We start from the raw sequence: 71,116 nt of genomic DNA, 5'->3' as shown, positions 1-71,116 counted from the left end.
CTAGGACCCTTGTGATCATAATTATCATATATCATGCAACCAATTTTCCTATATTCTAATTAAGCATGGGAGCATCAAACAACTTTCATATCTTATTGTCATGGAGGTTTTGAGCATGTTAAAAATCTGTTTAAGCTATTCTAAACCATCCACCTTACCATGGCCGAAACATTAAAAGTGATGTTCATGATTTTCTATCAACATACAAGCATGCAATTCTTTAAGAAACTCTATATTCTATCATATAAACATGGTGAGTTTAAATTCAAAGTCTTCCTAACCCTAAACCCTTCCTTGGCCGAAACTTGTGAGTGGGGTACTTTTGGTTCCAAGTAACCTTCAAGTATGAAAACAATAATGGATCCTTAACCATTTATTTAGAGGGTTTTGTGCAAGTTAGGTAAACAAATAAATTCCCTAGCCCTTACAAAACCTTTTTGGCCGAAACTCTAGGGTTAGGTACATCTCTAATCCAGCATCACATATATATAAAAATATGAGAGAAAACCTTCTTACAAAGCATAGAAAAATTATCATGAATCAAGGCTTATATTAAACATTCCTAGGATCAACAAGTCCTTTCTTTGGCCGAATTTTCACAACTTTGTTTCTAGGTTTTAAAATCCTCATAAAATCCAAAAACACATTAAAACCACTTGTACCACAGGTGAGGGGATACTTACTTCCTTTTCGCTTGTGGTTCTAAAGTGTAGTGATGGAAGAAAGGGTCTCTTCTTCTTGTTCTCCTCCTTTGATTTCCCTTGGTAGCCTTCCTTGTATCCTAGGAGGAACCTTGTTTTGGGGGCCGAAAATGGAGGAGAGGGGGTTGAGGCTCTCGGTGGTGGAGAGGAGAGAATGAGAGAAATGAGAGAAAAATAAAATCTTCTCTTTACATGCTCCCTTTTATGTTAAGGGGAAAGAGGTAGCAAAATTGGTTTTTGCTTTCCTTCTCCCTTAGCCCCCCGTTTTTTTTTCTTTTTATTTTATTTATTTATTTATTTATTTATTCTCATCATTCATGATGAAACAAGGGGGAATGAATCCCCTTAATTGTCCTCTTTAAGTCACGGCAAAGGGAGAGGAAGAGGGAGAGAAAAGAAGGAAGGCAAGTTGCCTTTCTCTTGCTCTTTTCTTGCTTTCTTTTGGCTAGCTTTTACTCTCATCCTTATCATGAGTTTCCCTCCTTTGCTATCAATATATCATTCCTATCCCAACTAGTTATTACCCATTAATCCTATCATTTACATCATGAGAGGTTCAAGGTTCAATCCTTGACCACTCCCTATTTTTATTTTTTTTTGGTTCAACATTCTACTAATATTTTTCTAAGGCAAATTCATCATTCTCATATTTATCTTAAAAGCTTAGTGGGTGTTACACTTATAACTCGCACTGGGGCGAGAGTCTTGGACCCGACCTGGACGGTCGTTGGGCGTGAGAGCATGCTCACTTATAACTCGCACTAGGGCGAAAGTCTGGGAACCGACCTGGACAGTTGTTGGGCGTGAGAGCATGTTCACTTATAACTCGCACTAGGGCGAGAGTCTGGGACCCAACCTAGACGGTCGTTGGGTGTAAGAGCATGCTCACTTATAACTCGCACTGGGGCGAGAGTCTGGGACCCGACCTGGACGGTCGTTGGGCGTGAGAGCATGCTCACTTATAACTCACACTGGGGCGAGAGTCTGGGACCCGACCTGGACGGTCGTTGGGTGTGAGAGCATGCTCACTTATAACTCGCAATGGGGAGAGAGTCTGGGACCCGACCTGGACGGTCGTTGGGCGTGAGAGCGTACTCACTTATAACTCGCACTGGAGCGAGAGTCTGGGACCCGACCTGGACGGTCGTTGGGCGTGAGAGCATGCTCACTTATAACTCGCACTGGGGCGAGAGTCTGGGACCCGACCTGGATGGTCGTTGGGTGTGAGAGCATGCTCACTTATAACTCGCACTGGGGCGAGAGTCTGGGACCTGACCCGGACGGTCGTTGGGCGTGAGAGCATGCTCACTTATAACTCACACTAGGGCGAGAGTCTGGGACCCGACCCGGACGGTCATTGGGCGTGAGAGCATGCTCACTTATAACTCGCACTGGGGCGAGAGTCTGGGACCCGACCTGGACGGTCGTTGGGCGTGAGAGCATGCTCACTTATAACTCGCACTGGGGCGAGAGTCTGGGACCTGACCCGGATGGTCGTTGGGCGTGAGAGCATGCTCACTTATAACTCGCATTGGGGTGAGAGTCTGGGACCCGATCCGGACGGTGGTTGGGCGTGAGACCATGCTCACTTATAACTCGCACTGGGACGAGAGTCTGGGACCCAACCTGGACGATCATTGGGCGTGAGAGCATGCTCACTTATAACTCGCACTGGGGCGAGAGTCTGGGACCCGACCTGGACGGTCGTTGGGCGTGAGAGCATGCTCACTTATAACTCGCACTGGGGCGAGAGTCTGGGACCCGACCTGGACGGTCGTTGGGCGTGAGAGCATGCTCACTTATAACTCGCACTGAGGCGGGAGTCTGGAATCCGACCTGCCGGTCGTTGGGCGTGAGAGCATGCTCACTTATAACTCGCATTGAGGTGAGAGTCTAGAGGCGTAAGAGCATGCTCACTTATAACTCGCACTGGGGCGAGAGTCTGGACCCGACCTGCCGGTCGTTGGGCGTGAGAGCATGCTCACTTATAACTCACACTAGGGCGAGAGTCTGGGACCCGACCCGGACGGTCGTTGGGCGTGAGAGCATGCTCACTTATAACTTGCACTGGGGTGAGAATCTGGGACCCGACCCGGACGGTCGTTGGGCGTGAGAGCATTCTCACTTATAACTCGCACTGGGGCGAGAGTCTGGGGCCCGACCTGGATGGTCGTTGGGCGTGAGAGCATGCTTACTTATAACTCGTACTGGGCGAGAGTCTAGGACCCGACCCGACCCGGACGGTCCTTGGGCGTGAGAGCAACCTCACTTATAACTCGTACTGGGGCAAGAGTCTGGGACCCGACCTGGACGGTCGTTGGGCGTGAATGCATGCTCACTTATAACTCGCACTGGGGCGAGAGTCTAGGACCCGACCTGGACGGTCGTTGGGCGTGAGATCATGCTCACTTATAACTCACATTGGGGCGAGAGTCTGAGACTCAACTTGAACGGTCGTTGGGCGTGAGAGCATGCTCACTTATAACTCACACTAGGGCGAGAGTCTGGGACCCGACCTGGACGGTCGTTGGGCGTGAGAGCATGCTTACTTATAACTCGCACTAGGGCTAGAGTCTAGGACCCGACCTGGACGGTCTGAAGAAACTCTTCTTGGCTGACCCTGGAGGGGGATTGATAATGGTGGCCTGGTCTGGAGACTGTTCCGTAAATTTCCTCCCGGGTGTTGCGTTGCAAGTAATCGACCAATCACTCGTTACTTGCGTCCCTTCCTGCACATATTTCAAGCAAGTTTTAATTAGACCCCCACTTGCCTGCTAATTTTAAGAAAGCGCCAAATTCAAATTCTTGAGTCCACTAGTCCTCTTTTCTCTTTCCCGAGGTAGTTCTATAATCATGACGCATGGTTTGCTTTTCCCAAGATAACTGCTTGGTTGCCTTTCTTGCTGATGTACACTCTTCGCGCGCCGGAAAGAAGTCATACAAAAATCCCTTTTCATGATTTTCTTGTCACATCCATCATTAAGACCTTTTTAATGTCTTTCTAAGAGAGGTGATGCGTGTCCCAAGACCTTATACTCTTACTGTAGAGGATCAGTGCTTTTTATCACGTTGCCCTAGATCCGACGACTCAAGTTATTATGCTCTCTTTTCTACTTTCGATGTTTCCAAGGGGTTTCTCTTTATAAGCCCTAAAGGTCGTCCGCCGTCATCTTCTCACCTTCCTCCTGCTATCATTCTCCGGCTCTATCGCTTACTGCTTTGTCTCTTCAGCTTTTCCTTGATTCTTACGTGCAAGTTCTTCTTCTTCCAATCTTCGTGTCCTTCCTTTTTCTGGTTTCTGATGGCGGAAGGTAACATATCGCCTTGGTATACGTATTTCATATCCGACATAGACAATAGCGACCTGGTTACGATTCGGGCAAACCTGTGTCTCCCTATTGAGTATCGATTATGTGCCCCCCGATCAACCGAGCACCCTTCTTCCCCTTCCCAGGGCTTTGTGACCTTCTTCAAGGACCAACTTTTAGGAGGCCTCTGTTTCCCTCTTCAATTTTCCCTGCCTTGAGTCGATACTTTCAGGTTCCTCTCTCACAGTTCGCCTCTAATGTCATCCGTACCATGTGTGGCATGGTCATCCTGTGTAGAGTGTATCGAATTTCTCTGACTCTAGAACTTTTTCATCATTTTTATTCACTTAAGAGATCCGAGCCGGGGGTGTTTATGGTGCAATCAAGGGTGGGATGTAAGTTTTTCTCTGATATGTCTTCCTCCAACAAAGGTTGGAAATCCCGATTCTTCTTTATCCGCCTACCCGAGCTGGTGGACTGGCCGACCCAATGGCGATTTGCTCTGCCTACCCCTTCGAGTTACACTACCATACCCATCAACCAACATGTCATACAGCCACCAAGAAACTACAGGGAGTGCAACTTCTTTTTTCTGTGATACTGCAAGAATGTTTTTTATACTTCTTTGGGCTCAGCCCAGTTTTCGCGAAAATAGGAGCTCCTTTTGGTAAGATGCTATTCTTTCTTCGGTCGGTCTTCACTAACTGAAGTATTTCCTCTTTGCTTTGCAGAGGCTGCCATGTTCCGGGCTTACTCCAAGGGGATAGCCCGAATTTCCAGTGACTTTCTACAGGCCGTGGGTGAGGAGGTAGCGAAGGGCCTATCTATTCCTTCAGCTACATCGTCTCACGGGACTGCGAGTGCGGACGAACCTTCGGCCTCCTCCACCTCGCAGCTTTTACCAGTGTGTCCTTCTGAAGCTATCCCTGCAGCCCTGGAGCCCATTGAAGAAGAGAGAGCTCCCTCCCCGCCTCCAGACAAACGTCTGCGGCTCCAGCGCAAACGCAAGAAAGTCGCGCCCTCGGCTCAGGCTTCTCCGCTTCACCCGCCCGAACAGGTTATTCCGAAGCGTCCCAAAGTCCAAGTGTCAATACCCCGAGTTCCAGCTCCGACCTCCCCTCAGGTAGCAGAAGTCCCGACTCCTACTCCCATTCGAGTTTTGGCTCCGGAGCAGGAATAGGCTGGCCTTTCTACTAAAGACTCGCCCGGGGGTTCCGTATCTCCCTCTATACCGGTCGCCCCTTCATCATCATCTACTCGCACCAGGGTCCGGCCCCAAAGGAACGAGCAGGACTTTATATCTTCCTGGCGTCTTCCTTCCGAGATCGCATCAGATCCGGCGGGAACTTCGGCGGAAAATGGTGACCCTCCCATTCGCGGCAAAATTCATCTGCTCGGTAACCTAGCCACCCTCTGGCGATCAGCCAACGAACAGTTTTGTGCCGGCTCTCAATGGGAGAGTCTAGATCTGGCTTCCCAGCACATCATATCGGTAGACTTTCCTTCTTTAACCTTAACACAGCTATTCGCACTGACTTTCTTCTTTTGTTGAGCAGGCCTGCTCCATCAGCTTGTGTTTGGCTCATTTTGCCGCCAACCTGCTCCAAGAAGTGGAGTCACTGAAGGCTCGCATTCAGGAATTAGAGTTACCTTTGACTCCCCATGACTCATTTGACCCGCTGGATACTTATCTGCACACGGTCGGGGAGTCTGCCCAAGCTGCCAGAGATATGGCTCAGGAGTCTACTGAAGAGATCAAAAAGCTGCAAGCAACCCTGCAAACTAGCGACTCTAGACTGAATTCAGAAGGGCAACGCCGTCGTCAGTTGGCTGATGATTTGAAGGAGAGAGACTCCAAGTTAGCTTCACTTTCTGCAGACCTGAAGGCCCTCCAGGAGTCCCACATGACTCTACAAAAAGATCTGGAGGTCGTTCAAGCGGACCTGGCCAGCAGCCACTACAAGAAAAACGTCATTCAACAACACTCAAACGACAACGGTTTTATACCAAACCGTTATCTTTTTGCCTTTTAACAACGGTTTTAACCAAAATCGTTGTCTTTTAGCAATTTTTTTGGCCTACGACAACGGTTTTTAAAAACCGTTGTCTATTTATGTTTTTTTAAGACTACGACAACGGTTTTTAAATGCTACAACAACAGTTTTTGAAAACTGTTGTCTATGTGCGCTTTTTTTTGGGGATTACGACAACAGTTTTTAAAAGCCGTTGTCTTAAGTGATGTTGAATACTGGTGTTTTTTTTCCTTCGCCGTTTTTTCCCCTTCGCCAATTTTTGCCCCGCTTTTTTTCTTTCCCTCTCCCCGAAAGTTTTTTGCCGCCGCATTCCACCCTTTTATCTTCTCAATCCGTCCCTCTTTTCTCTTTTCTCACAATCTCTCGCTCACCGGAGCCGCGTAGGAGCAGCAGCATTCCACAAATCCATTAAGGACGCCCTCACCGGCAAGACCTCCGACATGAAATCCACTAACAGTAAGTGTCCTCTACTTCTTCCTCTTGCATCTTCTCGTCGAAAACCCTAGATACTCCTGCATCTTCTCGCCGTCTGCGGTACTCTGGGCTCGCCCTCTTTGCATTCCTCTATGTAAAGCCCCTTCTATCGTCTTCTTGCTCCACACTCTTCTTCTTCGCCTCCGCGAAGGCTCCCCGTGCCACAAATCCTGGTCGTCGAACCCTAATCCTCCTCTTATCCTGTTTCTTTCCTGATTCTGCCAGACTCTTGGAGGAGCGAGACGTGATAATGGGAAAGAGAGCGGAGGAGCTCGATATCGATAATCTATTGGATGAGATTCCCCATCTTCGTCATCGTGGTGTCCTCGATAGACCCGACGGTGCCGGTTTCCACATCGCCGATGAGTTGCCGACGTCGGTCCTCCATGGGGATGGCGGTGGGTGTATCTGGTCTGAGGGGGTTCCGAGCTCGTTAGCGGAGCGTTCGCTTCCGTTGGAGGAGACCCTCCTGCTCCAAAACCTTCGCAATGTCCGTCTCGGCGCCGACCGAAATGGACCGATCGATCGTTCCCTGCCCCATACCAACCATCACCGAGTGGGTTGTTTGTTTGGGTCTTCGCTCGACTCTTTTGGACGGGATTCTTTGGTAAATGGGAATGGGAACGCGTCTCTGCCTCAAATCCGGCAGCGTTATCCTGGAGTTGTAAACTTGTCTGGGAATCCCTCTTTTGGAACAAGAGAGTTGAAAATTGGTCAAGTTTCGCGACCAAATACCCCTTTCCAGGGAAACGATTCTGGCAATTTTAGTCAATCTGGTAATGGGTCTTATCCAATATCTGATATGTTATTTCACTCACAGATGATTAGAGGAGAACCTTTCTTGGTTTCTGGCGATCAGCTAGTGACAATGGCACGGAAGATCTCTAAGGGAGACTCAATTCCTCGGCAATTGGGGGGGCTTCATTCCCCAAGGAACCAAAGGATTGTTCAGGGAACCATTACAAAGTGTCTCAGCTTTTTCTTGATCTGTTGTAGTGTCGCTCTGAGCTTGTGCGAAGAGGAGGAATAGATGCGGGTCAGTACGATCAGAGCTGCACGCATGTGATTGTTTGCCGTCGCGTTTTTGTAAGTCTTGTACTTCTTCTGATATGAGTTGTATTGTTGGATTGAAAATTAAAGAAGTTGAAGGCTGAAAGAATATTGCGTGCAGGATGATCCTGTATGTGATACTGCTCGGAAGGATGGGAAAATACTGGTGAATGAATTGTGGGTTGATGATAGTTTGCAACATGAAATTATGGGTGATGCTACCAGGGTCAGTTCTGAGTTTTTTTTTTGTCAAGTTTTATGAGCTTGCATTTGTTGCCCTTAGTGTAGATATGTGTGGTTTCAAGAAATTTAAAGCAAAATGATAGAGAAAGCTATAAGTCATTTGAGAAATTAAGCACCTGTTTGATTTCCATTATGCTCCATCATGAGTATCCTTCTGAGAAATCAGTCCTTAGTTATGATTGTGGCATTTTCTGCAGATAATATACAGGCCTGTAAAGGATCTGAGTGGTATACCAGGAAGTAAATATTTGCACATTTGTTTAACAGGATATCAAAAGCAAGAACGAGAAGATATCATGGTAAAAGTTTTGGTTTTCCCATCCATTTGGTGCATCTTTAAAAGAAATCTCTCTTTTTATTTTTTAAAATGTTTTGGGTGTTTTATGAACTATGGGCCATGTCGTGATGTAAAAACATGACACTTCTGCTAGGTAGTTGTCATGGGAAAAGTTATCATTCTTATTGTTAGCTAAAATATTTTAAAATTGTTTTATATTAAATTTGTTTGTTTAGTTTCAAATTGATGAGCTTGAATGCAAAGGAGAAAATAATGTCTGAGTTGAATATGGAGCTTCATAACATGGAATCCACATTATTAAAGGGGAGGGAGCAGCATTTGAATGAGATAAAGAAGTTGAATGCACTAATCAATGAAAAGGTTTCAGTTCTTTGTTTATACCTAATTTTTTATACGATAACTGATATGAAGTATAAGTTGCAACATTTTGGCATTTGAGATGACCAACAATTATAGTTCAATTAAAATTTTATCACAATTTCTCGGCACAACAATATGATCTTGGACATGTTTAAAGCTATCACATCCTTTATTAACACAATTAGATTTGATAAAATAGCAATGCTTACAGTTCCTAATCTCTATATCTCTATTTTCTTGCAGGATAGTTCTCTTTTGGAGATAAGAAGAGAACTTCAAGAAAGACCAACCACAAGATTAGTTGATGATCTTCGTAAAAAAGTTAAAATTCTTCAGGTCCATAAAATGCAATTGACCATTGGATTCACCTTCCTAACATTTGTGTGTTGGTGCAACCTTAGGTCAAGGTTGACCTGGTTGACCCGACTCGAGTTGACTTGACTCGAGTTGTATTTTGATGTTTGACTTGGGAAGATTGTTGATGCAACCTTAGGTCAAGGTTGACCTAGTTGAGTTGCATGTTGATGTTTGACACTCGTGAGAGAGTTCTATTCTTGATGTGGGACAAGAATAGATGTTTGGGAGATTATTGGTGCAACCGTAGGTCAAGGTTGACCTGGTTGACCTGATTCGGGAAAAGTCCAAGTATGGAGACTTGGCACGGAAAAGTCCAAGTATGGAGACTTGGCACGGAAAAGTCCAAGCAGGGAGCTTGGCACTGGAAAAGTCCAAGTATGGGGACTTGGCACGGAAAAGTCCAAGCAGGGAGCTTGGCACGCGAAAAGTCCAAGTATGGAGACTTGGCACGGGGAAAGTCCAAACAGGGAGTTTGGCACGGGGAAAAATCCTAGTGAGTGAAGCTAGGTGAAGGTGAAAGTCCTGGTGAGTGAAGCCAGGGAAATCCTGGTGAGTGAAGCCAGGTGAAAATCCTAGTGAGTGAAGCTAGGTGAATGAGAAAGTCCTAACTGGGATGTTAGGCAGTGTGGAAAGTCCTGGTGAGTGAAGCCAGGCAGTGGGAAAGTCCTAACTGGGATGTTAGGCAATGTGGAAATCCTGGTGAGTGAAGCTGTGAAAGTCCCGTGAGTGAAGCGGCAAGGAAAATCCAGATGGATCGGGGATGATCGGACTCTGGTGTTGGAAAGTCCAAGTAGGTCAAAGGGATTGACCGGACACTTGGCAGGGAGTTCTAGCAGGTCAAGGGAGTGACCAGATGTTAGGGATGAAGTACCAATAGGTCAAGGTTGACCGGATATTGGTTTAAGTCTTGGGACTTGGTTTGGGCCAATCACCGACCGATCCATGATACTTGTTTGCTCGATCGGTCCCGTGACCGATCGATATCGAGAGCTCTGTTGATTCTTGATCGGCGGTGACCGATCGCCACAGAGGCGAAGAGAGGCAGCCGATCGGTCCACGATCGACAATGTCCCGATCGGTGGGACCGATCGAGACGATGTCGCTGAGGTTGGGATCGTGCCGTAGACCGATCCAGATGGCCTGATCGGTCCACGCATCGATCGTAACCCGCATGTAAGGTGGGCAGCTTTAGTGAAGAGCCGATCGGTCCGGGACCGATCGAATAGGTCCCGATCGGTCTCCACCGATTCAGTACTGCCGCCGCCGCAACGGCTAGATTTCTTCTGTGTTTTCTTCGCTTTCTTCGCAGGTTATAAAAGGAGGGCTACGACTGCGAGCCAAAGTGTTCTCTTCTCCTTCTGCTGAATCTTTTCTGCTTCCTGCTGAGCTTTGGTTGAGCTCTCATTGTGCTGAGTTCTGTTGAACTCGTCGAAGCTCTGCGTGAGTTTCCTGCTGGTGTTCTAGCTGCTGGATCCGAGAAGCTGCTGCTTCATCAAGGTTCCAGTCGACAACAAGAGGCAAGCAAGTGTATTACAATTTCTATTGTTCTTGTTTGTTTTCTCCATTGTTGTACTCCTTTGTTTGCTGTTGCAAAAGATTGTGGTGAGGTTTCTCCACCCATAAGGAGTTTATATTAGCCGGTTCTCCGGGGACTCATCCACCGACGGATTGACCGGACTCGTCCACCTTACGGACACGCCGAGGAGTAGGAGCCCTAATCTCCGAACCTCGTTACATCCATCGAGTTTGAGGTTTGATTTCTTTCCTTGTCGCTTCTATTGTTTTATTTCCGCTGCGCTAACTCGACATTGTAGAAAGAATCGAACGATTTGGGGTCGGCTATTCACACCCCCCTCTCTAGCCGTACGAAGGAACCTAACAAGTGGTATCAGAGCAAGGTCGCTCTTCATTGGATTCACACCCGTGGGAGCACAAGCGCTAGAGATGGATCTCTATGGAGAAGATGTCACCATTCCACCCTTCTACGAATGCGGCGACTTCGCGTATTGGAAGGTAAGGATGAAGTATTTTCTTATGACTAATATGTTAAATTGGTTTTGTGTACAAGAAGGGCTTTCCCCTCCGATGGATGAGGAAGGAAAACCTATCAAGAAGAAGGAGTGGACGAAAGAGCAAATCTGACAATCCGAAATCAATGACGAGGTAACGAAAATCATTGAATTTTCTTTACCTAATGATGTTTTGTGTAGGGTAGAAGGATACAATAGTGCCAAGGAGTTGTGGAACAACTTGGCCAAACTTCATGAGAAGAACTCCACTTCAAGTCATGAAGAGGAGACAAGTGAGTCATCAAGTAGCTCACTTCATGGAGATAGAGAATTAGGAGTTGAGGGTTACTCAACATCTAAGGAAGAAGAGGAGGAGAGTTCTTCTTCAAGTTCGGAGCAAGAAGAAGAAGCTTCTACCTCCGGAAGGGATGAAGAAGAGAGCTCGCATCCACCCTCATCCCTAGGTAACTCAAGCATTTTAGTTTCAAATAAATTACATATATTATGCTTTGAGTGTAGGGAGTATGGACACTACAAGAGCAAATGTCCAAAGAGAGTTAGGAAGACTCCACCGGCGCCAAAGGTCAAGGTAGCCGGAGTCCCGACACGCAAGGGCAAGGAGCACGTGGTGTGCTTCCAATGCAAGCGAAGGGGACATTATCGGAGTCATTGTCCGAGGGGGAGGCAACCTCACAAGGGCAAGAGACCGAGCACATCGATAGGGGGAGCTAAGGCAAACCCTAAGGTAACCTCTAAGGTTCATTTTTGCAACTCTAATAGAATGCATGCTAGGAATTTTATTGCACTTGTCGATAATAACAAGCATGATAACCTTAGGAATCAATACATGTGCTTAGGAGCCAAGCATGTTAGCCTAGATAAGAACAATTCTAGAAATACTAACCCTAGAATTAACTCATCTAAGGCTAAGGAGAACCTAGGTAGAAACCCCAAAACAACTAGACACATGCCTAGGAATACCTCAAAGAAAAATGACAAATCAAAAGTTGAGGTATTAGAGAAGGAGAATCAAGTCTTGAGGTCAAGACTTGATAATTTAGAAAAGGCTCTTAAAAACATGGAGAAGTCATCTCTAGGGTTTAAGGGTCAAAAACCAAAGCCCAAGGACAAGAAAGGTTTGGGTCACAAACCTAAGTCCCAAGTGGTCAAGCCCACCTACCATAATGTTCCATTCGATTATGGAACAATACCTAGGGCTAGGAAAACCACTACCAAGGTCACAAGGGGAGTCACCCCTATAGTTGACCTTGATGAGACTCAAATGACCAAGGCTTTAAAGCCTAAGAGGGTCATTAGGAGGGTTGCTAGGGAAGTTATCCCTAGTGAATACTTAGTGAACCCAATGAGCTCTAATAGGTATTGGGTTCCTAGGAGCATCTTCTCTACCCCATAGATGGGTTAGAGAGTGTCAACTCCAATAAGAAGGGTAGTTAACCCAACTTTGATGAAATTGACACTCAAGGAGCATTTTCAAGGTTTTTGTGAACCTTTGAAAATGAAATGAATTATCATTTACTCCTTTGAAGAGTTAAATGTGCCTAAAGATTGGAAATCTCATTTTTAATCTCAATTGGCACAATTTGGAAAAACCTAGAGAAATATCAAATTGGGATTTTGATACTCTCTTAGGTAATCAAGGCAATCCGGGCCTTAATTTAGAAGTGCTACTCTTGTAGAGTCTTAAATGGTATAAATCAAACAAGAGATCAAGAAATGCCAATTTGGGTTTTGACATTTTCTTGGAGCACTTTGGGCAATCTAGGATTAGAATTTAAGTTAGCTAAGTAATTAAGGATACTTAGATAGGTAATCTAGGTATTTTATTTGTGTTAACTTACCATGATTGTTTGCCATATGCCATGTCATGACATCATATTTAATTTATGATCATTTGAAATGTCATGATAATGCTTAGGTTATCTATATGTCATGTTTTAGTTAAGTTTCATACTTTATGCCATGACATCATGACATTGGCACATGTTTTCATATCATTATATGCCATGTCATCATCTCTTGCATTATAATCATTGAATTGATTTAAGGATGAAAAACACATTTTGATATTGAAATCAAATTTGTGTTTAGAAAATGCATGAGACCTTAGTTTAAGATACCTAAACCCATATCTCACATCAAAATTGACATGGATGTGTTTGATACACTTTAGATGTGTGTGAGATATTAGGATCATGAGTTAGGATCAAGGTGCATAGTTCTTGTACCTAGATGAGCCTAATTCAAGAAATGGGGGATCATAGGGAAAGCTTGTGTACAAGTCATGTGCATATAGCCCTAAGATTATGGTCCTAAATTCAAATGGTTTTAAAAGCATTTTAAAATTGATTTGGAAAACCTTGATGAAGCTTTCCTAGTGATAGCATTCATCATTGAACATTGTGATACAAAGTTGAGTTAAAACTTGAACTATTTCAAAGTTTTTGAACTTTGTATCAAGATTTGAAAATGGAAACTATTTTCATAGAAAATTAGTTTTCCATGATAGTGTATGATATGAGGAATGTATCCTCAAAATTTCACAATTTTTCGAATTTTCTGATTTATTAGGGGTTTCGAATTTCGGGAGGAAAAATCCTGTGATCAGTGTCTGGATCGGTCATTGGACCGATCCAGAGGGCTGGATCGGTCCACCGGACCGATCCAGTCTTGTGGATCGGTCCGTGACCGATCCAAAGGAGGTCCGATAAGGTTAATGTGTCAAATTCACCGCATGTCCGAAATTTCACCGAAAGTTGGTTTTAGATTTATAAAGGTTTGAAACTCTCAAGACATTGTTGGTGCAATGGTCAAGGGGAGTTGGCCTTTAGGGGAGTTTTACCTATTAGTCAAGGGAATTGACTTAGGGGAGTTTTACTCCTTGAGGATTAGTGATATGGGATTATCACTAAGTGGATTGTTGAGCTTAGTATCAAGGGAAAATAAGAGTTTCAATGAAAGGTATGGGACTTTCATTAGGAAGAAACTCTTGACCTTGATACCTTCTTTTCTTTTTGATGTGTGTCAAAAAGGGGAGAGTGTTCATTGGAGGATTATTAGAGAACCTAAGTTAGGTTATCGGTTTAACCTAAGCTAGGGGAAGTTTGTCAAGGAATGTTCGAGGAAGAACATTGGAATACTTTTTGATGTGTGTCAAAAAGGGGGAGAATTATTAGAGAACCCAAGTTAGGTTATCGGGTTAACCTAAGGGGAGAATGTCCAGAGAATGTTCAAGGAAAGAACATTGGACATTGGAAGATGGTTGGAAAACCTAAGTTAGGTTATCGGGTTAACCTAACTTGATTATGATTTTGTCAAACATCAAAAAGGGGGAGATTGTTGGTGCAACCTTAGGTCAAGGTTGACCTGGTTGACCCGACTCGAGTTGACTTGACTCGAGTTGTATTTTGATGTTTGACTTGGGAAGATTGTTGATGCAACCTTAGGTCAAGGTTGACCTAGTTGAGTTGCATGTTGATGTTTGACACTCGTGAGAGAGTTCTATTCTTGATGTGGGACAAGAATAGATGTTTGGGAGATTATTGGTGCAACCGTAGGGCAAGGTTGACCTGGTTGACCTGATTCGGGAAAAGTCCAAGTAGACCTGATTCGGGAAAAGTCCAAGTATGGAGACTTGGCACGGAAAAGTCCAAGCAGGGAGCTTGGCACTGGAAAAGTCCAAGTATGGGGACTTGGCACGGAAAAGTCCAAGCAGGGAGCTTGGCACGCGAAAAGTCCAAGTATGGAGACTTGGCACGGGGAAAGTCCAAACAGGGAGTTTGGCACGGGGAAAAATCCTAGTGAGTGAAGCTAGGTGAAGGTGAAAGTCCTGGTGAGTGAAGCCAGGCATTCGGGGAAATCCTGGTGAGTGAAGCCAGGTGAAAATCCTAGTGAGTGAAGCTAGGTGAATGAGAAAGTCCTAACTGGGATGTTAGGCAGTGTGGAAAGTCCTGGTGAGTGAAGCCAGGCAGTGGGAAAGTCCTAACTGGGATGTTAGGCAATGTGGAAATCCTGGTGAGTGAAGCTAGGTGAAAGTCCTGGTGAGTGAAGCCAGGCAAGGGAAAATCCAGATGGATCAGGGATGATCGGACTTCTGGTGTTGGAAAGTCCAAGTAGGTCAAAGGGATTGACCGGACACTTGGCAGGGAGTTCTAGCAGGTCAAGGGAGTGACCAGATGTTAGGGATGAAGTACCAATAGGTCAAGGTTGACCGGATATTGGTTTGGAAGTCTTGGGACTTGGTTTGGGCCAATCACCAGACCGATCCAGTGATACTTGTTTGCTCTGATCGGTCTGGTGACCGATCGACATCGAAGTTTCTATTCTTGATCGATCGGTGACCGATCGCAAACAGAGGCGAAGAGAGGCAGCCGATCGGTCCACGATCGATTATGTCCCGATCGGTCCGGGACCGATCGAGACGATGTCGCCGAGGTTGGGATCGGCCGCAGACCGATCCAGTATGGCCCGATCGGTCCACGCACCGATCGTAACCCGCATGTAAGGTGGGCAGCTTTACGTGAAGAAAGCTGATCGTCCGGGACCGATCGAATAGGTCCCGATCGGTCTCCCGATCGATCAGCTGTTCCTGGATCGGCCGATAGATTTCTGTGTTTTCTTCGCTTTCTTCGCAGGTTATAAAAGGAGGGCTACGACTGCGAGCCAAAGTGTTCTCTTCTCCTTCTGCTGAATCTTTTCTGCTTCCTGCTGAGCTTTGGTTGAGCTCTCATTGTGCTGAGTTCTGTTGAACTCGTCGAAGCTCTGCGTGAGTTTCCTGCTGGTGTTCTAGCTGCTGGATCCGAGAAGCTGCTGCTTCATCAAGGTTCCAGTCGACAACAAGAGGCAAGCAAGTGTATTACAATTTCTATTGTTCTTGTTTGTTTTCTCCATTGTTGTACTCCTTTGTTTGCTGTTGCAAAAGATTGTGGTGAGGTTTCTCCACCCATAAGGAGTTTATATTAGCCGGTTCTCCGGGGACTCATCCACCGACGGATTGACCGGACTCGTCCACCTTACGGACACGCCGAGGAGTAGGAGCCCTAATCTCCGAACCTCGTTACATCCATCGAGTTTGAGGTTTGATTTCTTTCCTTGTCGCTTCTATTGTTTTATTTCCGCTGCGCTAACTCGACATTGTAGAAAGAATCGAACGATTTGGGGTCGGCTATTCACACCCCCCTCTCTAGCCGTACGAAGGATCCTAACATTGTGCACATGCATTCTTCTTTTGGATTCCTTTATACTGTTTGATATTGCATACTCAAGAGCCACGCTTAAACAATTTTGCAATATAACTATACTTTTGAAGATCCACTTAGGTATTTAGCCAGTAGTTGTTTCAGTTCATCTACATTCTTCCTTTCTTTATTCTTAGTAGTTTGTTCCTAATTGATGATGTATTTAGCCATGCTTTGCTCCCAGTGTAATTATTTAGAGAGATAGTTTAACATACTTGTAGTTTGTCCATTGGAGGATTTTTGACGGTACAGTTCAATGCTACAAATTTCACTTATTAAGTGTACATATGGTGTTATTCCATACCAATGCAACAGTGAAATCAAAGGTCCATTTTCAATGCTTTGCTCTCAAGTTGTTTCGGTTAGTAATGATCCTAAAGATAACCTTTTATTCTTACAAGATTGTTCCAGATAGCCTCTGTCACAATATTATTTACAATTTTCCTTTATCATGACTATTTCAGATATATAATTTAATGCATTAGTTGAAACAAGCTATCACATCCTTTATTAAATAGGAAAATGCATTTTTATTATTCATAGGCAAATTTTAGTTTAGATCAAGTGACATTTCTTTATCTTCTTCTTACAGGTGGAGTTTGAAGGATTAGGAGAATTAAGAAGCAAGGATGAAGAAGATGAAGGATTAGGACAATTAAGAAGCAAGGATGAAGAAGATGAAGGCATTTAGTTTATCTTCTTTCTTTATCTACTTGGTCCACTTCGATCCAAGTACGATGCAAACATGGCAAGGATGAAGAAGATGAAGGATTAGGAGAATTAAGAAGCAGTGTTTTGTTACTCTTCTAGTGTTGTACATGGTAAAAGTAGTTCAAATGATCCAACTCTTCAAAATTGGATATCAAGATTAGGATGTTGTGTTACTCTTCTAGGATTAGGATGTTGTGTTGTTCTACCTTTATTTTAATAGTGTCGTTGTCATTTTGTTGGCTGCTTTTGAAATCTCTTCGGAATGTTGTAAATATTATTTTCGAATGTTAGAAAATTATATGTTAAATTTTATTTACAAATTTAGTATTTTGAATGATTTATAATACTAGAAAATTGTATAATAAATTTTAATATTTTTTTTATTTTTTATCAAAAAAAGACAACGATTTTTCACTGTTGTCGTAAATAGTTTAAAACTGTTGTTGAAGACCCTGTTATTAAAGGTAGACGCTCAAAGATAACGGTGAAAAACTGTTGTCTTTGAAGGAAAAGACAACAGTTTTTCACCGTTGTAAAAACTGTTGTCTTTGTCTTCAAAGACAACGGTTAAAAACCGTTGTCTTTGGGTACCCCCTTTAACAACACAGCCTTTAACAACAGTCCGAAAGGGGCTACGACAACGGTGAAAAACCGTTGTTGTAAGGCTTTTTTCTTGTAGTGAGCCTTGACCGAGAAAAAGCTTTCAAGATTCAACAGGATCAAGACCAGGCCACCATTAAGTCCCTTCAAGCAAATCTCCTCCGGGCCCAATCAGAGGCTTCCCAATTACAACAAGAAAAGTCTCTAGCCCTGGCTTCTTCAGAGGAAGTGCGGGTGGAACTGGTGACGTACAAGTCAGGTGAAGGCGAGCGTCTTGAAGCTTATCGGCTCTCGTACATTAAGTCTCCCTTGTTCCAGAAAAAGATAGGGGAGTTCGCTGACCGGATGGTCTGTTGCGGGGGCGTGGGTGCAGTGCGCTAGCTGTTTGAACAGAAACTTCTTTGTTTCGCCCCCTCCCCCCCAGCGAATTTCTTGGACAGGGAACTTCTGCTGGATGAGGTTCCTGACGTAGCCTTCCCTTCCTTCACCTTAGACCACCATTTTCTAACTCTCCCAGCTCCTGCCTCGAGCGACGTGCTTCCGACAGGCCCTCTTCCAAACCCTCAGATTTGATCTAATTCTGTGTAATATTGACGTTTAATCAGACGTGCGCGTGTATTTTAAACTGTTCTATTTCTCATTCTAATGAATGTTCGTTCTCTAACTTGGGGTTTGTCTACTTCCCGGTCTGGTCTTCCAGACTTGGATTCTTTTAATTTTCTGGCCCCCGATTTCCCTAACTAGCCCTATGTTTATTTCCCTGATCTGGGATTTGTTTTGAGCTTGATGACTTTCCGATTGAAGCCTCTGCACTCTATTTTTCGCGCTCGGGCTATTTCCCGATCTGGATTTATTCCTTAACGAAACTGACTTCCTCGTTAGATTAATCTCTTTTCGAGATCATACCTTGGGTGAACTGAATCCCCCGTTTTCCAATGCCACCATGTTCTTTCTCGAGGCGCATGATGACCTTCCCACCTTGGACGGTCCATAGTATCCTCGTTTCCCGTGAAGATCAGCCGACCTCTCTTACTTCACTATTCTGTATCGCCTTTACTGTGAGTCGTTGGATGGTAATTTGACCCTTTTGCCCTCATAGATGGCGGCTATAAATAGGTCACCACTGCCTTTCCAGAGAATTTTTTCCTTCACACTTTCGCTAGTATCGCTCTCTGCCCCCGCTGCTTCCTCGCTCCTCTGTACTCTCTGCTCTCTGTGCCTTGTTCTAGTTCCTGGCTTCCACCCAGGCTTTCCCCATAGCCTTCCCCGATATAGTTTACCCCCCTGGAGTCTCGACTTTCGCTGGCTTGGATCTAGACGATCTGCGCTTTAACTATGAAATCTCCCGGGATTATCATATCATTATCCCTACTACCTTGCATAAAGCTTCTGCCCCTCCGACAGGCTATGTAACCTTTTATAAGGAGTAATTCGTAGCGGGGATTCGCCTCCCCATCCATCCTCTATTTTCTGATGTAAGCTAAGCCGCTACTTTTGAATTTCTTTAGGCCAGCTGACCCCTAACTTGATAAAGATTCTATGCGGCTTTGTGATTCTGTGCGAAGTCTGCGAGATTTCCTGGTCCACCCGCTTGTTTCACTACTACTTCGCCCCTCGCCAACATAGTGAGGGCATGTTTCGTTTCCAAGCCCGTACTAGAACCACCTTCTTTTGCCCAATCCCTTCTTCTTATCCCTCCTGGAAAGACAGTACTTCTTCCTCTAATTTCCTTCCGCGGTTGGATGGCTTACCAATTGGCAATGCATTCTCCTAGCGGTGCCTTATGTAGGGGACTTCAGCACCGACCCTCTGTTCACAGACTCTGTGGCTAAGCTGAGGGACTGGCGATTGGACTTGACGAGGCTGCTATCCGAGGATTTGCTAGCTTTCTTCTGACTAAGCTGTATCTCTGCTACGGAGCTGCCCCATTCTCTGTGTAAGTTTTGTCCGCCCTCAAACTGTTTCGGTCCATTAGTGTGAGGCTTGTAATTCTGACCTCTTATTATAGTTAACACCTTGCTCTGCGCGTCCGAAGTTCAGCCTCTACCTCTGAGCGAGCAAGAGATAATGCGCAGGAGTAGGATGATCCTGGACAGACGACTGCTTCCCCATGCTTCCCCCGCTAGGCTGGGAATTGCTCCCACAACCCTTCCTCAATCGGCTCATCCTGCTGTCCGCCCTACCACCCGTCCTTCTTCAGGGTGGGACGACATTCCCTCTGCTAGCCCCACTTTCCGAGTGGTTTCTAGGGCAGTTCGGCAGGCACGCTCTGTTGATCCCTCCCTGGTTGTTCCTTCCTCAACTCGCCGATCCTGGTTGCCCCCCGGAGACTTTGATTCAGATGATCAACCTTTGATATTCCGCAGGAGGTGTACGCAACCAACCCCAGACCTGGGGGCAGGAGGTGCTGGTAGCTCATCTGTCGATCCAGTCTCTAGCTCTTTTATTCCTCCCGCGCCAACCCCATGTCCCCGAATCATTACGGATCCTCCTGCCACCGGTACGTAGGAGCCAGTTGCCCCTTCCCCCTCTGAACATGTCCACACTGCTTCCCAAATGTCGGGCGACATGGCAGGCCCTTCGATTACTACGCCTCCGGATGAATCACGCCCGGGGACCTCTCAGCCTGCTGTCGCCCCCCCCCCCCCTCCGGCCTCCGCCTCTCATTCCCCAGGCCTCTCTTACCGCCGATACTACTCCACCAAGCCTTCAGAGTCGAAGCTGAGGCGACAAAGGGATGCTCCTACCAGCCGCCTTACCTTCAGAGGTGAAATGGCTACTTGTTGGGAGCAAAGCTTTCAGCTGATGAAAAATCTATTAGTTCCTAACAGGATGGATAGATTTTCCGAGCTATATACTCAGGTGAGCGTTACTCCTTCATGTGACCCTTCTTTAACCTATTTCTTCCGGATTTAGTCTAACTCTGATACTCTTAACTCAGGCCCACGCGGAGTCGCTGGTGATAAATCAGACACTCCACCTTAACTATCACCGCAATAAGGTATTATCTGACAGGGTAGCTGAGCTAGAGCTGCAATTGAATGATCCTGCAACGGTCAGCCGTGCTCAAAGGGCCGAGATAGCAGCGTTGAAGCTAAGAGGGCTAACGCTCAGCATTGTCAAGTTTTGTGGACTCTCGACCAGGAGCTTCAAACCCTCCGCGAAGAAAAAAGCCGGGCTGAGGGTGTCCACAAACAGCAAGTTGATCACCTGACCCAGGAGCTAGCTGCCAAGGAAGCCCTCCTTCAAGAACGAATCAAAGCAATGGAATCCCAGGCTGCCAAAATAACTGCTCTAAAAGCCGAGCTATCTCAGGCTCGCTCTGGTCTTAGTGGTGTCACTTCGGCTTTGGAGGTATACCGAGCAGGGGAAGACGAGCGCTGCAGGCTGAGTCGGGAAGCCTATCTTCACTCTCCCGAATTCGGCATGCAAGTAGGAGATCGCTTTGTGGTTGCTGTCTCTTCAGGTGTGGCCGGAGCTGTGCGGAAACTCTACGAACATGACTATCTTAAGTCCACCCCTCCCTCAGATTTCTTGGATCACCATTGCATCTTGGATGAGATGCCTGATGAAGTCTTTTCCGCTTTTAAGTAGCTCGTATCTATGCCTTGTGCTTTGTATAGATGAAACTATCCTCTGACAATGAATGTAGCACTCCGCTTTTGATTGTCTGCTTTTTTAACAATTTACTCAATGATTTACAAGAGATATGTAACACCCCTGACCGAGCACCCAATTTTACCTATTAATTAATACATTCCCTACCTGCCCCACTCCTCGATCTTGTCCTTATAGGAATCATATCTGGCTACCCAGAAAAGTGTTTAAATACGGTAAGGCCGAAGGTAATTAGCACTTCAGGGCCGCTCGAGATTCCTGCCTTGGTCGTCTCTCAAATAGTATGCGCCTGATGCTAATTTTTTAACAACCGTGTAGGGCCCATCCCACTGGGGTGCTAGTTTAGTCACATCTCCCACGGGCTTCACTCGCTTCTAAACCAGATCTCCCTCTCCAAAGAAACGAGGGACCACCTTCTTGTCATAATTCTGCCGCTTCCTTTGTCGATATGCAAATAGCCGAGCTGCTGCTTATTCACGGGTTTCTGTGATGAGGTCCAACTCTGTTAACCGTCGCTCAACGCTCTCTTCATCTTACAGAACTCTTCTAGTTGAAGGCACCCCGATCTCCACAGGTACCACTGCTTCACTACCGTAGACCAGGTGGAATGGAGTGAGGCCTGTGCTTTCTCATGGCGTTGTGCGGTAGGTCCAATGAACACTTTGTAGCTCGTCTACCCAATCTCCTCCATCATGATCCAGCTTTACTTTAATTCCTCGTACAATTTCTCGATTGATCACCTCGTCTGCCCATTACTTTGCGGATAGGCTACAAAGGTGAAGACCTGTATGATGCCAAATCCCAGACACCAGGCCTGGATCTTCTGACCTTGAAACTATCTCCCGTTATCTGATACCAACTTGTGAGGTATACCGAATCTGCATAAAATGTTTCTCCATAAAAATTGAATAACTGCTCCTTCGATAATCCTGGCCAGAGCTTCCGCTTCCACCCACTTCGAGAAGTAGTCTACAGCTACCAACAGGAATCTCCTTTGGTCGGATGCCATAGGGAAAGGTCCTACAATATTCATACCCCACTGATCAAAGGGGCAAGAAACCATAGACGTCTTTAACGCCGAGGTAGGCGTATGTGTCAAATTTTGATGTTTTTGACAAGACAGACAGGTGTTCACCAACTGGTGAGCATCTTTTTACAGAGTGGGCCAGAAATACCCGGCCAGCAGCACTTTACGAGCAAGGGTTCGACCTCCTGCATGACTGCCACAGCATTTAAAGTGCATCTCTCGCAAGACCTGATCAGCTTCTTCTATACCTATACATTTGAGTAAAGGTCGAGAGAACGCCTGCTTGTATAATTGATCACCTACCATGGTGTATGCATGGACCTTTTTCTTGATTAGCCATGCTTGCTCCAGATCTGTGGGCAAGGTGCCCTGTTGAAGATAACTAATCATAGGTGCCCACCAGTCAATAATCCCATCCATGTTGTTTTGCAGATCTATCTGGGTTATTAAGAAGGTATGAGTTGTTGGCCTATCTAGCACCCACGTGGTCAGGGAGCTGGCCATCTTGGCTAACTCATCAGCCCTATCGTTTTCAACTCTGGGGATCTTGCTTATAATGACCTCCTTGAATTCTTGCTTCATTTTCCCATAGGCCTCCTGATATATTTGCAACCTGTCGCTATTAATCCCAAAGCTGCCAGCTACTTGTTGAGTTACTAGTTGAGAGTCTGAATAAATGATAACTCGGGCAGCTCCTACGTACCGAGCTGCTTGAAGGCCTGCCAATAAAGCTTCATATTCTGCTTCATTATTAGTGGCTCTGAAGTTTAGTTGCACGGCCAGCTGCAAAACATCCTCCTGAGGAGATATCAGAAGAACTCCAACACCACTCCCCTGACGTGTAGCTGATCCATCTACATATACTTTCCAAGTCTCCTCTGAGTGAGGCTGATGAATCTCAGTCAGGAAATCAGCCAAGGCATGTGCCTTAATAGTGGTTCGAGGTAGATATATGATATTATATTCTCCCAATTCGATCGCCCATTTGATGAGCCGGCCTGTAACTTCAACGTTGGTTAAAGCTTTGCCCATCGTACTATTGGTCAGGACCGTAATAGGATGCACCAAAAAGTAAGGCCGCAGGCGTCGAGCCATAAGCACCAATCCATAAACCAATTTTTCCAGAGCTGTGTATCGAGACTCAGCCCCTTTTAGTAAATGACTGAAAAAATACACCGGTCTCTGTACATTATCTTCCTCTTTTACTAGTATTGCCCCCACGACCTCGGGGGTAGATGATAGGTAGATCCAGAGCAATTCCCCTGCGACAGGTTTAAATAGGGAAGGCAGTGTCTCCAGATAGGCTTTTAATTCTTCAAAGGCCCATGTGCATTCCTCATCCCACTGGAACTTAGAAGCTTTTTAGAGGACTTTGAAGAAGGGCGTCGCTTTGTCCGCCGCTCTGGAAATAAACCGAGACAAGGCTGTTATCCTGCCAACCAACTTCTGAGCCTCCTTCAAGTTTTGGGGAGCCTTTATATCCCGGAGTACTCAGACTTTCTCTGGATTAGCTTCGATTCCCCGCTCAGTGACAAGATAGCCCAAGAACTTTCCTCCCTTAGCTCCAAAGAGGCACTTCAAAGGATTTAATTTCAACCTGTACTGTCGCAAGGTGCCGCAGGTTTCCTCCACATCAGATATTAGATTCGTGGCCAGAGGGGATTTGATGAGTATGTCGTCTACATATACCTCCACATTACGCCCGGCCTGTTCCCGGAAGATCTTGTCCATCATTCTCTGATATATAGCTCCAGCATTCCTGAGCCCAAAAGGCATGACCGTGTAACAAAAGGTACCATCTGTCGTGATGAAACTAACCTTTTCTTGATCTTCCGCGGCTAAGGGGATTTGATGATACCCCTGATAAGCATCCAGCATACAGATTCTTTCACAACCTGCCGTTGAATCCACCAGCTGATCAATCCTGGGCAGAGGGTAGCAATCTTTAGGGCTGGCTTTATTGAGATCCCTGAAGTCTATGCAGACCCTCCATTTGTTATTGGGTTTTGCTACCAAGACGACATTGGAAAGCCAATATGGGAATTGCACTTCGCGAACATGTCCTGCTTTCCTGAGCCGGTCCACTTCAGCTCTGATAATTTTATTTTGGTCGGCCGAGAAATTCCTCTTCTTCTGCTTCACAGGTCGGGCGTCTAGTAGAAGATGCAACTTGTGCTCGGCTACCCCGACCTGCCCCTAGGTAATTCTTCAGTGGACCAGGCGAAGACATCCCTATTACGAGTCAAACACTGAACCGGTTCCTCTTTGAGATCCGGAGGTAAGTCGCTTGCCACGCGAGTGAGGCTTTCTGGGCGTTCAGGGTAGAGTTGGACTTCTTCCCAGGGGATAGGTTCTTCGGCCAAAGGCAAGGGTTCTTCTTGGATAGCATGCACAGCCCCATCCTGAGTTCTCTGGGCTTTGCGAGCTTCTACCTTGACCATGTCAATGTAGCACCTCCGAGAGACTCGCTGTTCGCCCCTAACTTCCCCAACTTGATCACCGACCGGGAACTTGATCTTCTGATGAAATGTAGAAATGGCCACCCAGAATTCATGCAAGGTCGATCGGCCCAAAATGACATTGTAAGAGGAGGGCGAGTCCACTATAAGAAAAGTGCTCCTCCTGGTTCTGACCAATGGTTCGCTTCCCAAGGATATAACTAACTTGATCTGGCCCATGGGTCTTACTTCATTACCAGTGAAACCATATAGGGAGGTAACCACTGGCTGGAGCTCACTGGTGTCGATCTGCATTTCTTCGAAAGTCGACCGGAATAAAATATTTACCGAGCTGCCCGTATCCAAAAAGACTCTAGCCACTCGACTGTTGGCTATGATGACCTTGATGATGAGAGCATCATCATGGGGCAGCTCCAGTCCTTCCAAGTCCTGCGGTCCAAAACTGATGACTGGGCCAGCAGCTTGCTCCCGGCTGCACCCTACAGCATGAATTTCTAACCGGCGCTCATGGGATTTACGCGCCCGACCGGAATCCTCGTCGGTGGGACCTCCGGAGATCATGCCTATATCTCTTATGGCTACGTTGCCCCAATTTTCTACCTCACGGGCTCCTTCTGGTTCTCCGGTGCGCCCTAGTGGTTGTATACTTGGCCCCTCTTGCTCAATTCGGGGTCTACTAGCCTGCCCTGTTACATTGCGCCGCTCCTCCATCATTCGTTGGACTTGAGGGGCCAACTCAGGTGGCAACAAACCCAGCTCAGCAGCTCGCCGGGCATCTCGAGCGAATTGGTAGCAGTCGTTGGTGGCGTGCGTGTGAGATCGGTGGTATATGGAATAACATGGTCCCTAGGGTCCAGGTCGAGGGACTTGAACTACAGATACCTGTGGCACCGGTCGGGTATCCTGACCAGGGTGGAAAGTGGGTTGAGCATCCCGAGCACGTGGGAGAGGTTGAGCAGGCGACTGAGGTACTCTTCTCTCTGGCCGGTTGATAGCAGAAGGTGGCTTGTCTGCCTTCTTTCGCGCCACCTGCGCTTCCTCCACATTAATATAGCTGGCCGCCTTTTCCAGCATCTCATCAAAATTCTTTACGGGATTCCTAATGAGATCCCTGAAGAACTCTCCTTCAGTTAACCCATGGGAGAAGACGCTCATGAGTATTTCGGATGTGGCTAAAGGAACGTCCTGAGCCACCTAATTGAAACGCCTAATATAGCATCTCAATGGCTCCGCAGATCCTTGCTTGAGGGCAAACAAACAGTGATCTGTCTTTTGATATTTCCTGCTGCTGGTGAAGTGGCGCAGGAAGACATTCTTGAAGTCAGCAAAATAGGTGATGGACCCATGTGGCAGTCCATCGAACCATTTTTGGGCAGAACCCGATAGAGTATTCAGGAACACGCGACATTTAACAGCGTCGCTGTACTGGTGTAACAGGGTTGCGTTCCTGAATTTGCGAAGATGATCCTCAGGATCCTTACTGCCATCGTATTCCCCTATAGCAGGGGGTCGGTACCCTTTAGGCAACTTTTCTTCCAAGATTTTGGAAGAAAAGGGTATTTTCTCTTCCTGCTCCAACCGGCGTTCCTCGCGGGGAATGATAGATTTCCCTTTCTTAGAGTCCTTGGGCAAAGAACTCTCGGCCACCGAGACCTGTGGCTACTCTTTGTGGCTATAACACTCAGGGTCTGGCTGATAGTAACCCCTGGCCGGACTCTCTGTAGAAGGAAGGGGGAAATTCCAAAGGTTGTTTTCGCTTAGAGCCTCGGTCTGAGGCGTGAGCAGGCTCTTTAGAGACATCCGATAGCTTTTTTGGTCAGGAAGCAGTCGTTTGTTGTTGCTTTTTCGAGGCAGCCCTCTTTTGCCTCCTTGAAGAGCTTGTATTCTCCAGCAGTCGTTGTCACGTTGATTCGTCCCGAGTCCTCCATCGTTACGTTCCGGAATAGGCTGTCGTGTTCCCACAGATGGAGCCAAATTTGATCTCGTCCGGAAGCTGAGTCGGATAAAGGCGGGCCTCGATGTACTGGAGGTTGACGGAAAGTCGATGTGGAGTCCGATCTACCTGGTACCCTCCGGAAGAGTTCGCACGGGCGGATGACGAAGGATGATGACCAGGATGAAGACACTGCAGCTCTGCGCACACTCAGACAAACCCACCAGTCGTTAGAGACCAGAAACCAGGGAAAAAGTCCCCGGGTCAGGTCCTCTGACGCTCAAGTTAGGTACTTTTTCCCCAGAAACATAGAGAAAGGACGAAAAGTAAAGACGAGTAAGAAATGACGAGTGAGCGTACCTGCATAAGACTATTGTAGAACTTCATGATGCTACATTTTTTTAGGATATATTTCCTATGAAGACGAGAACACCTCAGTCTATATCTAGTATTCCTACTAGAGATATGCCTGCTTCCGTAGAGACCCCATTATCCGTAGAAGGTACACCTTCCTCAAGTCACTCTAGACTAGATGAATCTAGTGAGCATACAGAACTGAGAAGGAGCAAAAGGCAATGTGTGTCTACGGATTTAGGCCAGGACTTTATCACCTATAATATAGAAGGTGACCCTGTGACATATAGAGATGCTATGGCTTCTCCTGAAACTAAGCACTGGAAAGAGGCCATTAAAAGTGAAATGGACTCTATTATCTCTAATGCCACTTGGGAGTTGGTAGATTTACCTCCTGGGTGTACCACTATAGGATGTAAATGGGTGTTTAAGAAAAAAACTAAAACCTGATGGGTCAGTAGATAAATTTAAAGCCCGCCTAGTTGCTAAGGGATTCAAACAGAAAGAAGGGATTGATTATTTTGACACTTATTCTCCTGTTACAATCCAAGTGTTAATAGCATTGACATCCATATATCATTTTGAGGTCCATCAAATAGATGTCAAAACGATATTCCTAAATGGAGATATTGAAGAAGAGATATATATGGATCAGCCTGAGGGACATGTAGTTTCTGGAAATGAGAATAAAGTCTGTAGGTTAGTCAAATCTCTTTATGGTTTGAAGCAAGCCCCAAAGAAGTGGCACGAAAAATTTGATAGAGCTATGCTATCGTTTGACTTTGAAATGAATGACTCTGATAAATGTGTGTATGCTAAAATGAAAGGTGATAATTGTATTATCTTATGTTTATATGTAGATGATATTCTACTTTTTGGTTCTAACCTTTCTATTATTAATGAGACTAAGGCCCTCATATGTGGTAAGTTTGATATGAAGGATATGGGTTGTGCTGACATGATTTTAGGGCTGAAGTTGACTCGTTCAACTGATGGAATAGTAATTTCTTAGTCACTCTATGTTGAGAGAGTATTAGAAAAATATGGCTATAGCCAAGTTAAATCTGTCGTCACACCCTATGATCCTTCAAAAACTCTTCACAAGAATAAAAGTGGTGTGGCAGTATCTCAATTAAGATACTCACAAATAATAGGTAGTCTAATGTATTTAGCAAATTGTTCTAGACCTGATATTTCTTTTGCTATAACGAAATTGAGCAGGTTTACCAGTTGTCCGGACAGAACACATTGGGATGCATTAGACAGAGTACTCAGATACCTAAAAGGCACTATATCCTTAAGCTTGTGGTATGGGAGATTCCCTGCAGTCCTGGAGGGATATAGTGATGCTAGTTGGATAGCTGACACTGCTGAGTGTAAAGGCATTACTAGTTATGTCTTTACACTTTGAGGCGGTGCAGTTGCTTGGAGGTCTGTTAAACAGATGATTATAACCCGTTCTACATCTGAGCCAGAATTATGTGCTTTGGATACCACAGTAACTGAAGTTGATTGGCTTAAGGGTATTCTTTCTAAAATTCCCTTGATGATGAAGCCAATACCTTCTATTTCAGTACACTGTGATAATCAAACAACAATAGCTCAGATTAGAAGCTCCAAGTATAACCAGAAACAGAAGAGACATGTACGAATAAGATTAAAGTCTATTCGTGAGCTAGTGTCTCTTGGAGTGATGTCATTGGACTTTGTAAGTTCAAAAGATAATATTGTTGATCCACTCACTAAAGGACTTGATTCTGAGAAAATCAAGAGATCCAGTAAGGGAATGGGACTGAGGCCTATCCTGGTTTCACCTATAGCGGCAACCCAACCTATCTGATTGGAGATCCCAAGAAGTAGGTTCAATGTGGTATAAACAAGTTATAAGGGTGAACCGTAAGCATCAAATTGATTGAGATGTAATCTCATAGTCTCTTCCCTGGATAGATGCTTGACTGCTAGTAAGGATGAGCTTAGGATCTCTTAATGAGCTGAAGGTCTTAATGACAGGATGCTCGCAGTACATCCTTGGAGAACTCACCTATATAAGTGTAACTGTGTGGCCGCAGTGTGGGGGGTCTAGGCAACTCTCCTTAGCACTTATGAAACAAGATTCGGTGGCATGGCCGTAATGCACCAACCCAGAAGGATTCAACCGTCGCCCATGATGAGTTGTTACCAATTGATTTTCACATATAAAAAGTTTAAGATCAAGATTGAGTTCTCTTCAAACCTATGTGAATAAGATTGGTGTATAATGTGGTAGCAAAGGAGGGGTTCCATACGGACAGAGGTTAAGGACACGTGGAGGTCAATGTCAAGACGATCGACGTAAAAGGTGAGCCGAGCGGGAGGCCACCTTTCCGGGTGGCCGCGGTAGAAGGCCTGCGAAGCGAGAGGCCACCTTTCCGAGCGGCCACGGTAGAAGGTCAGGTCGGCAAGGAGATAACTCGGCTAAGGCTAAGGTTCGAGTTTCTGACGCTCAAGGATTCACATACGACAGTTGACTGGGCCGAGCGGGCGCTCAGCTGGGCTGTAGGCTAACATAGGCGCTATTCAGCCGAGCATATGACCAAGCGGCCCACTCGCTCGACCCGACCAGTATGGCCGAGTGTCTCTCCCGCTCGGCCCGATAAAAGACAGAAGGTGCAGAAGAGTACAAAGGGGACGGCCAGAGATATCCCTTTCGAGATATGTGCCACCGACAGACAGCATGGTCGACGGCTGAACCAGACAGAAGATCGTATGGTGGAAGTTTCCACCGTCATGTCAGAGATATGCTCGGACAGTTGAGGTATGGCGTCAGGCGTGCTTTTCTGACACATCCCTTTTGAGGTATGTTTGGGGAAGGGCTCACGCGTCGAGGAGTGTGCACGTGCCTCCCCGGGGGCCTATATAAGGACCCCCAGACTTCGACGGAGGTATGCAATCAGATACACTGTAGCTACAGTTCTCCTTATTTCACCTCATCTTTCTTCTCGCCTGACTTGAGCGTCGAAGGGTCGTCACCAGGAACCCCTTCCTGGCCCGACTTCATTGCAGGTTCGCCGGAGGTCCACGTCATCCCTGCGTATACGCGGAGTCAGCAGAGAGCGCCACGTCCCCAGCTTCCATCAACTCATAGTTCGGACAGGATCAAATTGACGTCGTCTGTGGGAACGCACCTGAATCTGAGCAGAGAGGATGGAAGGAGCTGGACGACCACACACTGTGACACTCTCTTAGGAGGAGCTTGACGCCCTTATTGAGGCAAGAGCGGCGAAAATCATGGAGCAACAGCAGCAGAAGGCGCTAGCCGAGTGGTTAGCACAACATGCAACTTCGGCATCAGGTAGTCGAGCGGCGGAGGAGGACCGACCGGAGCAATACTCTACATGGGCGTAGAATAAAGGTCAGACCGACACTCCAAGCAATGCGCCGCCCGCCCCTATTCCGTTTCATCGGGCATTGTTCTAGACTCCGTCCGAGCTAGCACAGGCCAATCAAGGGTCATCAAACGAAGCGCCCGTACGGGATGCTATAAAGGGGAAGGCGCCTCGGGCTGAGTCATCCCCCGAGCGGATCAACCGTCAATTTTCTGAAGTCATCCTGAGAGACCCACTACCGAGGCACTACACGCCCCCGGCGATCAGAGAGTATAACGGGACCAGCGACCTGGATGACCATCTGGGTAAGTTCGATAACACTGCCACACTACATCAATATACAGATGGTGTAAAGTGTCGAGTGTTCCTCACCACCCTTTCGGGATCGGCGCAACGGTGGTTCATGAGGCTGCCGGATGGATCGATCACCAGTTTTAAGGAGTTCCGAACGGCTTTCCTCCATCATTTAGCGAGCAGCAGGCGATACCAGAAGACCAGCATTAGTCTGTTCGCCATCAAACAAGGCTCGAGGAAGTCGCTCCGAACTTACATCTAGCGCTTCAACTAGGTGGCCATGGACATCCCGACGGTCACCTCGGAGACCATGATAAACGCGATCACGCAAGGGCTCGTGGATGGCGACTTCTTCCGATCGCTCATCCGAAAGCCACCCCGCAACTACGACCACATGATGAACAAGGCCAATGAATACATCAACGTGGAGGAAGCCTAAGCGGCGAGGAGAAAAGAAGTGTCGTCCGAGCCGCCGGCAACCGCCGATCGGAAGCCCCCAGCCAGCCACCAACCACCGAGGGGACCTCGGGCCGAGGGAGCAAGGACACACCATGAACCCCGGCCGCACGCGGTCCAACATGTAGCAGCCGATCGGCCTAAACCGAAGAGAAAGGTATGGACTCCCATGTTCTGTTCACTTCATCAGTGAGCCACCCACAACACCCGAGATTGTCGAAGCCTTCCGCCGATCGCTCACCCCACGCCCCGAAGCTATCATCGTCGATCCCCTTCACCCGATCGGAGACACCGACACCAGGATACCGGACGGCGTGGGGCTAGGGAATCGCCCGAGCGAAATCAGCAACCGAGGGTCCATCGCCAAGCCTCGCAAGAGCGAGCAAGACCTTCCGCTCGGGAGGAAGAGAATAGAAGCAACGCAGCTCAAGGCGAAATTAACATCATCACCGGTGGCCCCACAGGAGGAGATTCGAACCGTGCCAGAAAGTCACACGCTCTGCAGCTCAGGATCCACGTGGTCGGCTGCAGCCAGGAGCAGGCGAGCGGGCCCGAGATCAACTTCGGGCCCCGGGACCTCGAGGGAGTCAAAGTCCCCCACGATGACGCCCTCATCATTCGAGCGGTAATAGCTAATTATACTATCCACCGCATATTCATTGATACAGGCAGCTCGGTCAACATCATTTTCAAGAAGGCATTCGATCAACTTCAAATTGACCGAGCTGAGCTATTGCCAATGACGACCCCATTATACGGGTTCACGGGAAATGATGTCCTCCCAATCGGCCAGACCAGACTGGCTATCTCGCTAGGGGAGGAGCCGCTCAGGAGAACGCGTACCACTAACTTCATCGTTGCCGACGCCCCTTCCGCATACAATGTGATCTTGGGACGGCCGGCTCTCAACAAGTTCCGAGCGGTCGTCTCAACATTTTGTCAAAAGATAAAATTCCCCGTTGAAGATCAAGTGGGAGAAGTCCGAGGAGACCAGCTGGCAGCCCGGCGATGTTATGTGGAAATGGTCAGAGTCGAGGCAAAGGCCGCTCGGAAAGCTCCACGGATCAAGGTAAATGATATAACTGAAAAGCCATCTTCCTTGGTTTATGAAGAAAAAGAAGAGGTACAGATCCACCCTGCCCGACCAAACTCCACTACGTTCATAGCATCCAACCTGGTGGCGAGCCAGAAGGAGAGGCTGGTCAAATGCCTCCAACAGAACTGCGACGTCTTCGCTTGGTCGACTCACGAGTTGTCGGGAGTCTCACCCAGCATAGCGTAACACGAGCTTCATGTTCGGTCGGACGCTCGGCCAGTGAAGCAGAGGAAGAGGGACTTCAGCACCGAACAGAATGTCATCATCTGAGCTGAAGTCAAGAAGCTTCTGCAAGCCGACCATATACGGGAGGTGCAATTCCCAAGCTGGCTCGCAAATGTGGTGCTAGTCTCCAAGCCAGGCAACAAATGGATGGTCTGCATCGACTTCCGTGACCTGAATAAAGCATGCCCAAAGGATTTTTACTTTCTGCCCCGAATCGACCAACTGGTAGATTCCACCGCTGGATGCGAGCTGATATGCATGCTGGATGCATATCAGGGCTACCACCAAGTGCCGCTCGCCCGGGAAGACCAGGAAAAAGTGAGCTTCGTTACTGGGAACGAGACTTACTGTTACAACGTAATGTCGTTCGGGCTGAAGAACGTCGGGGCTACATACCAAAGGCTAATGAACAAAGTGTTCAGGGAGCAGATCGGGCGTAACCTGGAGGTATACGTGGATGATATACTTATTAAATATTTCCTGCGCGGAGGATCTTTGTGCAGATATAGAGGAAACTTGCCGAACGCTGAGGAAATACGAAGTCAAGCTGAACCCCCAAAAGTGTCTGTTTGGAGCAAAAGGCGGACGCTTCCTCTGTTACATTGTGACCGAGCGGGGTATAGAGGCGAACCCTAGCAAGGTAAAAGCGTTGTAGGATATGCCGCTTCCTAGAAATCTGAGGGAAGTGCAACGTCTTTCCTGACGGATAACGGCATTATCGCGATTCATCTCCAGAACGGCCGACCGGAGCCTACCTTTCTTCAAGGTCCTGCGAAAAGTTACCAAGTTTTAGTGGGGCTGGGAGTGTGATCGGGCGTTTGAAGACTTGAAAGCCTATCTGAATTCGTTACCTGTGTTGGCTAAGCCGAACATAGGCGAACCGCTCCGTATATACCTGTCATCAACCGAGCAGGCTGTTGGCTCGGCGCTGGTGAAAGAGGACGAAGAAGAACAGCCCGTGTATTTCTTTAGCCACATTTTAAAAAATGCTGAGTCCCGCTATACCGGTCTCGAGAAGCTCGCTTTCGCACTGGTCCTGGCCGTATGGAGGCTCCACCCCTATTTCTTAGCACATAGGATCATTGTCATGACGAACAGCCCGCTGGGAAGAGTGCTCCTAAATCCAGAAGCATCCGGGCGGCTCATCAAGTGGACAACGGAGCTCAGTGAATTTGACATCCAATATCAACCCCGCTCGGCGATTAAGTCACAGTCCTTGGCGGATTTCATAACGGAGGTGCAGAATCCCGAGCCTGAAGCTTTATGGAGAATATTTGTAGACAGATCATCCACTCGGCTCGGAAGCGGGATTGGTATCTTGCTACTTTCTCCTCAGGAAGAGCGAATGGCGTACCGACAGAGGATGAAGCAGAACTACAACAGGCGAGTAATTCCCAGAGCATTCCAGGTAGGCGACCTGGTGTGGAAGAAGGTGAAACCGGTCGGCGATGTAGGCAAACTGGGGGCCCCCTAGGCAGGGCCTTTCAAAGTCATCGAGAAGCTCCGATCGAGCGCCTACTACCTGGAGGATGAGGATGGACGGCAGCTAGAGCGACCATGGAGCGCAAATCATCTCCAGCCGTACCGAGCTGGGTGAAAGGTACGCCAGTGTAATGCATATCATGTATGTTCCATTTGTATGTATCCTTTAGCTGCTGGAGTAAAGATTAGCAAGGGTATGAGCCATGTGTGCCGAACGGCAAACCCCCATGGAGTCGAACCGGCGACTATAAACCCCCCGGCCTGAAGATCGTCGAGCGGCGACGTTAAACTCTAGAGTCGAACCGGCGACTATAAACCCCTTGGCCTGAAGACCGTTGAGCGGCGACGTTAAACTCTAGAGTCGGACCGACGACTATAAACCCCCCCGGCTTGAAGACCGTCGAGCGGCGACATTAAACTCTAGAGTCAGACCGGCGACTATAAACCCCCCTGCCTGAAGACCGTCGAGTGACGACGTTAAACTCTAGAGTCGGACCGGCGACTATAAACCCCCCGGCCTGAAGACCGTCGAGCGACGACATTAAACACTAGGGTCGAAGCGGTGACCATAAATATCCCGCTTGGAATACCGTCGAGCGGCGACGTTAAACTCTAGGGTCGGATCGGCAACTATAAACCCCCCGACCTGAAGACTGTCGAGCGGCGACGTTAAACTCTAGAGTCGGATCGGCTACTATAAACCCCTCGGCTTGAAGACCGTCGAGCGGCGACGTTAAACTCTAGGGTCGAAGAGACGACCATAAATATCCCGCTCGGAATACCGTCGAGCAGCAACGTTAAATCCTGGAGTCGGACCGACGACTATAAAGCCCCCCGGTCTAGAATTCGTGGAGCGGCGATTGAGAACATGACTTATAGATTGACGAACGACGATTAGAGGGTACAGCCTTGGCATCGCAAAAGCCCAAGGAAACTTACGATGGTGATAGGGCATTAGACTGCTTAATGGTAACGTGAAAGTCGAGAGTAGCATGATTAGACAAAAAGACGGGCATAGATTCATTCAACAAAATTAGCCGAACGACGATTACAAAAGGATGTTATAGGCCGGACGACCAACATACATTCAGGACTTCACTCTAAATAGTTAAAAATTTCGTCTGGAATTGTGGTCAGGAGGTCGACATGGTCGCGAACGGGGACAGTAAAGTCTTCAGGCAGCTGGCCCTTTTTCTTCAGATAGTCGGCCGTGGCGGTGATAGCTAGCTCGAAAGCATGGACGAGCCGAGTGCAAGCCTTCTCTATAAACTTCTCCGAGCGGATGTAATTCTGCTGCATGACAGTGACTCGACTCGGCTCGGCATCCTGATATTCTTTGAAGGCAGCGCGAGAAGCATCCAACGCCTCTTGGAGTGTCTTCAAGTCAGTCTGAAGGGCGGCCACCTCCGCCGAACGGCCATTCTTCTCGGCAGCCAGCAAGTCGGTCAACTCTTTGACTTTGACCTCAAGGGCCCGGGTTTCAACATTCTTCGCCTCCAGGTCAGTGACGGCCTGATTCTTCCTGTTAGTGGCCAGAGTAATCTTCTTATTGTATGTCTTGACCTGAGTCTTGAGCCAGTCTACCATGGTTTGCAAGCCCGAAGATTTATGTCGTTCGACCTCTAGTAGTTTGTTGGCCTTTTCCAGATCGGCCTTCAGCTCGGCGTAGGAAGGGCCTTGAAGAGGGGTCCCCCCAGAGACCTTGATCTTTTTGAATTCCTCCTCGAGGAAAGCTAAGCGGTGGCACACCGCTATACTCTCGACCCAATGCTGCGATTCAGTTAAAAATGTAAAATACCGAACGGAGGATAAGAAGAAAAAGCTTGTAAAAGTTACCCCAGTGGCTTGTTGCAGATGGCTATTGCCGAGCAGCCCAGGTGGCATCACACCCACGCGCGCTCGGGCGTCCTCCCAGACTTTTACGAGGGGCCCCCGAATGGTTATCAAGTGTTCGGGGCTCGACGGCTGGTCAGCCTTGCGCAAATATTCCTCTGTCGGTAGGTGGAGCAGAGCCTTGATAGTCCTATGTCGGCTCGGAGTGGACTGGGCGGACGTGGAAGGAGTAGAAGTTTGTCCGACCAGCTCAGAGCGGATGAGAGAGCGCTTGATTATCTGGCGAGGTAAGAGGCTGAGCGACGACGGGGTCGGTAGGCCAGTCTCCTTGAGATTGAGTCCGGTCGGACGATAACGCTTCCACAGATGCAGGAGCTGGGGGATCGTCCGTCTGTTCGGGAACATGAATGGCAGAGGTTGCTGAGCGGGTGGGGGTGCCCATTCGGCGACGTTTACGCCCAACCAACGGAACTTCATCATCATCAGAGTCGGCTTCCTCGGGCTGAGTGGCTGGTGGCGCGCTCAGTGGAGTGTTCTCCCCAGCCGCATCGGTGGAGTGCCCCCCGTACGTACCTCTTCACTCTCACCCTCGTGAGAGCCGATCGGGGTGAGGCCCAGCTTCTTCGCCTCCTGCGCGGCAGTCGCCTCTATCTCGTCGACCTTGCGCTTCAGCAGGCCAAACACCACTAATTTCATCATAGTCTCGACCTTGAAAAGAAATCAGTTAGACGCCAAGAAAAGGAGAGAAGGTTATTCCTTACCCGGGTCGTTCGGAAGCCACGTTCGGATCGGGCTTAATCCGAATAGGTACATCATCCCTTCGGGCAGTAGCTTGTGTATGTCTAGCTTCAGCCCGGCCAGCAAGTTCGCTGCATGCAGAAAAGCGGGTTCAGTCCGGTACCTTTTCAGTTCGGGAGGAGTCGGCAACGAAGTTTGCCATTTCGTTCGGAAGGATGGTGGCTCAGGAAAACGCAGGAAGAAAAAATGCTCTTTTTAATGCTTATTGGAGGTAGGCATTTTATCTAAGAAAACTAGACCGATCTGAGCTTGAAACAAGAAGGTGCCCAGCTCGGACTGCTTGGGGTAGTAAAAATAATGGAAGATTTGGGGCTTAAGGGGAATATTGTGTACTCGGAAGAGCACAACTACGCCACACAACAGCCTAAAGGAATTTAGAACAAGCTGGTCGAACGGAATACGAAAATTGTTGCAAACTTCTAAGATAAATGGGTGGATCGGAAACCTAAGGCCGCCTACGAACTGGTCGCGGAAGAAGGTAACAGTGCCGGTCGGCGGGTCATGGGGCCGGTCGGACGATTCAGCCAGAATCAGTTTATGGTCATCAGGGATTTCATAAGTATTAAGTAATTTGAAGGCGTCTCCCGAATCAAACCTACTCTCCATGGTTTGATACCAAAGACCGGGAGAGGGGGCAGAAGAACTAGCCATTGCCACCGGGATGCAAAGCAAAGGGAAAACAGAAGGCAACGGAGGAGATGAACGGAACAGTGCCTGCGATGCGTAGACACCATCGGAATGCAAAGAAAAAGCGCGGAGACAACAAAAAAGGAGTGAGCAAAGAGTTCTTATAGAAAAGAGGATGGCTGAAGAAGAGAGTAAAGGGTCGGAATGTCGAGAACGGGTTCGCCGGAGAACGAAGCAGGAACCTTCAAAAGCACGGGCGCGATAGGGCGGAAGCGGCGGAAGGAGAGGAAGCGACCTTATAAAGGTTGGGCTCAAGCTGCAGGGACCGCCCAATCTAGGGCACGGGATCCGAGGAGCACATTCGCCCGTTGAATTCAAAGCGCCAAGGGTCACATCGAGCCTGACAGCTCGAGCAGGCGATGATGGCCGCCTGGCCACGTGGCGTCACCCCATTGGGTGCATTTAATGACCGCTATCACGCAAGCAAGGGCGTGTGCTCGGCCTTAATGGCGGGGATTTGCACGAGTTCCGAGGGAAATTCGGAGGACATCGGCGTTGACCGACGTTGGGTCGGCAAGACATCCACCGGCATGTCGAACTCTTCAAGTGTCAGTGGGTTCTAGGCCGAGCGCCATTCTCATCAGATACAGAATGACCGTCATGTCGCTGGACCGATAGTCCAGTCAGTCGGACTTGCAACCTCCTTCGACTAGACTTGAATGGGAGGCACGTGATCCGGTAGCAAAGGAGGGGTTCCATACGGACAGAGGTTAAGGACACGTGGAGGTTAATGTCGAGACGATCGACGTAAAAGGTGAGCCGATCGGGAGGCCACCTTTCCGGGTGGTCGTGGTAAAAGGCCTGCGAAGCGGGAGGCCACCTTTCCGAGCGACCGCGGTAGAAGGTTAGGTCGGCAAGGAGATAACTCGGCTAAGGCTAAGGTTCGAGTTTCCGACGCTCAGGGATTCACATACGACAGTTGACTGGGCCGAGCGGCCGCTCAGCTGGGTCGTAGGCTAACATAGGCGCTATTCAGCCGAGCATATGACCGAGCGGCCCACTCGCTCGGCCCGACCAGTATGGCCGAGTGTCTCTCCCACTCGGCCCGATAAAAGACAGAAGGTGCAAAAAAATACAAAGGGGACGACCAGAGATATCCTTTTCGAGATATGTGTCGCCGACAGACAGCATGGTCGGCGGCTGAACCAGACAGAAGATCGTACGGTGGAAGTTTCCACCGTCATGTCAGAGATATGCTCGGACAGTTGCGGTATGGCGTCAAGCGTGCTTTTCTGACACATCCCTTTTGAGGTATGTTTGGGGAAGCGCTCACGCGTCGAGGAGCGTGTATGCGCCTCCCCGGGGGCCTATATAAGGACCCCCAGACTTCGACGGAGGTATGCAATCAGATACACTATAGCTATAGTTCTCCTTATTTCGCCTCATCTTTCTTCTCACCTGACTTGAGCGTCGGAGGGTCGTCGCCGGGAACCCCTTCCCGGCCCGGCTTCGTTGCAGGTTCGCTGGAGGTCCACGTCATCCCAGCGTATACGCGGAGTCAGCAGAGAGCGCCACGTCCCTAGCTTCCATCAACTCATAGTTCGGACAGGATCAGTGTACTTAGGTGAAAATTCAAACCGGAAGGTATTTTCACTAGCTCATTACAACCAAGCTTCAGAACATATCTTTGTTTTCGACCAAAATAATTTGAATTAGTGGGGGATTGTTGAGTTTTAATTCAAACTATTTCTTTGCTTATTGTAATGCATAGATGTATGCATTTAGTTCCACATTGCTAAGCAAAGAAAGGTTGGAAGGCCTTATATATGGAGCCCTTCCATCCTTGCTTAGCAAAGTTAAGGGGACCTACACGCATGCGCGGGCCGAGCCCAAATCAGGTGGTTTTGGGGGGTTTGAGCCGGAAATCCATAAACCGAGCGCGATCGCGCGCAGGGGGGGGGGGGTGCAAATCCCCCGCTCGTGGGTCTCACGCTTGCAGGTGACCTGTTTGTTTTTGCCAGTCTTTGGTTCGCTGGCAAGGTTTGGTTCTGTCTCGCGCATGAGAAAGCGACACACGGTTTGGTTCTATCCCGCGCGAGAGGAAGCGACGCACCCGCGCGTCAGAAAGCGGAAGCGACGCACGCTTTGCTTCGTTCACTGCTTCAGAGTGTATAAATACACTGTCTCTGTTCCTGGTTAAACACACTCTCAAGCAGTCTGCTTTCTCTCCTTCCCTCTCTCTGTCTTCTTCTTTAAAGTTTGTTCGTGAGGTTTGGTTTCCGCGATCTGAGGTTGAGTCTGAGTGCGACGTTCGTCTTGGAGTGCACTTACGGACGACGCGAGTGGTTGTCGAATCTTGGGAGAATTTTGCTGGAGAGCCTCTGCACCGTGGACGACAATAAATTCTCTAAAGACAGTCGACACGCCGACGCTTCAACCGGAAAATACCAATTTCTAAATCTTACTCTTTTATTTACCTGTTTATTGCATGCTTACTATTTTGGTGCAATTTAATACCGTGCTAGCACTCTCCTATCAACTACAAGTCCTGTTGCTGCTCTCTCTTGCACATCCTCTTGTGAGCTCTTTGCAAATCTTAGCAGCATCGAAGCCCCTTGTCTCAACCAAAAATCATCCATCCCATGTGGATTACTCTCTGCTACACGAAGAAGTGAGTGCGAGAGTATCCACTCTAACCAGATCATGATATCATTCAGATTCTTATCCTTCTTCTTGAAATTTCTCCATTGCACAAATAGAGTTTGTTGATTCATGATTGGTTGCTTGAACAAAGAAGCAATTCCCCTTAAAGCATCAGTAAGCCGGGTAAGAAGAAGCTTCCCTTTAGTGTTGATGAATGTGCTAGGATTGCGTCTCCCTTCCTCATCAACTGCAGAACAGTTGAGAGCGCAGAGAGCCTGCAAATTCTTTGTCACAGAGAGAAGCCTCAATACAGCACTTGCAGAAACATCAGTCCTTGGAACATCCCACCGGAGAGCCATCGATCGAGAGAAATCTCAGTGACAGCACATTCACTAAGGCAGCCTCATTAACCTTGCCACAATCCAAAAATGCAATCTCTGACAACCGCGGGCAGTGCCTGGCGAGGGTATCGACGGCTTCACCATTAACATCTTGGATGCCAGAGAGGTGCAACCGCTTCAGTCCTGTGCAGCACACGGCAACATGGCGGACTGCATTACTGGTTATTCGCACGCAGGGATCTGGGCGGATCTGGAGGCTCTAAAGGTCCATCATTCAATTAATTAATTAAATTATTTTACTTATTAGAGGTTGGTTGACCTTTTTCAAGTGAACCATTGATGTGAATCACATAATTCTATCCCGTGGTTAACATATAAGATATTGTCATATTAAGTTAGGAGATCACAATTTGAAATTACAGGAGTTTTTCACAGGGTCAAAATGGTGCCCATGACTTAGTTGGTTTGAAAAATAATTGGATTATCAAAATACATAAATAGAGAGAGAAAAAAAAAGAGATAATCAAACTATTTTAATGTTTGTCTCAAAACAAGTATCTAATAACTTTACATGTGTCAAATCAATATAAAAATTATTAATGTCTAATAATTTATTTCTAATATTTTTTTTTAAAAAATAAAAAATATAAATCTAATGATCTAACCTAAAATCTATTATTTAAATTGAAAAAAATTAATAACAAATCCAATAATGGATTTTAAAAGATAATATTTTAAAAATATTATTTGAATATATTTATTTAAGGATAGTATTACTCTTTAGGATTTGCTAAGGAGCCAAGAATGATGGTAACTGGTAAGTTCAAAATTATAAAATTAATCTATAAATATTAACACAAAAATCTATATGTCTTCCAATTTATCTTCCATTTTCCATTTCAAGTTTCAACAATTCACAATTATTCACAACTCATATTATTATCTTAATATCTTTACTAAATTCTTTTATTTTCCATTATGCTATAGGATCTCATCTTTTCTTACAATATCATTCATTCATAGTGTCATCTATCCTTCATTCATAACGCCGTCTACAAAGGAGTCATGATAAGACATCCAAATTATCATCCAAACACTCACGATTCAATTCCTAGATATAACGTATTTATAAAAACAAATGCCTCCAAATAGGAAGCGCAACTAAAGGATGCTGAGCTGGCTACCGCATGTACTTTTCAATTTATCGATAATCGGTGAGAAACTTCCATGAGACCAGATCAGTCACCCTAAAACTAATTAATGAGATTAACTAAGATTATCATAATACCATCTATGAAATTTCATTCATAGCCACCTACCATGAATGACAACACCCAAACCTTTACTCTTGTTCCATAGCCACCGATCATGAATGACAAGACAACACAGTTATGAACACCAAAACAACTCCAGAACAGCAAAACAAACCGATCAACTAAGATTTTTCACATGTAAATATTATCTCTCTCGTTCTCTCCTTTCCGCCTCTTCTTCATCTTCTCCCCTTCTCCGACATAGTGCACCAACACACCTTAGTACAACATGACAAATGGCCCAACACTGTCTCATTCCAGTCGGGGACAAGTATCCCAACTCAAAATGAGATTTGAAACTTCATATGTGACGTTGAGATGAGATTTCTATCGAGTTTACCCGTCTATCTGAAACACAAACAAGTATCATATCTAATCCAAGTTCAACTAGAAACACAGAAAACAGGGGGAAAAGAACAAGCAACTTCCATATTTTTTTCACAAAAGCTGTTTGGCTCTCAATTGTTTACCGATTGAGATGAAAGAACTGATATTCGTGTATGGTAGGCAGAGGCCAGATCACTCATGGTTTTTTTACTTGCGCTTGAAATTTCTGAAACATGCCGTTAACGGTGTATCGGAACATATCCCAATTGGTGTGAAGCCTTCTCTAATGCAAGTTGTCTCATCTGATTCTTTGACATTGGGGGTGAGATGGAGCATTGATATTGTCACTAATGGTGCACAAAACAGTGAAATCTTTGCCTTGCCGCTGTCTCACTTCTCGCTGTACTCTGTCTATCGAGAAGCTGCATGTTAATTGAGAAAATATCTCGTCATATGGACCTTGCATTTGAGGTTAAAAGCATACTCTACAATGAAATTGGAGAAAGACAGTTATAGAGAAACAACAGAATGAGAGGACGGTTGAGTCTCTTGACTTTTTTTCCTTGAGCTTTTCGAGAATGACTAAAATTATATACCTGCATCGAACCTCTTCTTGTTGCTCCTTTCCTGCTCATTTTGCTATATATATATATATATATATATATATATACACACACACTCTATGAGCCAGTCACAAACTTGATGCAAAGAGGGGGATTGACCTTAGCCAAGGCGAGCAAAGATGATGGTAGAATCCACAATCCATCTCCGCAGATCAAACCAGATGCAACGGCAGGTACCATCAAAGTGGCTGTTTTGCTATCGAGCTTGTGCCAGATGAAAACTATCAAGCTCCCAACACACATGTTGATCGCGAAGCTAGCACCGACCAGAAATGGCACTGCCATGGCCATTGGGAGAGGTACCCAACATCCATAATTAGCTGGTAAAGCATCTCTCAGAATGTTGGCCACCAGTGCAAACCCGAAGAATCCATAACAGAGCTGTAGGCAATGACGTGGGAGTGCCGAGAAGCCCTCCACGCCAAGTATCGCCATGTTTCTGTATATTAATGCATAAGGAGCCTTCCAATTCCCATCCGGGTTCCCCACGTCGAAGGCCTTGTAGAAGAGGAAGAATGTCAAGGGGGCAATGATACAGCCCATGGCTGTTCCGATGGCCTGACTAAGAAGCATTGACCTTGGGGATGTCATTGTGAGATGGCCAGTCTTGAAATCATGCATCAAATCAGCACAAATGTAAACGACAGACTTTATTAGCCCACATCCGATGAGGCCAGAAACTACACCGGAGTCATTCCCGGCACATGCAGCAAGTATGAAGAGAGACACTTTGCCATAATTGTAGGCCATGTTCATGTCCGTGAGGCCAGTGCCGTAAGCATTGCAGAAACCAAGAGCTGGTGCAAGGATGTAAGCAATGACCACATAGTACCACTTCACCTCTGGGAACATGAGAGGTATCGAAATAATGGAAATCACAGCAAAAAGAACATATCCAGAGTAGACTAACCACACTGGTATGCTCTCTTTTACGAATAACTCATTACGTCGCACATCATCAAGGACTTCATTGTCATTGTCTGCATCTGCCACTGCACAAAACACAGTACAACATGCCAGAATTCTAAGATAAGAAATGAGGAAAGAGGTTCATATGACAAATGCATTAGTCAGTTTACCTCTGTTAAAATTTTCGGATACTGCTCTTGTATGCATGCTTCTCACTATGAAAGCTAAAATTTTCAAGAAATTATAGAGACCGTCTCCAAGGATAAGAGAAATCGATATGAAGACCTGCAAAAGATTAGGTACATGACCAAATGAATTCTCTCATGAGTTTTTTTTTTTCAGCGATATACCTTGTAGCCTTGTAAGCTTTTCATGCTACTCTCTGGCAAGTTATCGGAATACCAATCACCTTTAAGTCCCCTTATTAGTGGCCACATTATTCCCCAGGAAATGCCTGCGCCAAGAATGAGAGAGAGGTTCACAATGTACGAGCAAATCATGCCAGCTCCAACATATGTCAGGCTAAAATCAAAGAAAAAACTGCAAAACCAGGACAAGTATAAGAGGTCGTATAAACTGATTGTTCTGGTAAAATCAATGAGTAAATTAATTGCAGATCAATTATACGTCTGTTTCAATGCTGTTAGACCAAAGGCGGGCAACTGTGAGAATCCACAGGCATCTCCTGCTGTGAAGAACCACTGGAAAAAGCTCCACATGAAACTCATTGTGAAATACTTTGCGAACCCATATACTTGCTTCCTGTCAATAAGAAGAGGGAACAAAGCTCATACAGTACACGGGTCAATCTAGATCTTAGTTTCCAAGGAGGAAGGGTATTTACTTAGCCAATTTGTCACCTCCAGGAGTATGGAAGCCATTGATAAGCACAGCAGTTGCCTTCCCACTTGGATACTCCAACTTGTAATCAATGATCATGATCTAATAAAAAAAATTGTTAAAGAGGGGGGAAAACTCCTATTTAAATAAAGAGCTACTCAGCCGCCCCAATGGATTGTGTATATAATCCATAATGAAGACTTATAAAATATTTAATAACTGCTAAATAGATGCATATACCTTAATGACCATTGCAAAATAACACTAAATATAAATGCACAAAAGTATTCTGCACAAAGTAGTATTATACTAGTGAAGTAACTACAAAAATAGCTGACAATTCTATTCACAGATGCAATGTGCCGCTATAAATTAAGTACACTTCAATTAGCAGAAGCAATGTTTTCTATTTGAACAATGTAGCATAAAACTCACTCAGCCTGTGAAACACAGTACATATGAAAAACAATCCATGATAAAGTTATATAGATGTTCAATGATGCTTTGCCACTTAATCTTTGAAGTAATGGCATTATTTGTTTCAGAAGCTTAAAATGCACAATAATTTAAGATAGGGTATACAGAATCATGCAGCGATGCAGATAGATTTTGGGAAGCAGTTTCCATTGTTTCAGAGATACTTGCAACAATTTTAAGATAAGCATAACTTAAGATAGGATAGATGTTTTCCACAACTTGAGAGAGAGAGAGAGAGAGAGAGAGAGAGAGAGAGGGTTAGCAACATATTCTTAGGAAACTGAAACTCGACAAATTCCCTTACCCAGCAGTGGAAAATCAGATTAGCTGGCTATTACTGCTGAAAATATTACAACAACTAAGCTACAATTGAAATTTCAGATATATGCTTGTAAGGATGCACTAAAATACTACAATGTCAGTGCAAAATCAGAATTTGGGTCAAATGAGTCTCCTTAAACATAAGAAACGATTCTGTTGGTCGGTTGCAAATTAACCAATGTAACAGTGATAACAACAAAATATGATAAGATATAAGGAATAACAGGAAGTAGAAGGATTACCTTTCTCAGAGGAACCAAGGCCAAGAGTCCAACAAAACCAATAGTGAGAAGAAATGTAGTCATCCAACCAATCCCAGGCTCTTTGTAGCTTCCTGGAACATTCCCCGGTGTATCCACCCCTGCTTGCTCATAAGTCTTCTTGTTCAGCCCCAAAAGATAAGAACCAAATCCACCTGCAACATCATCAGCATCACCACAAATCACATCAGACCAAAGTCAAATCACAACATTAGTAGCAAAAATCAGCCATGAAAGAGTAAAGATTGCAGCTTGTGCACCTCCAACCGCGATGCTATAGCAAGCGACGGCGCAGGTTTGCACCACGGTGTTCTCCTGCCGCGTGAAGGGGGTCGTTGTGACGCCCATCTTGTGGAGCAGCTTGGTCCAAGTCCTAAGGACGACGAAGGCCAGGAGGGCGGCTGAGACGTTGAGAGTGGGCACGAGGCCAGTAGTGAGATTGAGCTTCATCACTACCACGCTGTAAATGATCCCGATCGCGAGGCTCGCGGAGAGGCCGCGGAGGGTTATTTGCTTGGACCACGGAGGGATCCCCTTGGGCTCCAGGGCCGCCATCTCCACTGCCTCCTCCGAGTCCTCAACTTTCTCGATTTCTTGCAGCTCTTCAGGCTCCCCCATTTGCGCGAGCTCGGATTGGCCAGTCGTAGGCATTCGCTTCTTCTTCCGTTTATCTTCTTCCATTCAACGACAAGATCCAACCTGGAAGAACACCGTAAATGGGGCATTTTCATGGTAGAGTAATACTTATATGGTTATTACAATATCAACCAAAAATCTCATCATAGGGTCTCATAAACCGATCAAAGCGAAAGGAACGATCGTTAGTACTTTAGCTGCAAGATTTCACCTTCATATTCATCATCCGGCGAAACAAAATCCAAAGATCGAAGCTTTCATCATCGGGATCGAGAGACAACAAACTCTCGTCTCAAAACAGAATCACCGGCGAGAAATTTACGTCGTCCTGCAACTACAAGTCGTACAACAAAATCATGCAGTAAAAATCGGAAGGCTTGCAACATTCCAAATCAGGCGATGGGCGATAGATTGGCGAAACAATTCAAATAAAGTAAGGATTATTCGTGGCATGTACGGTACCGATGCTTACAGGAGCTGGCCCACCTCACGCCCATTGACCGTTTCAAACTAAAGCGCGAATAATTCATTTTATTAAATGTAAAAAAATATTTTTCACTATACAATACATTAATTATTCTAAAATTTTTAATATCTTTATTTTTTTAAAAAAAAATTATTATTATATTTATAAAATAAGTGGAAAAAGATAAGTAGAAAAAATATTATTTTATTTTTATAATAGAGATTTTATTCTCTAAATTTAAAAAATTATTATTTATCAAATCTAAATTTAAAAAAATACTTAAAATAACTGATAGATTTTCAAATTATTTTAATCAAAATTTAAAATAAAATTTTTAATAGAGTAGCTATAACATCTGAAGTAATTTGGATTCCCGGCCCATAGTTATCAAGTTGGGCTGCACTAAACTAGCGGAGTATGAATACGCCCTTCGAGCCGAGAAATGGACGGCCGCGCTATCGATGCTTCCGATTCGGAGATGGTGGCGGCCGATAGCGTCGCGGAGCTTTGCCTACTTCTCCCGCTCTCCCATTGCGGGGACGGTGGCCTACTATTCCACCGCTTCCCACGGCACTGGCACCAAGAGGGTCGGCACTCACAACGGCTGCTTCCACTGCGATGAGGCCCTTGCTTGCTTCATGATCCGCCTCACCGCCAAGTTCTCCGGCGCCGAGATCGTTCGAACCAGAGATATCCAGGTTCAGGATTCTTTTCCTTCCTATTTTGTTATCGTTTCTTTGGTGCTTGGGACAATGGATGCGCACATCATGGTGTTTTATGCATGTGTGTTGCCATTAGCAGATCGTTAGGTCTTTATATTCATGGGACGTAGATAGAATTATTTAGAATTTGTGACGGCTAGATTTTTTTGAGTTTGTTGAACATATGACAGTTCGATAATTGCTTTAGCATTAGCTTTCTTGTACTTATTTTTGCAAGTGAAATTTCACCTATGCTATATCACTCCTTGTGATCGATTTGGTTACAATTATGACCCTTCAAACTTGTGCTTTTATAAATCTATATTTTGTTTTGTCATTTATATCGAATGTAATAACTTAGAGGTGCTTACACAATGCACCTCCAAGTGTTTTTGCAAATCAAAAACCTCTATCATGTTGTTGAGGGAAATAGAAACAAGGTAAGCATGCAAGCAGGCCAATGTTTGATTGATCCCTTTCCATAGTTGAATTGATCGACTAAGAGCAAGCTGACCGATGCATTTGATTGTTAATGACCTTTCCATAGATACTCCTAATGCTTTTCTTGTACATAACCCGCAGCTTCTTGATACACTAGATGCTGTGCTTGATGTTGGCGGTGAATATGATCCAAGTCGCGACCGTTATGATCATCACCAAAAAGGATTTAATGAGGTTTTTGGCCGTGGTTTTGTTACGAAGCTCAGTAGTGCTGGACTTATTTATAAGGTAACATAGTTATCTAAAATGCTTCCAATTAGATAACATTTTGAACTTGTATGTGAATTTGTATTTGATAGGCAATTCTTAAAAGTGTTGTAACTTCTCAATTTGAATGTTTTTTCTTTAACAAGAAATAATAACAACATAAAAGTTTCTGTCATAAATTTCTTCCTATATCTCACATGTGCTGCTTGCTCTTAGTAGTCAGGTTGTGCTTGGTTTAGGGGTTTGGGAATGAGGAAATGGAATAATAGAAATACAAGGTGTTTGGTTAATGAGTTTGGGAATAAAAATTTTGGAATCATTCCTAAATGATTTGGAATGACAAAACCCAATTAAATAGGTGGGTTTAGAATTAATTCTTGATTAAGATGCTTCGGGCGGAGAAAAATATTGGCTTCTTCTTTTCTTCGATAAAAGATTTTCTTTTTTTCGGCTTTCTTTTTTTTTCCCCTAAGCCCGACTTCTTCGAGTGTGAAAATAGCGTCGGCTCTCCTGCGCAAGTCATCGTAGGCTCTTTGAGTGGGTCCACTGTCACCTCCTCTTTGACTTCGTCTTCCTCCCCTCCGCTGCACTCCACAGCAAGCTAGGAAGCTCAAGGTAACCCTTAACCCTAAACCTTTATTTCCTATTTCACAAAAAAAGGGGGCGACATGGCTGGTCGATGGTCGCGTTGCTGGTGAGCTGGTGAGGCAACCTCCCAACCGGTTGCTGCCCCACCAAGCAGCGACGTAGCCGCTGCCCCACCAAGCAGCGACGTAGCCGCTGCCGTGTCGTCTTCTTCAACGATGGCAAGGATCAACCATTTTTTTATTCATTTTTGTGGGATTGGGATTGGATTAAGTGGGGTTTCATGGTGTTTAAGGATGCGTATGGTTTCAAGAATTTATTTTAGTGGTTTCAAGATCTACATATGTTGCCAATGATGGCTACTGTGCTTCTGGATACTCAAGTATAACATTCTTTTGTTTTACATAGGTTGCCAAGTAATAGGCACTATCAGTTTTGAAAGACAAGCCCTACTAATACAATTTTGCAATGCAGGAGAAATCTATGGTACAAGTAAAACAAAAGAAATCACTAGCCATTTTTAGTGTTGATTTACTAGAAGTTGAGGTCTGAAACTAGTAGTTAAGATAGTTTAGAAACATGTATATAAAAAACAATGAAGAAGAAACAAAAGTAAGCAAGACATCCTAGGATTAGTTGCTGAACATGTCCCAAGATTTGAAACAAATTTGATCAAAACAAAAAGTTCATCAAATAACACACATTGTTCATACTTCCTATTGACGTGTTGATTACTTGTGCAGTTGTACTCACCGCCTAAGAATTCAGAGAGCAAGTTCTCTTTCTTTCTAGGGATAGCTTATGTCATTTCTCAAGCTGCTCATGGTACAAGGAAGGAAGTTCATTTCAGCATTTAACGTGAGATTTGGAGAGTTGCTAGAGCTATTCAAAGGGCGGCTGCCGCTCTTAGAGGGGAGCTAATTTTAGATAAAGGGGGGGAATGTAATAATATTGTAGGTTGCACCAACAAATATTACATATGACAAAATGAATCCTCTCTTTTTGATCTTGTTAGTAGCTTTTGATGAGTTGTTTTTCACCAAATTTCCATAATTTAACTTTCATGGCAATTGTTTACCTTTATAGAATGGCGACCACCTTTCTTGTTACATTGTATGTTAGGTTATATATGCAATGAAGTTAATTTCCAATCGTCTTATTGTGTTTTCATTTCAAATGGTAAGTCAATTATACCAAACAATGATATCAATGCAATGATGATCTGTACAATCTGTTGACCATAAATTTTAAAGGGACTTCTAGTTATTAGAAATAGCAAATAAGAAAATTATTACCTTATAGGAATATTATGATTTGTTTTAAGGGTAAATATGATATTTGTTGCTTTTGTATTCCCAAACCTTTGACAAACCCAACAGCAGTATTGGCAATCATACCTAATCAGAGCTTATAAACCAAACAACAACATTGGAATGGTTAAATCCATTCTCATTCCAGTCTACTATCAAATCTATTCCCATTCCCATTCCTGCACCCCAAACCAAACACCCTCTCAGTGTTCCAATCATTTTTTACTTTTGGAATTTGCAGATGGATATCGAGAAAATTTTAGATATCCGTTGCAAAGCAGCTCCCTTTCTTTAAGTTTTAATATCTGGAAAATTTCCAGGTCTTACTATTTCATGACAAATTTGACTGCATGTAAGACAATAAGAGTGACTTTGGAACTTCAGAACTTATTATAATCACATGTAACCATCTACAGACTCATTTGAAATATTCAAATAGTCTCTCTCAGATTTTTCTTCCTATCATCTCCCACAATAAGTTAATGTTATGTTCAAAATTCTGCAAAGTTTTAGACTGATTTATTGCAATATTGATATAGATTAAAGTTATGCAACTACATATTTGATACTCATTCTTATAGTTTTCATCAGGACTCATTTGATAATCCTTCTAAGAAATATAAAGGTCTTCTCTATATCTATTTGAAGAAAGGCTATCATGTAATTCATACTTCCATCTTTCTGTAATACTTTTTAAGAATTATTTTTCCATTTTCTTACTGTAGCATTATGGTGAGGAGATAATTGCAAAAGAGCTTCAACTTGACAAGGGGCACAAGAATGTCCAATGCCTATATCTTGCTGTATATAAAAACTTTATTGAGGTATTCTTCCTGATCTATCAAATAGGAGATGGTTGGTTCCTTTAAAATCAAAGACAGCTTCTATATGTTTTATAATACCTTTTGATTTGTATGATTACCTGAAGAAATATGAACTGAAAGGTACCTCACTTATATGAAGCATGTTCTACTACTCTTTTGTCTATCTTGAACACGTCCATAATATGCATATGAGGACAAATATTGTGTCTGCTCAAAATCATCAGGAGTTTGATAAATGTATTTATTTTTATAGATATTTGTTTCTGAATTGCGTGTAAGTTGGGCTTTGAATTAGATAGCTTTTGTGTTTCCATGTCACAGGAACCAATAATGTTTACTTTTGTGCATAGGTTTTTTTTTTCTTCCCCATATTCGTTTGCGTTACTTGACTCTTGATCAACTGCTTTGTGATTCTTAACAACATTTGGCAGGCGATAGATGCCACTGATAATGGGATCAATCAATATGACATTGATCAGCCTCCAAAATATGTCAATAATACATATCTCTCTTCAAGAATTGGTCGTTTGAACCCCGAGTGGATAGATCTTGACCAATCATCTGAGAAGGAGAATGCAGCTTTTCATCAAGCAATGATGCTTGCTGGTGGTGAATTTTTAGCGGTTGTTTCACTATCTCGTCTTGTTCAAACTGTTGTAACCCTAATCAAAATTATTTGGTTCTGCTAGTTCACTTAATCTTTTCTGTGATCTTTCTCGATTCAGACAGATTAACACATTTTACTGTCAATGTGGACAGAGCATTTCGTTTTATGCTAGGTCATGGTTACCTGCGAGATCTATAGTGATTGAATCTTTGGAGGCAAGAAGCAATGTAGATCCAAGTAGTCAAATTTTGCTTTTGAAAAAATTTTGTCCTGTAAGTTTACCATCAATTATTTCCCATCTATAGCTGCATTAGTTGTATTCAGATCTGATATGCAAGCTATTTCTTGAAAAGTTATCTGGTTTTATAATAATGCATCCTAAATGGTTCATTATCAATCTTTGGAAAATTTAAGTTGGTTGAAGATAAAATCCTTGAGACTTTCCTTATGGTCTGAAAATGATTGATGATTTTTTCTACTGATGCAAAAGCTAATATGTATTACTCAAATTCGAGTTGGTTAGATATCCAATATATATGGCAAGTTGGATTTACATTTTTCTTTATGACTGATCTAAATTTTCATCCTGATACTTCTTTGGCACTATTGCTTTTGCAATATCTATTCAAAGAGAAAAAAGCATCATCCAAACACAAAAATCTGATGCGGTTTTACATCTACTGCCACAGTCGAGGAGAAACTTCTTCATCATTACTAGCAAATAATTAGCACAAAGTGTAGCTCACACAAATGTGAAATCACACCTTAGAACACTTCTTGTGTGTCTTCAATGGAAGAATAGGCATTTATTCATAACACCATAGAGGCCTTTTCACACTTGTTCCTAGCCATGAAACAGTAAGTTCCCCTATTTGAGTGATACAAGAAAGCGTCTTTCTGCTTGAACTGGTTCAATTTCAGTTGCACATGATAGGAATATTTGCACATTAGTTCCAACTCAGTATGGAAATTTATTAGTACAAATGGATTGGTAGTAATTTTTCCCAAGAAATTTATGACAGGTTATTGTAATGCCATCACAAGTTACATGGTTCGCCTGCCTTTTCTCAATCTTGTATGCCACTGAACCGTACTACTTGTCTCTGTGATTTTTTTCTCGAAGATGTTAGATTATTCGAAAGTTATTTTCTAATATCCTTTTTGAGTTTTCAAAAAGAAAAAAAAAAGAAAAAAGAAAAAAGAAAAAGGAAATGAAAGAGGATAACCCGATTTACTTGATCTCTTTTTGCAGTGGAATCTTCACCTGCTTGATCTGGAAAAGGAACTAAAAATCAATCCTCTCATCATGTTTGTTATTTATCAGGTATCATACTTGATTTTCACACTTTCCCTTCACAATATAGATTTTCTAAAGTTACATAAAGTACTCCATGTTTTGCAGTGGTATTCAGAATTTCATTTCAATTTATTTGTCAAAAATAACTGGCAGGTTTTTTTTTGTTTTGTTTTTTAATAACCACCACCAAGTCTTATCCTAGGGTTGGGTGTATGGATTATTGAGTCATTGGATACTATCCATTACTATATTATCATTTATATTTAAATAAATTTTATTTTATGTTATTATTATTAATTGAGCCTTTTTGGTCTTTCTTGTTTGACGCGTCTCTACATCGCATTTATTGATCGTCTAAGTATATTAATTGTCTAAATATATGTTCATATTATTTTAAACATGATTTGCTGGATTTTCGAAGTACAATTTTTCAACTTACCTCTCATTTGTTACAAGTTAGACTATCGTGTATCCTCTCAGTGAAGATGTGTCATCCTACTCGTGTCTACACAAGCTCTAATGTTGTTGCCTAACCAAGTCGCACTTATATCTCTTTTGAATTCAAGGACGAACGGACGAAAATTTGGCGAGTGCAAGCCGCTCCAGTTTCTCCAGAAAAATTCGACTGCCGAAAGCGTCTCCCCGAGCCATGGAGGGGCTTCGAAGGTGATGAGCTCTCGGAGATTACCGGAATCCCTGGCTGCGTTTTCGTCCATATGGCTGGCTTTATGGGCAAAAATCGAACTTACGAAGGAGCATTGGCAATGGCTAGAACTGCTCTACGGTCATCATCTAGCTACTGCACTTTTTGATATCTAAATTGTTAAATGATCAAAATCATAAAACTGATTTATTTTAGTTAGTCAATCTGTTGGATAATTTTCTAAAGTAAAAATAATGAATTTAACTTAATTTCTACAAAACTAACGAACGTGGAAGTTCCATATATTATTTTTCTCTATTAAGTTCGTTGTTATTTTATTAATCCCTATTATTCATAGTAAAATTGGATTAAGTGATTAGGAATCTCGTTGATCCGCAAGTTGTAACAGATTCATTTGAAATGATCGCTTCATGTTCTTGTCGTGATCCTCAACCCTCATTGTCTCGCCAAACCTATAAAATTAATAATATTAGTTTTTTAGGTTGCTATTTAATTTAAATTATCAGGCTGACAGGGTTGGTGCAGCACGATTCTCCCATGGGGCAAAAAAAAACAATAAAATAATAATAATAATGATAAATCATGCATTTACGACTAAATCACGACTTAAGTCACGACGACCCATTAGTTGAGATGTAACTCATTGGCATTTTTACTTTGCATTAAAAAAATAGATTAGATTTTTCTTTTTAAGATAACTTTTTTAGGCGTTTTTAATAAATCATGTATTTACTTTTTTTCACATGTGGACTAAAAATCTTTGCTACAACATTATTTTTGATGGCCTAAATTTGCTATTGTTTTATAATAGATAGACTGATTCAAGTTTATCATTTAACAGAATAAACAGATTATATTAAAAAATTTACGAAAATTCTCAAATTGAATGTTAAATCATGATATTGGAGTGAAAGATATATTCTTCATCCTAAGTGCCCACTATTGACTCCACGATAAGACAAATATTAAATTATACTAGAAATATGAAGAATTTGTATAAAAAAAATTAATCAATTTTGTATTAAGGACCATGTGTGTAGAATTGTGATCAGGATCAGATCGATAGGATTGAATCGATAGGATCAAATCTTTAAGATCAGGATCTGGGTAAAAAATAAAAACTAGAATCACAGGACAACTTAGTTTAAAGGCTAGCAAAGTAATCCCAACAAAAAAAGTATAATATCGTTGTAACGTATTAAGGACTACGTATTTGAATACTTTTCCAAAAGAATTTCTCTAAACCATCCTCTGTTTCTTCCCAAAAATTTCAAGCAGATTCTCCAAAAAAAAGACACCTCACTTTAAAAACATTCAAATCAAACACTTTCTTTATTCACATACGCAATATGAAGAAGCACCTGTTTGAAAACAAAGTTAAATACATGGCTACAAAACAAACAGATACACTCCAGAATCAAGCGCTGCATGGTGAGATCGATCTCCCACATATTCCTTTTGGCTGTCTCCAACCTTGTCAAGTCAATTGCTATTAGGTCACCAAATCCTTCTCTCTGATCTTTGATAACTATTGACAATCTGCAAAAAAAAAAAAAAAAAAAAAAAAAAAGGACAAGGTCAAACTAATTAAACAAACATTGCATCCAAAGATTTATTAACTGGAGGAATGTAGAGATGCCAAGAATCCAATGAGAGTGGCTCACAAGGGACAACAGTGCCTTTTTTTTTTTTTTGCAATCTCATCCCTTTGTACCATCCACTGCACAGTTAAATTCCAGTTGGAGTTGAAAGAAACACCTACTTGCTCTGCTTGAGGCATAAATATAAGAATTGTCAAGCGCCATGACCTCTCAACAAGATTCAGCTCCAGAAATCCAAATGAACTTCATGATGAGAGGAGAATTAGTAGTAGTAGAAGAAGAAGACATGGTGTGTTATTGTGTCGGCTCAGATCTTTAATATCGGTTCGAGGATAGAGAGAGGTGAGCCGAACCAATATCACTCATGTATGCTTCTTCATTCAGCTTCTCTCCAGAAAAAGGGCAAACCTTATGGTTCTTGCAAGTGGAATATATGCTTGGTTGGATCTGACCAGGTATGCATTGCTTCTGACTTGCTAACATAGATCAGTGTATAGAAATTATATAGATCTTAAGATAATGATCTTGCTAGAACATGTCTGTTTTAATAGTCATAATAGGCATTTGAGTATCTTCGTCTTACCGTCTTATTGGACAGGTTTATATACATATATTCCCCTATGTACAAGCATACAACACCTCCATCTATGATTCAATCTTTCCATAAGAAACACTCAGAGCAGAGTAGGAGAAGGTTTTGTTCCGTTCTTGTTTGCATAAAACGTCTTCGTAGCATTCTGCATTGCGTATTGTTGCATGCTTGAAAGCTGATAATAATAGGAATTGAATTGAGATTCAATTTTATAGAGCTCTGCCTGCAGATCTTTGTACTCTTTGTCTGTTAGTGAGAGTGAGGAGCCTTTCAAGTTCTCGAAACTACCTGTAGAGTCGAAAAGTTTCATGTTCTTCTTTGGCGTTAGTCCTTCGATCGTATCATAGGTTCCTCCATCACCTTTAGAGTCGACATCTGTGTTATCTTCACTCAAGCTTTGGAAGCTACCAACAAACATAGGTGAAGTAGCTGATTTAAGAGAAACCTTGTCCATCTTGTTGACCTCACTCCAAAATGAATCGAAATCAACAATTGGAATCCCTTCACAAGTCTTCTGATCTGATATGTCATCTTCATGCTCTGCAGATTCTCCCTCTAAGGTCCCAATATTTAACGGCGATAAATCAGCATGACCATAGCTGACCTGGAAAGGAATAATGGACAGCAGGTTTGAAGGGCAATCAGTTAAAAGCTCCTTATTTCCACAGCCTCCATAATCTTGGCGTGTGTTCATGTTATCATTTGAAACTAGACTGGCAGAAGGCTTCCAACCAGGTATGAGTTTAGCGATCAAAGAATCGATAAAATTAGCTATGAAGGCAACATCATAATCTGCTAAATCTAGTTGCTCAACCATTTCTGCTGCAACTGCATGAGGTGTATCAGAGTTTAAGTCGAAAGGGAAATGAATATTCTGAGCTCGACCTGTGTGGAAGGGTAGAAGATTGGTTATGAGCATACGACAATTTGAAAGATAATTACCACTCCAAATTTACATACCATGTGTATTTGCAATGCGCAGTCTTAGTGATATGGAAGCATCATTACTTTTCTCTCCTTTCAGTTTAAATTCATTGTTTCTATTAGTTTTTACCAATTCCAATTTCGGTGTAACGGCAGTGAGGTTGCTGTTAACATCCACAGACAATGGCCTTGAAGGTAGATTTGTTGCATTAAGCATGCCGTTAAAAGCATGAACATGAGTTCTAAGAGGTTCTTTTGAGGTATCATCACATAGAAATGGATCTTTCAAGAGCTCCTTAGCAGGCAATCTATCTGAAGCAGAAACCAAGCATTTCTCAATAAATTGGCGTACCTGAGGATCTGTTACTTTAGCAAGTGAAGCTGGCTTTACTCCCTGCAGTATAATGTGTAAAATGGATCTTAATAACCAGGAGAGAAAATTCACAATTGTCAGTACAAATGTTCACTATGTACTTACAGAAATCACTTTCTTATAAATCTGAGCTTGATTTTTGCATTCACTATATGGATATTCAAGCGTAATCATTTCCAAGATACACATACCAAAAGAATAAATGTCAACCAATTCGTTATACTCTTCCTCGTACAGTTCTGGAGCCATGAACTCGGGAGTACCTACACAATAACAATATAATGTGGTAAATATGCAGAAGCCAAACAATAAAAAATAAGGAGAATCCTAAAGAGATTTGTATTCTTTAATTTACTTGCATGATCAATTGTATGCATTCTGAATTGAACTTTATAAGGTATTTAACAATCTTAAGATAGATATGTAAGAATTACGTGAGGGATGGCTTCCAAGTAATCAAAGGTATCCTCCTTGGTGCGCACAAGTATTAACATAGTTCTATTATTGAGCACAAAAGATCAATAAAGAAGCATTTTTTTGCCCTACCAATAACACTTCGAGCAGTAGGCTGTTGCATGACAATAGCTAACCCAAGGTCGCCAATCTTGACTTCTCCATGATTGCCATTCACAAATATGTTATCGCATTTCAAATCTCTATGAAGGATAGGAGGCTCATGACCATGAAGGTACACCAGACCTTGAAGAATTTGCCTTGCCCAGCTTTTTATTGCCCTCAAGTCCACACGCCTGTACTTTTGGCGGTATCTACAAATTAATGATCGAAAAATGTATTGATCCTACCAAAGAAAACCAACCATAAAACATTAGAGGAAAAAAACCCTACTGTCTTAGACTTCCGGAAGTGAATAATTCAGTAATGATGTTAACGTTCTTCTTTTTGTGATCAACCCATGAGTTGAAAAATCTGATAATATTCTCATGCTTTAAGGACTTCAGCAAATAAACTTCAGAATACAAATGTTCAAGGTCGAAAGGAGACTCCAACACCTGATCAATTCTCACTTGATTCCACGCAACTTCTATCCCATCAATCTCATCGAATGCTTTATAACTACAAAACATAACCATATTTTAGATCTACACATAAAGCTCAATCGCATTTCCAACAATCAATCATAAGCAGACTAAAAGGAACCAGAGTCGAATGTCTTCAGACTTACACAGTCTTGAATGCTCCTCTACCAAGGATCTCATTATACTGCAGAGCAAACAAGAAGTGAACAGATTAGCGAATATTAATATGAAGAATCTACATATTAACAAATTCAAAATGCTAAAAAGTTAGGAAAATGAAACTTTGAACGAAAATAGACAATGCCAATGAACTCACACGAAGATATCGTCCGGTAGGATCGGCTTCGAACTCGGATTCCGATTTCCTGTCGCCGTCGCCAATCATCCAGGTCGCTCTCGAGGAACCATCGAAAAATGCGGGTTCCATTCGGGGCAACAGAAAGAAAACAAAACAAAAAAGAGGGAAAAAAAAGGAGGAACCGAAATCTACAGATCGAGAAAAGAAGAGAAGAGGGAAGAACCGGAGCACTACGGACGTGGCGGAGAACGAATCAGAGGCCGATTGCAGGCGATGACCGCAAGACGCGACAGGAAGAGGCATCGTCCGGCCCCTCATCCTCCCGCCACGTTCGGGATTTCCATCGGGCGGTTCGCGGAGGGGAGAGAAGCCGAGGAGGGAGGGAGGAGGAGGGGCCGAGAGGCTACAAGGAGGAGGGAAGGCGGAAGGCGGCCATGTCGGAGATGAGATCGGAGATCGGAGCGAAGGAGGAGGGGAAGTTGAAACGGAGGAGAAAAAGAGGGGAGAGGAGAAAGAGAAGGAAGGAAAGGCCATAAATAGAAAGAAAGCGGACAACATGCGAGGTGGTTGGTTCGGTTGAGCGCCTATACAATTATGGCACTTTTTCCCCCCTTTTTTATTTCCATTTGCTAAATTTAGAATTTTATGAGGTTTTAAAATAATAGAAAGTTAAATTATTTTCGATTTTAAAAAGATTTTTTTTGAAAAAAAAAAAACGGAAAGTATAGAAAAACGGACCGACGAATCTTGGTCACGTGCTGTCGCCGTTTCATCGCGCAGCGTAGCGACGCCCGTCTTGTTTCAGTTGGACGGCCGTTACTGCATTCCGACCTTCGCGTCCGGCGTTACTTCTACGCGGTTCCTCTTGATTCTGATTGAGACTCCGAAGCGCCTCGTGGTCGTCGAGCACCCCTCGGCCTTCTGCTTCGCCGACGCAGCTGAGTCCGCCGTCTTTTCCTCGACCTCCTCCATCGGCCACCACTGCAACGACAGGTCTAGCTGCTCCGTTTGCGTCGATGTAGATCCTCCGCCACCACCTCTGCGGCTAATCGCCGCCGCGTTGTTCTGACAGCTGGGAGCGTACCTGGGCATGACCTGCTCAGCACTGGAATTGACCAGCAATCCGACGGGGTTCGCCGAGTGCGCCGATGGTGTAGTCGACGGCAGCATGGCCGATAGTTTAGGACGGTGTGAATCTGGCAGAGCAGTCGCTTCTAGCCTCGGCGGAAGCGCTCGTTGGCGAATTCCCACCGGCCCGATCTTCCAAACCCCCTAAAGGAGAGACAAAAAAAAAAGGGGAATCCAATCCATCATCCAGATCAAATCGATCGGAGGAGAAGCGATCGAGAAAATCAAGTCGAAGCAGGGGGTGAGAGAGATAGGCGACGCACATAGATATATGTTGAGTTGGCGGAGGAATTGCTGGAGAAGTTATATTGTGCTTGAAGTGTTTGGGTAGCTAGGACGTTGCTGGCGAACTCCACCGGCCGTCAGATACGACAAAGCCGGAGCCGTCGTCGTTCCGTGAGATGTGACGTCGTCGAGGGACGGATCGCCCATATAGGAGAAAGTGTGGGATATAATTATCAGTGATATATTTGTGTGTAAGTGTTGGATATGTGAATATAATTCGAATTCTTTAAAGAATCTAATTTATCTCTAGTGAATTTTAGATAATTAGACGTTAATTGAATATATAGAACTCTTTACTCCAATCTATTATTCATCTATGGATTAATAATAAATTGGTTGTCTATATAAGGAGAGGTCTCTTAGAATTTAGGGAAAATTTTGACCTAATTTCTTCTTCTTCATGATTTTCTAGATGACGTTAAAAGATAAAGACATTGCTCTTCAATTAGATTTTTTGTCATTATATTTATGTATTTATTTTTTTATGTCATATTCTCGATGTTTTCCTATTCAAAATTTTATTTTGGCTGTCTAGAATTCAAGCGTTGTAGGTTTTACAAGAATTAGCATTGGTATCAGAGCCATAGCTTTTGTTTCGTCGTTTGCATTAACAATAAAGTTTAAATTTTTTATCAATTTATTGTCTCTATGTTAGATCAAGTTTTCTTAGTATAATATAATTTTTTATCGTTGAAAATCATATAAGAGAAAAACTAAAATATATTTGTGTTAAGTATTTGAAAAAAAAAAAAAATCAAATGCACTCATGTCATCCACGTGCACAAACTCTCTCCCATACCCCCTCCTTTTTCTTCTCTTCCCCACCGACGCCTCAAACCCTTTCCCCTCTCTTCTTCTTCTTTTTCTTCTCTAGCGGCGACGAACGGCAGATTTCTCTTCCGTTCTTCTTCTCAAGCAGCCCTCGTTTTCTCCTCCCACACCTCTTCTCCTTCTCCAGCAAGGGCAGAACACTGTTTTCTCCTTTGCTTCCGTTTCTCTGCTTCTCGGCAGCACTGTTGGAGCTCCTCGGAGTTCGCCGGAGCTCGCTAAACCACAGGGAAAAGAGAGGAAACAAAACCCTAGTTGCTCTCTCCTTTTTCCCCCGCCAACAGTAGCATTTTTGCTGCCTTTTGTTTCCTCCAACAGCAGCCCTAGCTGCTGCCCTTTTCTTGGCAGCACCGCCGGAGCTCGCTAGAGCTCGCCGGAGCTAGCTGAGGCGGCCAACGACGAAGGGAAAATAACCCTAGTTGCTGTCCTCATTTCCAGCAGCCACACAAAACCCTTAGAAGGTATATTTTAGGTTGCTTTTGGTTAAATTGATGTGTAGTTAGAAGGGTTATCTAGATTAGAACAGATGTTGTATTTAGGAATGCAAAGTGGTACGAGGTATCGAGATCAAAATAATTCACTGATTTTGAATCAGAGATAATGTGTAGATTTTAGGTCATTATTATTATTAGATAGTATTTTGATTATTTAAGTTATGTTTGATATTGTGTTTGTAGATCCGAGCTCGAGTGGAGCACGGTGACCTGCCGATACTCGGAGATTTTGCTGTATATAAGGTGGATACATCTACTCTTGTCTATTTCCTTGTGCATGAATAAATATATAAATTGGAATATGTATATGTTGTATTATTATTTTTAAAATGGGGATTAAACTGATATTATAAATAGCGAAATGGGTTAAAATATTAAAATTATTGGAGGGTAAATAATTAATATCATTTCTTGTTCACATGTGGGTTCATATTGGGATTGATATGGGAAGGGTTGTTTTTTTTTAAAATTAAAGAAATATTCTGAATTACTCTTCTGTTGATACCTTGTCTCTTTTGACTTGCTTGACCTTTCATACTTCATGCTTTTGATACTCTATCTGTTGATACTTGTAGTTTTTTATCTGTGGACCCTATAATGATAAATTAATAGATTTGATACGAAAATATTACCTTGATTGACCAATCAATATGAAAAGAGAATAATCATGATAAATGGATGAATATAATCATAACGGTGAATTAATAAAGATAGTAAATGAAGAATTAAAAAAGTGAAGACCATGAGCCTAGCTTTATACCAGAGGTCTATATTAGAGTACTGGACCACCCACATGTTATTGTGGTAGCGCGGCGGCCGCGGTCCAGAGTATCTGACCGTACACCCGAGGCGTGTTGGCGTGATGTAGCCCTCGGTCAGTGTTTATTATGTCTTCCACCTGTGAGGGCTGATAGCTCGTACGTCAGATGACGTATGCGACAGTTTATACTCTTAGGAGGCTTTTAGCCTATCCATATGATATTTCACTCTGATGATATTGGCTCCAGTGATTCACTTTTTAGTTGATTTATCAGATTAAGACTATTGATATACATGTTGATCTTACCATGATAACTTATAATTGAGTGATTAAATAATAAGATTGAAGAATTGATTTTATTAATGACGACAAGTGATGATAAGGTGAAGATCCTAAACTCTATCTAAAAATTTTACCTGATTATAGATAATGAGAAGATGATTATACATATATATGTATAAATGTAGAACTTTAAGAATAATCCTAAAGTTGTAACAAAAGATGATGAATTATTCTACTTCCTTAACTTCTTCAATAAGATTAAATTCATGCACATCTTTCTTGAGTATCCACTTAGCCATTTGGCTAATTTGCTACATTCCTTGGTCTCCAGTTTTACAGACACAGGGATCCTTTTGATATTATAGTTGATTTTGGACTTTCATAGAGTTGCTCGGAGATCTCGACGTGCTGATTTTCTGGATTGTTTTACTTTTGTTTCGCTGTATTTACATTTTGCAATTTTGTTACAGATGTCGTTTATCTGTATAGTAATTATAGTTTATGAAAACTATGACATATACATATAGTTGATACATTTCGTGGTTATGTTGTTTCTATTTTATGTATGTTCCAGCCGTGTGGGCTGATGAATATGTTGTTTATGTTTATATAGTGTGATGTATGTATGTATGCTTCATATTGTCACCGGTATAGGGGAGATGCTGCCGGATTTTTGTCTGGCAGGGACTCCTCTAGGGGCGTGACAATTTGTTTTTTTAGTTTCTACAAAGAACACGAAGAATATGAAGAACGATAAAAATTGTTGCTGTTTAACTTAATTTTAGGTAAAATTATAATAGTCCAGTCAATTATTTTAATTGAACAATCAATTACCAAGCCTAAAATTAAAAAAAACAATTAAAATTCAATCAATTAACTGTCTAAAAATTCACGACTAAATTAATTTTCATTGAATGAGTTCTTTTTAACCGATTAAAAAAAATCTCTTAATTGAATGAGTTCACCTTACGGGTTATTAAAAAATAGATCTGTTAAACTTTAGGTCATCAGTTCTTGAAAATCGATCTCTATCCATTACGTCAGAAATGTCATGCATCTACCATCTGCGTTATGTCCGGGACACTTACGGTTTATTAAAACTTCAACCGGTGAAACAGTATTTCCATTTAAAAAATACATTATAATTTTACGGTTCACCTTGAACGTTTCTTTTAAAACAGTATTTATAAAAAACAAATAATTAAATAAATTATAATGGGATTAGATAGTATTAAATAATTAATATTATTTAATTATAAAATTTAAAAGAAAATTTAACTTCTTAAGGGAGGGTTCTAGGTATAATTATATAGTCGTGTATAGTAGGCTTTCGAATTGATTGAGATAATCGATTGGATCATACACATCGATTACTATAAAGTATCAATCGATTAATAAACTTAATTTTATTTTGTTAAGACTGATTAAGTAATTTATGTTCGAATTAAGTTATTAGTGTTTTCGTGAATATATCTACACAACATGTTGTTAAGTTGAACTAATGTGCCGATGTTAAAAGTAATCAACCCAAAGAAATATTATTTTTATACCAGATATATGCACAAGTTACTTTACAATTATAGAATAAAATATTATTTTATTCAGATCATACACAAAATATATTGGCCCAAAGAAAAGCATATTATCAGCCAGACCCAAAGGAAGGCATACTATATAGTTGATTAAGGTTGTGAGCTATGGACCAAAATATAACTCATATAAAGAGTCATATTATGTGTACAATGGGTTGGCCCAAAGGAAGACATATTGTGCGGCTAATTAAAATTTGAGTTATATCAGAGAGTATCGCTAACAAATAATGTGTCGACTCCAAGGAAGACACATTATATTATACTTGGTATTTCATAAAGAACTCATTTATGTATATTTAAAATTTTATTTTATTTGCATAATCTTATATCTATTCTTGGCTTTAATTAAATCGTAAGCTTAAATAAATTTCTCTCTTTAATTTCAGTATAATCTGTAACTGCCAGTATTAATAACATCGCAATATTAACTGGTTCGAATTTTATTGAATGGAAAGAATATGTGATCGTAATCTTAGGCTGCATGGACTTAGACTCATTAAGGAATGATCACCCTGCACCTCTGACCAGTGTTAGCACTATAGAGCAAAGGGTTGAATTTCAAGCGAGGGAGAAATCAAATTGCATGTGTCTGAGTATCATGAGACTTTCCATATCAGCAGGGCTTGATAACAAAGGGAGGAGATTTTAAGAGTTTTCTGGATAATTGGTAGACCGATTCACTTTAATGAAAAAGTTGAGACTACCATACTTCTTATAAAGTTGGTAACTATGCTGATCCGGTGGTAAGAACAGAGACCCCCCTTTCAGGGAAGTCAACGCCACGTGGAAGTCAAAGGGTCAAACGGCCGACCGGAGAAGGGGAGACCGGTCGGCCGAACGGGGTCACAGCGGAATCAAAAACAACCCCGACGGGGAGTCGGGTCTCCGACGCTCATGGGGAACGGGGTCGCCGGGCCGATCGGGGAGCCCGCTCGGCCGAAGGCCTAAAGTAGCATTACTGTGAACAGTCAACAGAGCACACGACCGGGAATCTCCCGAGCGGACCAGCACATACGACCGGCCGGACGTGAGGGGACTGCCGACCGGCCGGACGCTCGGCATGGGGTAAGAAGAGACAAAAAGATAAGGGAACATATTCTGACAGTGGGTATGCTCAATGACCAGGCCATACGCAGGATCTTATGACAGAGGGTTCCGTTGTCCCATCAGAGATGTGCTCGGGCTGTAGCAATATGGTGTCAGGTAAGCTTTTCTGACAAGCACATACTGAGGTATGGGCTGAGGACATGTATTCACCTCGGTATGTGTGCGTGAGCCCCTTCACCGCTCTATATAAGGAGCCTCACACTTCGCCGGAGGTACGCGTTCTTTAATATTCGAAGCCACCTCTTTGTTGTCCACTTGCCTGACTTGAGCGTCGGAGGGTCGTCGCCGGGAACCCCTTCCCGGGTCGATTTCCTTGCAGGTTCACCGGAGGTCCGCACGACCGGTCGAAGATCTACATCAGCAGTTTGGAGAGCACCACGTGCCCAACGTCCGTTGATTCATCGTTCGGACAGGATCAATTTGGCGCCGTCTGTGGGAACGCTCCTGCATCCGATCGGAAGCAATGGACGAAGCTGGACGACCGCACTCGGTGATGCTCTCCATAGAGGAGCTCGACGCTCTGATCGAGACGAGAGCAGCTAAGCTTGTAGAACAAAGGCAAAAGTCGCAAGCCGAGCGGATTGAGCAGCAAGCAACATCAGCATCAGGGGGCCGAGCGGAAGCACCTCATGCCACAGTTCCATTTCATCGGGCCCTATTCCGCACGCCTCCTGAAGCCGCAGCAGTTAATCGTGATCGAGGATCTTCATCAGATGAAGTACCAATACGAGATAACAGAAAAGGCAAGGCCCCCCGAGCGGACGCCTCCCCCGAGCGAATCAACCGTCAATTCTCAGAGGTCATCCTGCGGGACCCTCTGCCAAAGCACTATGTGGCCCCGGCGATAGGTGAATACAACGGAACCACCGACCCGGACGATCATTTGGGTAAGTTCGACAACACAGCTACCCTTCATCAATACACCGATGGAGTGAAGTGTCGGGTTTTCCTTACCACCCTCTCGGGATCGGCTCAACGATGGTTTCGGAGGCTGCCGGACGGATCCATCACAAGTTTCAAAGACTTCCGCACGGCCTTCCTCCACCACTTTGCAAGCAGTCGGCGTTATCAGAAGACAAGTGTCAGCCTGTTCGCCATCAAGCAAGAGCCCAGAGAGTCGCTCAGAGCTTATATTCAGCGATTCAACCAGGTGGCTATGGACATTCCAACGACCACCTCAGAAACGATGATGAATGCGCTCACGCAAGGCCTCGTGGACGGGGACTTCTTCCGCTCGCTCATTCGGAAGCCACCCTAGACTACGATCATATGCTACACCGGGCCAATGAATACATCAATGTGGAGGAAGCCCAACCAGCCCGAAGGAAGGAAACTCCAACCGAACGGGCGCCCCCTGCCTAGCGGAAGCCGCACACTGCTCATCAGCCGCCCAGAAGACCGCGAGCTGAAGCAACCCGCCCCTAGCAACATGCAAGATCCCATGCCATTCAAGAAGTGTCTGCCGAGCGGCCCAAACCTAAAAAGAAGGTATGGGCCCCAATGTTTTGCTCATTTCACCGGACAGACACGCATAATACAAGAGACTGCCGAAGCCTTCCCTTGATTGCCCACCCCGTGCCCCAAGGTGGCCACCGTCGATTGCCATCATCCGACAGGCGACAGCGCCCTCGTGAAGCCGATCGGATGATATCCGACAGGCGGCAGAGACAGACTCCCGAGCGGCATCATACTCTGAGGTGTGAGGACAATCCCTGGAGGTCTAGGGAGCAGCCTAGGCCGCCCGCTCGGGAAGAAGAAAATAGAAGTAACACTTCCCGAGGCGAAATCAACATCATTGCTGGGGGGTCGACCGGCGGCGACTGCAACAGAGCAAGGAAGGCGAGCGTAAGACAGCTTCAGATCCATGCGGTCGGCTGCAGCCAAGAGCGGCCGAGCGGGCCCGAAATCAGTTTTGGGCCCAGGGACTTGGAGGGAGTCGAAGTGCCACATGACGACGCTCTCCTCATCAAAGCGGTAATAGCTAACTACACTATTCACCACGTTTTCATCGATACAGGAAGCTCGGTCAACATCATATTCAAAAAGGCCTTCAACCAACTACAAATTGATCGAGCCGAGCTGCTGCCCATGACAACCCCCCTCTATGGGTTTACGGGCAATGAAGTTCTGCCGGTCGGACAGGTCTGACTGGCTATCTTCCTGTCCGACCGGCTATCTCGCTGGGAGAGGAGCCGCTCAAAAGGACGCGTACTGCAAACTTCGTCGTTGTCGACTCTCCCTCAGCATACAACGTTATTTTGGGGCGACCGGCGCTCAGCGAGTTCCGAGCGGCCGTCTCCACCTTCCACCAAAAAATCAAGTTCCCGGTGGAAGATAAAGTGGGAGAAGTACGAGGAGACCAACTGGCGGCTCGGCGATGCTACGTCGAGATGCTCCGAGCTGAAGCTAACGCCGCCCGGAAGACGCCACGAATCGAGGAGAACACTATAATTGAAAAACCACCCTCTTTGGTTTATGAAGAAAAAGAGGAAGTGCAGATTCACCCGACCCGATCGGAGACCACCACATTCATTGTTGCCGATCTAGAGGCGAGCCAGAAAGAGGAAGTGATCAAATGCCTCCAGAGAAACTGTGATGTCTTCGTTTGGTCGACGCATGAGCTGCCCGGAATTTCGCCGAGTATAGCGCAACACGAGCTCCACGTCCGACTGGATGCTCGGCCGGTGAAGCAAAGGAAGAGGGACTTCAACGCCGAACAAAATGTCATCATCCGAGAGGAGGTCGAGAAGCTCCTTGAGGCCGGCCACATACGCGAGGTTCAGTTCCCGAGCTGGCTGGCGAACGTGGTACTAGTCTCCAAGCCGGGCAACAAGTGGAGAGTTTGCATCGATTTCCGGGATCTCAACAAAGCATGCCCTAAGAATTTTTATCCTTTACCCCGAATCGATCAATTGGTGGACTCCACAGCCGGCTGCGAGTTGATATGCATGCTCGACGCCTATCAGGGCTACCATCAAGTGCCGCTCGCCCGAGAGGATCAAGAGAAGGTTAGCTTCGTTACAGCCGACGGCACGTACTGCTACAATGTGATGCCGTTCGGACTGAAGAACGCGGGAGCAACTTACCAACGTTTGATGAACAAAGTGTTTAGGGAGCAGATCGGACGAAATTTGGAAGTGTACATGGATGATATTCTCATCAAATCTGTCTGAGCGGCCGATCTCTTTAAAGACATGGAGGAGACTTTCCGAACGCTGAGGAAGTATGGAGTTAAGCTGAACCCTCAGAAGTGTCTGTTCGAAGCAAAAGGCGGGCGTTTCTTGGGTTACATAGTGACCGAGCGGCACATCGAGGCCACGGAGTTGAGCGAATTTGACATTCAGTATCAACCCCGCTCGGCGATAAAGGCGCAGTCCTTGGCAGATTTTATCACCGAAGTGCAAAGGCCAGAGCCCGAAGCTATGTGGGAAATATTTGTGGATGGATCATCCACTCGGCTTGGGAGCGGGATTAGTGTGTTATTGCTCTCTCCCCAAGAAGAAAGGATGCATTTATCCGTCCGACTGAATTACAGAGCTACAAACAATGAAGCGGAGTATGAGGTCCTTATAGCCGGCTTACAGGCCGCCCGACATGTGGGGGCCGGCCGGGTGACGCTGCATTCAGATTCTCAGTTGGCCGCTCAGCAGCTCTCCGACACTTTTGAGATTAACAACGCTCGGCTCAAGCTCTACGCTGAAGCCTTCAAAAAGCTCAAGGCCAACTTCAGAGAGGTCATTATCCAGAAGATAACCCGAGCGGAAAACCAGGCGGCAGATGAGTTAGCCAAACTAGCAAGTTCAATAACGTCGGTCGTCATCCAGTAGCCAATTGAACAAGTATCTTTGGTGGTACACGTCGACCGGATGGAGGGCCTCGAGTTTTCGAGCGATTGGAGGATAGCCATCATAGAATTTCTTCGGTCGGGGGCAACACCATCCGATCGGGAAGCATCCCAGCAATTAAGGAGGAGAGCCGGTTGGTGTTGGAGGATCGGTGGCCGGCTTGAAGGGGGGTTGGATAGACGGCGCCCCCAAATCCTTGCTTCCTATGATGTTAGCGCAGCGGAATACAAACAAACACAAATAGAAAGCTAAACACTAAATACAAGAATAGAAATGCAAACCAATGCACGTCGATGTAACGTGGTTCGGAGATGATGCTCCTACTCCACGGCTGTCCGTAAGGTGGACGATCCCTCAATCCGTCGGTGGATTAGTCCCCGGAAACTCCGGCTAGCTCAAACCGCTCCTTGTGGGTGGAGAAACCTCACCACAACTTCAACCAAGAACACTTGGACACAAGAGATCCTTGAGCACTTTGGTGACTACTAATTAGGCTTTAACCAAGTCTAATTTCGTCAGGTTGACCGGCCATCCCAAGCTCCTTCTTATAGAGCTTGGGGAAATCAACCTTGCTAATTTGCCCGTTACCAGTCGACTGGTCCTTGCACTAGTTGACTGGTGCCAACCCAACGTCTCTCTCAACGGCTATCTATCAGTCGACTGGTCCCAGCCGTTTTAGGCACAGAGAGCTTCTGTGCTCACCACCAGTCGACTGGTTCCAGTACCAGTCGACTGGTACAACCTTAAACTTAGGGTTTCCTATCCCGAGTACATTTCTCTCGCACTCGGACCCTCACGACTCACTTGACTCTTCTTGTTAGAGTGTATACTAAAAGCCTAGCTTTTGGTATAAACATTTATCTAGAAATAAGAATCACATTGGTCAAATGTCTACATTTATGATAAATGAAGTTGTTCAATTAATTTATATTGTAGATAACATGGTGTGTGGTGTCACACAGAGGATCATGTTATCAGTAGCTCACGACCATAATGGAAAAGAACAAACCATTGGAAGGTCGTAGTGTAATTAGGTATTAGTTTATCTTAACTATATAATTACACTAGTACACTTAGAGTGTATTGAGTAGGACCATTAGAGGTCGTTTCTTTTATACTGACTTTATAAAGAAACAAAGACCTCAGTTATTATGGAAGTGTGTGCTCTTAATCCTAATATAATAACAAGCACATATATTTGATATTTATTTCTTTAATTTATCAATGGGTGAGATTTAGTTCGATGAATCAATAAGCCCGATAAGTTGGGAAATGATATCACTTATAGTGTGTGTTGTTGATTATAGAATAAAACTATGTCCTAGTGATCTAGGTTGAGAATGTCCCCAAGAGGAGCTCATAAGGATTGTCATGTTAAACCCTGCAGGTGGACTTAGTCCGACATGACGATGAAGTTGAGTGGTACTACTCTTGGAGCTAGATATTAATTAAGTGAGTTGTCAGTAACTTACTTAATTAGTGGACATTTGTTATCTTAAACACAGGGAGACTAACACACTCATAATAAGAAGGAGCCCAAAATGTAATTTGGGATTGGTGCGGTAGTTCAATAATAGTTCTTTAGTGGAATGAATTATTATTGATGAAATTAAGTTGTGTGTTCGGGGCGAACACGGGATGCTTAATTTCATCGGGAGACCAAAACCAATTCCTCCTCTCGGTCCCTATCGTAGCCTCTAGTATATAGAGATTTATACCCACCGCATACCCACCTTCTTACCCATCCAATGGGGCCGGCCAAGCTAGCTTGGAACCCAAGCTAGGGCCGGCCAAGACCAAGTGGATGAGTCATGTAGGTGGCCGGCTAAAGCTTGGGTCCCAAGCTTAGGTGGCCGACCACTAGAATATTAAAAAGGATTTTTATTAAAATTATTTCTTATGTGGATATCATGATTTTAAAAGAGAGTTTAAAAAATTAAAAATTTCCTTTTATAACTTTCTACAAAAGATTAAGAGAAGAGATTAATCTCTTTCCTTATTTGTAGTTTAAAATGATGGTTTTAATTTTGGTAAAACTTTCCTTATTTGTAAATCATCTACATGTTTAAAAGAGAGTTTAAAATTTGAAATCTTTCCTTATTTGTTGATTAAAGGAGGATTTTAAATTTTAAGAAAACTTTCAATTTTAATCATGTTCATGATTTAAAAGAGAGTTTAAAATTAAATATTCTCTTTTATAAGTTTCTACAAAAGATTAAGAAAAGATTTGATATCTTTCCTTATTTGTAGATTAAAAGATATTTTAATTTTTTAGAGATAACTTTCTTTTTATCCACATGTTTAAAAGAAATATTTTAATTTATAAAATTTCCTTTTTATTAACCACCGTGAAGGGAAAAATTATTTGAGAATTTTTTATTAATTTCCGGAAGCAAATTAGGAAGTTTTAATTCTTGTGTGAATTAAAATTTCCTTGATTAAAGGGATTAAGGTGGCCGACCATTAACATGATGAAAAGAAAATTATTTTTAATTAAATAAATTTTTCTTTTCAATGGCAAAAGAATTAAGGAAGTTTTTATTAAATTTTCCTTATTTGCCAAGACCAAGGATTATAAAAGAGAGGGTAGAGGAGGCTTCATTGTGTATGTCTCTATTATTTTTCTCCCTCTCTTCTTCTTTGGGTATGGCCGGCCCTTTTCTTTTCTCTCCTCTCCTTTGTGTGGCCGAAACTCTCTCATGGTGGAGATAGCTTTGGTGGCCGGATCTAAGAAGGAGAAGAAGGAGAGAAAAGAAGCCTCTTTTCTAGCATCCCTTGGAGCATGGTGGTGGTGGCCGAACCTCTTCATCCTAGAAGAAGTTTTGATGGCCGAAACTTACAAGGAAGAAGAAGGTGCTTGGTGGTTCTCATCTCGGAAGATCGTTGCCCACACAACGTTCGAGGTTAGAAGAGGAATACGGTAGAAGATCAAGAGGTTTTTCTAAAAGGTATAACTAGTATTTTTCTTTCCGCATCATACTAGTTATTTTTGGAAATAATACTAAATGCAAGAGGCATACGATTCTAGTATTTCGAATTTGTTTTCGATATAGTGTTCTTTTGTTTTTCTTTTCCTTGTGATTTGATTGTTTTTTTCGGTTAACCTAAAGTTATTTTAGGAAATTAAATATTAGCTTTCCATAAAAGGTTTT

The 71,116-nt window shown here is 44.1% G+C and overlaps 3 protein-coding genes across 4 annotated transcripts; 1 reads left to right on the top strand and 2 right to left on the bottom strand.

The window, feature by feature from the left end:
- Window positions 1-41,367: 41,367 nt before the first annotated feature.
- On the bottom strand, window positions 41,368-46,076 carry LOC122005970 (probable metal-nicotianamine transporter YSL9). Of its 2 annotated transcripts, none has more exons than XM_042561242.1 (9): window positions 45,868-46,076; window positions 45,281-45,719; window positions 45,003-45,175; window positions 43,967-44,064; window positions 43,750-43,884; window positions 43,473-43,662; window positions 43,293-43,407; window positions 42,187-43,205; window positions 41,368-42,012 (listed from the first exon to the last, which is right to left on the bottom strand). In XM_042561242.1, exons 2-8 carry the CDS (start codon window positions 45,699-45,701, stop codon window positions 42,271-42,273), a joined length of 2,067 nt encoding a protein of 688 aa, XP_042417176.1. In that variant the 5' UTR covers window positions 45,702-45,719; window positions 45,868-46,076; the 3' UTR covers window positions 41,368-42,012; window positions 42,187-42,270. The 2 variants fall into 2 exon arrangements, with proteins under 2 accessions (XP_042417176.1, XP_042417175.1); XM_042561241.1 differs by having other exon boundaries at window positions 42,313-43,205.
- A 449-nt stretch (window positions 46,077-46,525) lies between these two features.
- On the top strand, window positions 46,526-53,081 carry LOC122005969 (MYG1 protein C694.04c-like). The gene is made up of 7 exons (XM_042561239.1): window positions 46,526-46,820; window positions 47,406-47,552; window positions 50,152-50,250; window positions 50,682-50,873; window positions 51,010-51,129; window positions 52,110-52,181; window positions 52,721-53,081. Exons 1-7 carry the CDS (start codon window positions 46,584-46,586, stop codon window positions 52,964-52,966), a joined length of 1,113 nt encoding a protein of 370 aa, XP_042417173.1. The 5' UTR covers window positions 46,526-46,583; the 3' UTR covers window positions 52,967-53,081.
- Window positions 53,082-54,121: 1,040 nt separating this feature from the next.
- On the bottom strand, window positions 54,122-59,048 carry LOC122005968 (probable serine/threonine-protein kinase WNK10). The gene is made up of 8 exons (XM_042561238.1): window positions 57,662-59,048; window positions 57,492-57,529; window positions 57,155-57,382; window positions 56,855-57,075; window positions 56,414-56,571; window positions 55,972-56,329; window positions 54,483-55,896; window positions 54,122-54,357 (listed from the first exon to the last, which is right to left on the bottom strand). The coding sequence occupies exons 1-7, from the start codon at window positions 58,199-58,201 to the stop codon at window positions 55,094-55,096; spliced, it is 2,346 nt and encodes a 781-aa protein (XP_042417172.1). The 5' UTR covers window positions 58,202-59,048; the 3' UTR covers window positions 54,122-54,357; window positions 54,483-55,093.
- Window positions 59,049-71,116: the final 12,068 nt, after the last annotated feature.

Source organism: Zingiber officinale, chromosome 7B (genome assembly GCF_018446385.1).
Source record: "Zingiber officinale cultivar Zhangliang chromosome 7B, Zo_v1.1, whole genome shotgun sequence".
Classification (NCBI taxonomy): Eukaryota; Viridiplantae; Streptophyta; class Magnoliopsida; order Zingiberales; family Zingiberaceae; genus Zingiber; species Zingiber officinale.
This window is presented reverse-complemented; position numbering and strand designations above follow the sequence as displayed.

What these genes read in the sequence shown, in the direction of transcription:
- LOC122005968 (XM_042561238.1), bottom strand. Translation starts at nt 58,201, where the DNA reads ATGTTGTCCGCTTTCTTTCTATTTATGGCCTTTCCTTCCTTCTCTTTC. An exon ending in AGAGGAGCATTCAAGACTGT is followed by an intron (nt 57,383 to 57,491) that starts GTAAGTCTGAAG and finishes TATGTTTTGTAG; the next exon opens with TTATAAAGCATTCGATGAGA. An exon ending in ACTTCCGGAAGTCTAAGACA is followed by an intron (nt 57,076 to 57,154) that starts GTAGGGTTTTTT and finishes ATTAATTTGTAG; the next exon opens with ATACCGCCAAAAGTACAGGC.
- LOC122005970 (XM_042561241.1), bottom strand. Translation starts at nt 45,701, where the DNA reads ATGGAAGAAGATAAACGGAAGAAGAAGCGAATGCCTACGACTGGCCAA. An exon ending in CTAACAGCATTGAAACAGAC is followed by an intron (nt 43,663 to 43,749) that starts GTATAATTGATC and finishes CTGGTTTTGCAG; the next exon opens with TTTTTTCTTTGATTTTAGCC. An exon ending in ATCCGAAAATTTTAACAGAG is followed by an intron (nt 43,206 to 43,292) that starts GTAAACTGACTA and finishes TGTTTTGTGCAG; the next exon opens with TGGCAGATGCAGACAATGAC.
- LOC122005969 (XM_042561239.1), top strand. Translation starts at nt 46,584, where the DNA reads ATGCTTCCGATTCGGAGATGGTGGCGGCCGATAGCGTCGCGGAGCTTT. An exon ending in GTGCTGGACTTATTTATAAG is followed by an intron (nt 47,553 to 50,151) that starts GTAACATAGTTA and finishes TTCTTACTGTAG; the next exon opens with CATTATGGTGAGGAGATAAT. An exon ending in CTGGTGGTGAATTTTTAGCG is followed by an intron (nt 50,874 to 51,009) that starts GTTGTTTCACTA and finishes CAATGTGGACAG; the next exon opens with AGCATTTCGTTTTATGCTAG.